Genomic DNA, 64,498 nt, shown 5'->3' on the forward strand with positions numbered 1-64,498 from the left:
TCTACGAATTCGGCTTACATATTGTCCATCAATGAAACGTAAGTTTAAGGCTCCTGTTACCTTTTGCGTCCAACTTATTATTATTATTATTGTTGTTGTTGTTATTGTTATTGTTGTTGTTGTTCTTTTGTTATTATTATATATCTTTTAAGGTCTTTATCAGTCATTTTACAAAAGGCAAATTTGTAAATAAAAATTTCATTAAAAAGTAGGTAGGAAAATAAGACACTGGGTGAGAAAAACGGTATGTATGATTGGGTTTAGCTGAAATTTGGAAAACTTTTGGATCCCTTTAATTTTTGTTTTGGGAGGTCCTCTAGTTCTATTTACAAGGCAAAAGTCAAAAGTCATTCTTTTTCAATTGACAAAAAAAAAAAATGTAAATCGTTATGGTAACAGCGCTTGGGCATCCGTTTACATTGAACTTTACCACATCGTCATTCAAGGCAACGTACTAAATTGAAGTAACAAACTACCAAAAGCAGTTTCCGCCATTGACTGAAGTGCCCAGACTAATTTTCATCCCTCTCTCTCTCATATATATAAACACACACATATCTCCTGTGTTGCTGTGGAAACCGACCGTATTGTCCGCCATTGACTGACCTGCAAGTCACCCGGCTCCAACACTCGGCCGGACCGGCGGCAAGCTAAGCCGCCAGCGGGGAAACACATTTTACCATTTCATTTCATATCACAAGAAGATTTTCTCAAGATATGATTATTTGTTGCCATTTAAACCACAATTAAATAAGTCAATTTACACAGATTGAGAAGATATGTAATGTCTCAGTTACTCTGCATTTTCCTGCTTTAATTCGTTTTCTATGTCGTTCATGTTTTCCATGTTTTCCATGACACAAAACATGGCTGGCCGTACTTCTTGTAAAAATATCTCGTTTGCGTGATTTCGAGCATTAATCACAGAGATGCTGCTCTGCATTTTCCTATCTCTCACGGAAAGATTTTCTCTTCAACGTGTGTATTTATATTCGGCACTGCATGTTAGCTGGGAAGGACTTGCATTTGAGTGTTTTCGCACCGGGTGTTTCAGGCAGCAGAGGGGTTTGCTGAGAAATCGGACATTTTCAATTTTCCACAAAAATTTAATCTGCTAGAGGGAGACACCAGAGGGTTATATATAGAAGAGGAAAGGGATTCAATGAAACAGGGAAGTGGAAAGAGAGTTAGTTTGTGAATTGAAGGGACTCAAGGATGAAGTTTGGAAGGGGATTTTCGGTTCCCCAAGATGACGATCTACGGTTCATGGATCCATGGGTACCCATGACTCCAGAGAAGCTGACTCTGGCAAAGGGTCATCCAATACCAGTCGACCACCGCGGGAACCTCCTGCAAGGAGCAAACTGGCAGCAACAACTGACTGGAATTTCAAGGGAACATGTACCGGTCATTGCCAACTACAATGGCATGAACCAAGATGTTAGCCCAAATGGACAGCTAATTAGAAATGGAGGGCAATATAGTTATGATGGAAGTCTGGCTGAGGAAAATCTGATGATCAATCACTTTGCAGGCTCCTACAATGCAGGCTCATTCACGCAGTTGGTGCACGGTGACTTCTTGTGTTGGAACAAGAATCCAATGACACAACTGCTGCATGATAAGGCAGCTTATGTTGCTTCCGCAAACATGAATCTGGGCAGAAGCATGGACACAGCAGCAAACACGCCGCTAATTCCCAAGTTGCATCCTCAATTGGGAAATCAAGGACACAACTTGGGAAGTTACTTGCTGACCAAGCAAAATTGCAGCACTTCATATCCTTCAAGTAACATGATGAGCAGGTCCTTGGTTAAGGATTTTCCATCCCCAGTTGACAACAGTCGGCGAGATTCCAACTCATTCCATTGGTTATTTGGAAACCAAAATTACTGCTCAAGTTTGAGCTCAAACCTGTTGAGTAATGGTGACAGTTCATCCCAGATAAGTCAACGTGAGTATTTCAACTCGGTTCTGATATTTATTTATTCTGCTCTAATTTGATTTCCTTGATAGAAAGAAATGAAAAACTTTGAACAAGAAAAACTGAGAAGAAACTAATACAGAAAAATAATAAACTTGACAGAGAAACTGCTTTTCTGCACAGATGGTTTCCTACCAAACTATGATCTAAACTCCTTACCAAGTACAGAAGGCGACACTGCCTCAGGTGTTGCCGGCCAACTCCAATTCACAACAAATGAGGCCAAGAATTTGGAGAACGACCAGCTTTCTGCAATGCTGAAATCATTGACGGACGAAAGTGCTAGGAAGGAAAAAGGCAAGCAGGTCTTGTCTATAGAAGATGAAGCAACTCAAAAAAATGGTGATGGCCGCTTGCAGAACATTGTGGAGTCATCATCTGCAGCCATTTCTACACTGTACAACAAAAACAAAGAGTCTGGCAGGGGAGGCGACAGAGGGATTGATCTGAATAAGACGCCCCAACAGAAACCACCCAAGCGAAGAAAACACAGGCCCAAGGTAATTGTTGAGGGTAAGCCCAAAAGGACACCAAAACCTACAACTGCAAAGAATACAGAGTCTAAGGAGACCCGACTGGAAAAGAGGAAGTATGCAAGAAAGAATGTCCAAAAGGAATCCCCAAGTCAATTGGCAGAGGTAACACAGGAGACAACAGGCCCTACTGCTGGAAAAAGTGCAAAATCATGCAGAAGAGTTTTGCATTTTGATTTGGAAAAGACCGTGGATGAAAACCTATCCAGAGAAATTGGTCAGCAAGAGAACAAGAGGACTTTTGATTTGAATTTTGACTCTCAAGGGACACATGCGGGCACTGAAATGAACCAGGTTTTGACTGAAAAGGCAGCTGAGCGAAGTGTCCTACTGAACGAATTGATGGTAGATAAGCATACACCAAGCACTAAGAGGAACCCTTTCCCTTCCATGAGTCTTATGCCAAATAACCATACATTCCGGCCAGAAAGCCAAGCATCTGCATCCCTGCTTGCTACAGCAAAAGACATACATCTGAAAAACTCGCATGTCATGAGGAGACGTACAGAGACTGCAAATTCTGATCTATGCCAGAGAAAATGCAGAGATGAAAACATTCCTGTGCAGCAACATACCCATGCTGAAGGAATAGGCCAAGATGTCATTCGAGCAGAGCTTAGATATGAAAACCTTCAGAAGACTAAAGAAAATGTCAACCAAGGTGATTCTTTACTAAAAATTCTCTCCCTTCCAAGTGAAGGAAGAGGATCCAAGAGGGAATTTTTTCAAACTGCTGAGCACCCTTGTCGTTCTACCAACAATCCACCAAGTTCACTGTCATTCCAAGAGATATTTCAATTGGATAGAATTCAGAAAAACAGTGGCACTCCCAGCAAAGATTGTTCAGGAAGTCGTAAGAAGAAGAAAGTTGAGAATGGACACTTGAGCATCAGTAATATGCCTAGTAAAGTTACGGCAGTTGAAAAGTGTCTGGGAAAAGTTGATAGAACAGGGGAAAATAATGTCAATTCAAATGGATTTGCATCGAAGAACCATACAATACTGAGTTCTTACTTTGAAAATAACAAAATGATTGACAGGGAGAACAAAGGGATCAGCAAGTTTACGACTGACAGGTACGCCCACCCCATCACTTCTGGGAATGGTTTTCTACATCGGCCAATCTCATCCAAATCAAATTCATGCCAAGGTTCCACTCAAGTTCTTAGCTTTTCCACCCATTCACCAAGTCAAACATTTAACCAACTAGCCTCATCACCTCCTAAAAAATCCTTTCAGCTAGAAACCAAGCTGGTATCTCATGATAATATGTCAGTAAAGAAGCAGGCTGGGGGAACTACTGTATCGAAAATTTCATCAGGTACAGATAAAGTCCAGCAAGAGAAGGATGCCTCGTATGATTACCAGCAACCTTCTGCAATAGCAATTGGTACTTTCCATCATAAGGAACCCCTGAATTCATCTCTGTAACTACCTTCAACTCACTTAAACAATGACACTCTTGATTTTGATGCAGGGTTTCCAATAAGAACAAAAAGTACAATACCGATAGATGATATCATACATCAATTTAATGGTCTCAACCTCAATGGAAGCTGCAGCGAAATTCTAGAGCAGGAGAATGCACTTGTTCCTTACAAAGGAGATGGTGCAATTGTTCCCTTTAAAGGTATTATTAAGAAACGTAAGTCGCGGCCGAGAGTAGAGCTTGACCCAGAAACAAATAGGATATGGAATCTATTGATGGGCAAGGAGGGAAGTGAAGGTGTTGAAAGAACAGATAACGAGAAGGAGAAGCATTGGGAAGACGAAAGAAAGATTTTCCAAGGACGAGTTGACTCATTCATTGCACGCATGCACCTTGTTCAAGGTAAAATACCTTCTATTTCATTCCTATTTTGGATTGTCACAAATTGTTGCCTATGCTATACACACGATTTATACACAAGCTTTCTCATCACATAAACAATTATTGTTAAGGAAGAAAAAAAATTAATGAAAACACAATAATTACATGTATGTTATGCTGGCAAACACAGAATGTTTCTAATTCAAGTCTAAAATCAGGGAACCATGTAATGAGGTTCTACTAGCATCAAATCAAATCAAACACTTCAACAATGATGATAAATGCAAAAAATAATAATATGACTAACAAAATTATGAACATGTTAACTGCAGAAAACTTGCTAGCCTGACCTTTTTTTCGTTCTCCTTCAGCACCAATTTCTGGCTAATTTTATAGAAATCTGCAGCACGACATGCATTTCCAGTTCAGCACGAAAATCTAAAGTATTCAACTTGAAAGTCTACGCAAGATGTAAACTCAACCAAGAAAACTCGAACTTGACTACATATAAAACATGTAAAAAACCAGGACAGTACCATTTTTGTTAAGTTTTTTATTGCGAAAGATTGCATAATTAGATAACAGGGGTACGAATTACTTTTTGCTTCTCATGTATACCAGAAAAATACAAATTCATTATAATTTTCTTCAATTATGGATACGTCGTTATAAGATATCATGCACATCAACGCTTGATAAAAATTTATAATGAACAGGAGACAGACGTTTTTCAAAATGGAAGGGATCAGTTGTTGACTCGGTGATTGGAGTTTTCCTTACCCAGAATGTTTCAGACCATCTATCAAGGTACATTCATAATTTTGACTTGAAGATCAACCAGGTAGCCCATATATGAATGTCTTATGGTGAACAATTTTTCTTTTGTTCCTTTGTGTCTTTTGTAGCTCTGCCTTCATGTCATTGGCAGCACGGTTTCCGCTTCAGTCAAGCAATCACCAAGCTCCACACAAGGTTGGAACAAACATCTTGGTTAAAGAACCAGAAGTTCGAATGACAAGTCCAGATGATGCCACCAAATGGCATAAAGATGCATCAAGTCAACCAATCTACTGCCAGATTTCTAGGACACTCCATGAATCTGCAGAAAATCAGAGAGACAGTGAGAACTCATTGACAGAAAGGAATTTAGATGAGGCACATAGCCAATGTTTTGAGGAAGAATTTGTATCGTCTCAAGATTCTATTGAATCCTCAGTCACTCAAGGAGCTGTAGGAATCAGGTTGTACCAAGTGTCCAACTCAGAAACAGAAGATCCTATCACTGGATGCCAGCCCAACAAGATTCCCATTTCCATTTCAATGTATCAACAAATGGAGAAAGCGACCATGTTTCAGGACTTTTACCGTCAAGTAAATGGAAGCTCACTATTAGATGATGGATTCAAGAATGCACAAATGGAATATTCACAGATAAAGACACGATTAGACAAAATCATTCATCTCACTGGCAGTTCTTTCACAAATCCAATCAATCTTGACGACGAAAATATCCAAGTACCAGTTGTTCCTTCCAGCAACAATCAATTGCACATGTACCCAAATTCTGGAGAGCCAGAGCCATGGAGATTTGGAAATTTCAGTGAGGACAGCATATCCTCTTGGCCTTCAACTGCTTCCAGGTTCAATATTGAACATGACAAGTACAAGAACTTAAGAAATGAAGAACTGTTAGGAAGTGTTGTTAATTCCTCTATGCAACAGAATGGTCTGAGGAGATCTCAAGAAATGCCACCAGTGGACCCGTGTGCATTGTTCAGACAGCACTCAATAGACCTGAAAAACAGTTCTGAAACAAGGCCAAGCACTGGGCATAATCCTTCCGACTACAGTCATCAACGAAAGGGGAACCTAACCTTCCAATTAGAAAACACGTCGGTCAGAGAGCCTGAAAACCATGTTGAATCACTTCAGATAAATAAGAGCGTTAGCATGCAGCATGTTGAAAATGTCGGTGATCTCAGTAAAAAATCTTTCAATGTCGTTGACAGTAGGCAAATACACATGAAAAATCAATCAATTGATTCAAATGTACAGGAGCAACCATATTCATATGGTCAGTCACAAAATGAGACAAGTAAAAAATCTTCAAAAAGAAGAAAAGGAAAGGCTGACAGTGAGAAAAAGAACGATGTTAACTGGGACATCCTGAGAAAGCAGGTGCAGGCCAATGGTAGGAAAAAGGAAAGAAATAAAGACGCAACGGACTCACTGGACTATGAAGCACTAAAAAATGCTAAAGTAAAAGAAATTTCTGAGGCAATCAAGGAGCGAGGGATGAACATCATGCTAGCGGAACGGATCCAGGTGCTCTACTATTAGTGTTCAGTCTCGGACTTCATGTTTGTTAATTGCACTTCAATTTTTACCAGAATAGCAACAGTGGATAGGTTAAGACTATCATTCATGATAAGACTGGTTGCAAAAATTTTGTAGGAATTCCTAAACCGACTGGTTAGAGAACATGGAAGCATCGATCTGGAATGGTTAAGAGATGTTCCTCCTGATAAAGCAAAGTAAGTCATTCCACACAATTATAAAACAAGAAATTATAAGAATAATGCACTGCAATGTCAGCAAGTTTATACCTATTTACACAAATGAATTTTCCGCAGGGATTATCTATTAAGCATACGAGGATTGGGATTGAAAAGTGTGGAATGCGTCCGGCTTTTAACACTTCACCACCTTGCTTTCCCGGTAACGATTATGTGACTGCTACTTAGTAATTTGGTTAAAGTAGTCTCGGAACATGTTACAATCAATGAAATTATATCTCTTATTCACTCCATATAGGTTGACACTAATGTTGGAAGGATAGCAGTAAGACTGGGATGGGTCCCCCTCCAACCCTTACCTGAATCGCTTCAGTTACACCTCCTAGAAATGTAAGAAACGATATTGTGCTAACTGAATGATTACATTTCCAATACTTGCAAATGCTAACCATATACTTCTCTAGGTACCCAATGCTGGAGTCAATTCAAAAGTATCTATGGCCAAGATTATGCAAACTTGACCAACGAACGCTGTAAACTCATAGATCCATAAACATTTCATATTAATTTCAGAGCACTACTTTCATGTCCAAAATTTCATGGAATTTTTTTTTTTTTTTTTGGACTTACGCTTTTACTGATAACCCAATGACTATTGAATCACAGTTACGAGCTGCACTACCAGATGATTACATTTGGAAAGGTATGCATCCTGTTTCATTAGTTAGAAATATTAAATTAGATGTGATTAATCAAAAATAAAATAAAGCCTCATATTTTGATCTGTATGCAGGTTTTCTGCACAAAGAGTAAACCAAATTGCAATGCATGTCCAATGAGAGGAGAATGCAGACACTTCGCAAGTGCTTTTGCAAGGTTTGAGCAATAAACTCTGATAATTACATGCATTGCTGCCACTGTGCAGGAAAAAATACATTGAAGGAAGTCATGAGGATCTCCAGATATCTTGAGACACGGGATTCAGGATCAATTAAATAATAATCAGTAGTCTAAGGAACTAAGAATAGTAGATAGTTACATGAAGACTTGTAGTTGTATAAATTACTCTATGTTTCACTAATCACATGGAACAATTAAGATAAGTAAAAGAAAATTACAACTATATTATTATGAAACTCATGAAATAAGAATGTATAAATCAAATTGATACCGACCATGTTTGGTGCAGTGCAAGGTTTGCCCTGCCAGGTCCAGAAGAGAAGAGCATTGTGAGTTCAAGTGTTCCAATTGCAGCTGAGATAAACCCTACATTAGCTGTCACCCCCATGTCACTGCCTCCACCAGAAATCAACTCATTCCAGATAGCAGGTGCTGAGATTAACAACTGTGAACCGATCATCGAAGAACCAGGATCGCCAGAACAAGAGTTCACTGAGCTATCACAAAGTGACATTGAGGACTTGTTCTATGAGGATCCTGACGAGATTCCAACCATCAAACTCAACATGGAACAGTTCACATCGACATTACAGAACTATATGCAAGAGAAGATGGAGCTCCAAGAAGGTGACATGTCCAAGGCTTTAGTTGCCTTGACTTCAGAAGCTGCTTTTATTCCTACACCCAAACTAAAGAATGTCAGTCGACTACGAACAGAGCACCAAGTGTAAGTACATTTCATCCTATAGTCACAAACCCACATATTCTTAGCAAAACACTGAACACAAACTGAAATATAGTAGGGCCAAAGTCTAATTTGAACGTTTGCACTAAAATTTCCTAATATCTCTGATTGATCATTTTTAACGAAACCACAGCATATTCAATCTAGGAAAACAAACTTAGGTGTCTAAATTTTGAATTCACCGCCATCAGAATTCTTGCACTGAATTTTAAACAACTCTCTGCCTAGAAGCCAGTATGTTCCGAGTTTTGGCACACATACCCGTATCAAACATGTGTATACATACATAAGTGTAACTTCTCTAACACACTTGTACATTCTGTGCTGGTATAATGCAGGTATGAACTACCAGATTCACATCCACTCTTAAAAGGGGTAGGTTAAAATTATATATTATATCAACAATACATGAAGCATTATTATTCTCAATTAATCACTATTCAACTTTACAGATGGACGGACGGGAACCAGATGATCCAAGCCCTTACCTTCTTTCTATATGGACACCAGGTAAGCTCCAGACATAAAAGAATTGGATACACTGTTGAGAATCTTGAGACTATTCAAGTTTAACGCATTTGATTCACTAAACAAAGTTACAACTTAGAATACAGATGCATGGATGGCCTAGCGCATGTTGGAAGTTGAAAATATTGTACATCTTACTAAGGGATACATTTATTTTATTTATACCAGGTGAGACTGCAAATTCAATTCAACCACCAGAAAGCAGGTGTGGCTCCAAAGACCAACACAAATTGTGCAATGAGAAGACATGTTTTTCATGTAATAGTATAAGAGAAGAAAAGTCACAAACAGTCAGAGGGACGATTCTGGTGAGAAAAATTGATTGTGGTAATATGTCAAAGACAAAACGAAACTACATGCAGTTTTATACTGAAATATCATTCAACTTGTCACAGATACCTTGTAGAACAGCAATGAGAGGGAGCTTTCCACTCAACGGCACATATTTCCAAGTTAATGAGGCAAGTGATATTCCTCCTTCAATTTTATCTAATGTGCAGAATCTGGACAAAATTAATAGCAGTCCAGCAAGTATAGCCTGTGCACATTAACTTAACCATGATCCTGTACTCCTCCACTTTTGGTAAGCCAGATTGTTAGAGCCATTAATTTCTAGATTTACAAACAAAATTCTATCACAATGCAGATGTTCGCAGATCATGAGTCTAGTCACAACCCAATTGATGTTCCAAGGGGGTGGATATGGAATTTGCCAAGACGGACCGTATACTTTGGAACTTCTGTATCAACAATATTCAGAGGTAAGAGAAATTAAGATACCAGGGTCACTGCATTCACATCCCAGTTAGAGATGCATACTTAAATTGAAATATTTATGTCTACCAGGTCTATCAACAGAGGGAATTCAATACTGCTTTTGGAGAGGTATGTAATACTCACTTTAGTTCTTCATATTAGTTTGCAGATAACTATATAGGAACATAGTACGGAAATAAGAATATAACACAAGATTATGAATTTCACTTCTCGGAACTAGTTATATAACAAAGGTATACATACCAATGGTTTAAGAAAAAGAAAAATGTACATGATAAACTTTGAACTGATTTGTAATTTTTTATGAAAAGGACAAATCATTGATAGTGCAAATTGACAAACAAGCTTACATATTGACTGATTGACTTATATGCAGGATACGTGTGTGTGAGAGGATTTGAAAGAAAAACAAGAGCACCGCGACCCTTAATGCCCAGACTGCATTTTCCTGCAAGTAAGTTGACCAGGACACAAAATGAAGGGAACAAACAGCACTGACCACAGTGCAAAGAAGATTTTCATCAGATGTACAGAAGCCTACTGACTCTGTGAGAAGAACAATGACTAACAAATTCTATTGCTTTCAATTATTCATCCTCTAGAATGAGAATTCATTATATGACAGGCAGCAGCTGATAGCAAGTATCATGTGCAATATGTGAGATTCGTGATCAGATCGTAGTCTGTATGTACATTACTATTTTTTTCAATAAATGCCCAAAAAGGAGCAATCCTTCCAAAACAGTGCAACATTATCACTGCCCAAATGAAAAAAAAAAAAAAAAAAAAAATACTCTTTGGTGGTAATCGCCAAAAAGAAAATTTACATGTATGGATGCGTGAATGGAAAAACATAGATTAGATGAAGCGATAAAGAATGTATAATACAGAAACATATCCTAATGCCTGTCATTTACATATCGCAGAAGAAAAATTCTAGACAACATTTCTCAATCGAAATACTCAAAAAGCTACCAATCTTTCACTTGTATTCTAAATCTTAGAGATCTGAGGTCGTCAAGTGTATGAACAAAGTTACAGGTAACATTCAATTCATACAGAACCTCAATCGGTACAAAGGTCTGAAAGCATTTAGAAGGATCTCAGGAAAGCTTCAATTAATTTATCAAACAAAAATTTTAATGAAGTTAGCTGCAACTATGTCAGTGTTACGAAGACGGGCAATTACAAATTGTCAACGCATTTACCTGCAATATAGAGTTCTGATGATCAAAAAATCCTTTCAAGCTTCTATTGCTACAATAGAACATCTGGAGATGAAACCACCCACAGTACTTCTGTCGAAGCTAATACACCTTAAATAAAAACCTGCCTCCAAGAAGTATCCTCAAGTCATTGCAATTTCTAGAAACCAAATGTCAATTCCTTATGTAAGTAACTTGAAAGAAATTAACTTAATCAAAATGTAATCCACAACATCTACTATATACGATACTACCATGGACTGAAACCAAGTAAATACACCCACAAAAAAAGAATACCGCACTTACACAAAGAGCAACAGTATGCAAACCACATGAACAACGACGCCGGATAGAGAGCAGATTTACATTAGAGTTTCAATACTAAAGTAAGGTTTTATTACTTGTTCATATCACTGCAACAAACATATAGTTGCGATAATATTAAATACTCTGGTTCTTTACATCATGTGACAATCTTCAAATCAATATGCCCAGCTTATAATAGGAGCTTTTGCATTTGACTCATCATATGAGATGACTGCAATTTTATCAAAATGTACTTCCAATTAGTTGAGACACATACCAAACTCATAGGCAAGAATTTTTAATTCTAAACCACTGCATGAAAGTTACAGGAAGTAGAAACTACTCCAACAATGGAATGAGCAATAAGAAACCAAGAAAAAACAGAAGTTAAAACGTCTGCACAAACAATATACATGGAGATCATATTCAAACAACCTAATGGGAAATAAAGAAATGTACGCCGGAATAATTTGAAACTCTTAAGTCAAGATTATCATCATTTTCTCCCGACACTAATGCTAACTTTTAAATCGTTGACAATTATATCTTGTCCAGATATAAGTTAGAGGCATTCACATTAAGCTAACTCCACAGGAATCTCCATAGGAACCTAAATAAATATATGAAATTCTACAAGAGAGACAAATATAGCAAGGAAATCTATAAGAACCCATATGTTTCCAGTAGTAAATATTCTCTAAAAATGATAATACTCCATAAACTACAAACATATCTGATCTGAGTTGTACTGTACATCTTCTCTAAGTTCACTTTCCTTGTACTATGAAAACTTCTGTCAATCATAAATTTCAAGAACAATTTCTGACACTACGGGAAAAAAGTTTACAAACCATTCTCACTGCATCCAGAATTATCCTTCAAATAACTGGTGCGTTATTTATGCGCGCACAAATTAAACCCTCTTTTTGACAATTGTAGTATAAGTATAAGTAGGGATCGTTTTGGACCGGGGATTAGGAGGGATTGTTAATCACTTGGATTTTTGACTCAAAAACGTAAAAACAATATAAAACACTAAACTAGACTCAAAGAATGTGAAACTAAACGTTAAAACATTAAGACAAACAAAAAGACTCAAAATTCTTTAAAAACACAAACTAATTGATTTTTAACTAATTTGACAATAAAGTAAAGGGGGGATTGTGTTTGGACGATATTAAATTAAATGGACAAATTGTAATTAAAGGCAAAACGTAAATATGAATGAGATGAAAATATGGATGATGGAATAGCCAAGGGGTTCATCTCCACACATGTTATACTTGCATACAAAATTGATTCTCAGTTGGTCTTTCGATAAATTATGAATTCTCAACGCCCCAGGTTAACCGTGATTGCACTAATTAACCCTCAGATTTTCCTAACGTTATTGAATTGGATGATTGCATACGACAACCCAAAACATTTCCCACAAGTCCCCTACATGATTGCATAATAGAGATACAAGTAAGAATCATTACGTTCTTTGAAAACCATAAGCATTGACAAGGCATTCGTTACTATGATTGCATGAAACTCGTGCCAAGAATTTATTTAACGCGATTGTTTATAAGCAACCTCCACTACTTGTGAATATAAGTTCATAACTATTAGGTGAAATTCACTTATATTCTAGCGTCATATTCATGCATGAAAATTAAGTGTGCACTCTTAATCAACATACATAAATAAGTTATCGATCAAGCAGTTAAACAAATTGAATCCAACATTCATGAAATCCCAACCAAAAGTAATCAATTCATATTGCAAGTATAACCTTGGTTTCGAATCACCCCCTAGCTAACTAGGGGGATTTAGCCTCTCATGTTCGCAACAAGAAAAATAAAATTGAATTTAAACATAAAGCACAAAGGATTGATTACACCTAGAACGCCCAACGAATCCACGTGAATTGGTGCGCGTCGAAGCTCCTCTTTCCTCTTCTCCTTCTGCGGCAGATTGGTTAAATGGATGATTTGGATGTTATTTTGGGTTGGGGATGGATTTAGGGAGGATTGGTGGTATGGTATGGTGGCTGGAATAATGGAGAGAATATGGTGTGTGGAGATGTGTGGTGGTGTAGAATGGAAGAAAAAAATGGAATGGGAAGCTCCGGATTTTAAGAATGAAAATGGGGAAAGTGTGTAAGAAGTGATTGAATAATTTATGAATTATGGGATTATGGTGGCTAAATGATTATAGGTTAATGGAATGCACGGATGATGGATAATTAGTGGGAGATAATGGGAAGTGGTGTGGAAATGGATAATGGGAAGTTAGTGGACGGTTTGAATGGGAAGTGGATGGTTTATTAGGTTAGAAAAATGGCATGGTGGAGGTAATGCACGGATTGGAATAGGATAATGGGAAGTGGTGGTTAGGTGATAATGGGTGGAAGGTTTAAAGTGGATGTAGTTTAAATGGGAAATGGTTTGCACGGGTTTTGGGATTTAAATTAGGTTATGGTGGTGGAATTAATGGGGTTAGTGGAATGTACATTTTGAATGGAAAATGGGATATTAGCTTATGGTGGCTACGGCACTTTGTGAATTAGGTTATGGTGGTGGTAAATGTATGAATGAATCAGAGGAATATATGTATGTAGGGCTACGGTTTGTGAATAAATAATTGGAGAGAAAGATCCACCAGTTTTAAGAATGAATGGGGAATAAAGAAAATGGTAGATGGTGACTGAAAAATAATGGAATGAATGGTGGGATGCACGGCTTAGGAGGAAGATTGTGTGATGCATTGTTTTGGACGTCCATTCCTCGTGCTCTATTTGCATACACCACATTCCAGCTCAGTTTTGCTCCAAAAGCTCCAAATTGCATCATTTTATGTAATATGTCCTTTAAACCTGAAAACACATGAAAGTAGCTTAAAATACTACTTTAACGAAGAAAACATAACAAAAATGCATAAGAACTAGCTAACTAAGGCGCATAAATATGCTCCTATCAATAACCATAATACACAGACAAGCATACCAGGGATGATCATAAATTCCATCACAAATATTAAGACAATTTTTCTTTATTCTCCCATTTGGGCCATTATATCCAATTATTTACTTAGAAAAATACTCCTGTTTTAGGATCACTTGGGTAGACATTAGACAGTTTCAAATGTTTACTGTCTAGATTTGTTTTACCAACCTCAGTTCATCGAGCAAGAAGCAAATCTTGTTTAAGATGACAACCATTTATTGCCGTTTCATAATTTCAATTATATCAAGATTCAATTTCCCACCATCCTTTAGCATGAACCTCATAACCTTTGCGATTGCAGCAATTACTTATAAGTTTCAACAACGATAACATTTAAGCACAAATACATAAAGGAAAAGCAAATACGACGGTGTAGCACCACAAAATAAGATTAAAAAAAAATAAAAAAAATAAAAACCTTAATAGAAAATAATACAAACAAAATTCAGAGAAGAAAAAAATACATCCAAGACAATGTAATAATATCAGAAAGCAGTACTTGAATGAAAATTATAAACGGCTTTCTAGAAAATGCCCTCTTATACACATCGAAGCTAGCGGAGCAATTCGGAGGATCTACAAAGGAAGAAAACTATATGATTTAAGATACTTGTAAGATGAATCTCAATTGTAAATCCTTCCTGTTATTTAACAAATAATTAATCCATCAATGTTGGATTCAATACATTAAAACACAGAACCACCGACAATACGATTAACGCTGCCATCATAATTCTTCTCCTTTAAATTGTCCTTCTGTTTTCTCGGCAACCAAACAGAAAATAAGAAGAAATGCAGAGATCAGGGTACTGATAAAGAGAGAGAGAGAGAGAGAGAGAGAGATATACCTGCTGTGTTTATTGGAGACGAAGCTCAGAGAGATAGAGTTGTGTTGAAACTTGGAAATTGCGGTATCCGTAGATTTAGCGGAAGTTGCCTTCGAAATTTTTGCCGCCTTTTGCCCTTACCTCCATTATTGGAAACTTTACTCGGTGACAGGTCGTCTAATCTAATAATATAATTAGTTAAACATTTGAATAATTTTTTTATACAATTGTATTATATATTTATCTGTATTTCTACCACATTAAGAAATATCTCCCGTCATACTATTATCAGCAGTCGACAGTAATATTTTGACTTTTATATTTTAATTATGTTTATTAGCTCATTCTCACTCACTTTAAAGTAGGATTAAGGGCATAGCAATACTCTCGCTAAGGGTGCGTTAATGCATGGACAATCTCAAATTAGATTAGTTTTAGGGATTAAAATGAACTGATTTAGAATAAACTAAGTTGAACTGTGCTGTATTGTACTAGAAGTAGAATAATTAACTAACCTTAATATTATATTATTTAATCTATATAGTAATATTTTATTATTAAATCCTTCCTTTCTTTTTTCTAAAAAACTCTTCACCCTCTGGAAACACTTATTTTTATCTTTCTCCTTTTCTCTGTCCTATTCTCTACCTCTCATTTCTCTTTTTTTCTCATTTTTTGCCAGATTTTTTCTGCAAAACACATTATCCAAAATCCTTAATCCCGTTGATTCCAATAAAATTTAGAATATTTAAGAAGAAAAAAATAATAATTTTGGATATTTCACCTCTTTGGATCAACGATTCTCCTTGAGATTATATGTTGTTTCCATCTGATTTTCTCGTCTTGATTTTCTTATTCATAGCATTATTTCTGATCTGATCGTAGTTCTTTTGACAGTACGATTTTCCTCCCGACATCGTATCACTGCATCAGCGCTCTTCCGACAGTTCCATGGACGAAGGAATGATTTCGATGGGAAATTGCTGGCATTCTTGGCCTCATGTATTCCTTCAAGCACACTAGGTGGCTCGTAAGCCTCTTTACGCTCCTCCTCATCGCGTTCTGCACCCACCATTGGGTTCACGAAGATCTCGTCTTTTGGGAATTTGGGTCTCAACGAAGATGCTGGTCCATCGTTTATTTGTTGGACAGCCACGAAGACGGTGCCAAGCAGACAAGACGAGTTCGAGGCGAAGCAAAGTAGACGAGTTTAGCAGTCTGATACTTTTTGGGAGGTCTTGAGGCGAGCCCTCCTTTGTCCCTTCAAACTTAGTCTTGCCTGTCATAAACACGTGCCTAAACTAATATGTAATCTAGTCTAATCCATTGAAAGTTAGATATGACAAACAAACACACTCTAAGATAATTAGCAATACCACTCTCATATTATATTTATATTATTATAACAAGAAAAATGTTAGATACCCTTTACACTTGCCTTTTCCAACTTTTTTTATTTCGCTCAATGAATACATGTGGACAATCATTACACCTAAATCCATGTATTAATTATACTAAAATTTCTTTCTTTTCTTTCCACCATTACTCCTAATTAAATCATCTATATCAACCAAATCATTGATATTATTCACCACAAATCTAATTATTAATATTATTTTTTATGCAAGTTTAATTTTCTAAGGATTCTCCTTTTTATTTTTGTTTAATTTTGTATCTTTCTAGTTTTAAGTTCTTGTAGTTTGAAGTTTTTGTTTACTTTGCCTCTCCCAAACCGTTTAGGTATAATTGCGAATATTTGACATATGTATTTCGATGGATATCATTAATAATTTGATTGATATATGAGATTTAGTTCATGATACTAGTAGAATGAGAAGAAAGAAATTTTAAACACAATGTCCATATGTCATCCATTGTGTGGGAAAGACGAGTTAGAGAATACAAGAGGGGAAAGTACCTATCATTCTTCTTATCGCTTATTAACAAGTATTTCTCATCAAAATTACTCTCTTCTAAAACCCGGTGGATAGGTTCTGTTTATTAACAGTCCCCATCCGGCTTTACCCCTCATTCTCTTCACGTTTTTTCGGCTGGGTTGTACGGTGAATTGGCCATTTGGCCCCTCTCTCATTTTTGCTCTTGTGCTTGCGTGTTATGTTCTGTTATCTCTGCTGCCGTGTGTTGCCCAACCTTCAAACCTACTGTTTCGTTTTGTGGGCTGAGCGTTTGTCACATTTCGATGATCTAAGGGAGTTTGCCTTTTCGGCTTTCCTCCCTTATTTTTTTCTTTCCCTCAACTTTCATTTCAGTTTGGACTCCCGTGTTTTCTCCGACCTCTGCGTTTTCTTACAGTCAAATTTGGTTTTTTAAGTTTTGTTCTCTTTCCTTGCGTTTTTCTGTTGTTGTTAGTTTCTCTCTAGACCTTCGGTTTTTCTTCTTCCTTTATGTCGTTGTTAAACTGTTGTTTGTGCAATGGGTTTTCAGCTTTGGGTTTTTTTGCTGTTTTGTATGCAGTCTTTCATGTAGGCACGGATGTTTGATTTTGTTATTTTTTGTTAGTCTTTTAGCAGGCCGTAATGTTCCTTTTTTTTTTTTTTTATTTATTTTTTTTTTTATGGTTGTTTTACAGCGTTTGAAAGTTCTTCTGGTCAAGGTTTGCACTCTCAGTGGTCAGCTTCTCTCTCAGGTATTAGATCGAGTAGCCACGGTTTATCAATTGATTTGGTGTTGTGTTTGGGTTTGTTCAGTTAGGTTTTGATTATTTTTGCTTGTTTGTTTCGTAGTTTGGTTGCATTTTGATTATTTTAGACTATTCGTTTCACTTTCGTTTTGGCAGTATGGTGGCGATATGTTTTGCTCTTTCGATTTGTTATTATGTTATTTATGCACAGGTTGATGGGTGTGGATGTGATTGTTTTTCTTTTGTCCTTTTTTTTCCATTTTAAGTTTTTGCTCTTTTCTATTTTAGGTTGAATAAAAAAAATTGTGTAAGATCTAGGCATCGAATCTATTCATGGATTTTTACATTTAGTTTGTGATTAATCATTTGTGTAAAATTTGTGTAACATCTTGTTTGTGATTAATCATTTGTATGTAATTATTGGCAGTGTATGAATGGCAATGTAGTTCACGCCTTAATCATTTCTATGTAATTATTGGCAGTGTACGAATGGCAATGTAGTTCATGCCTTGCTTGTCACGTTTCGGTTCGGACCCCATCACATCCCGAGCTCAACTCCACCGTAGCACAATATTGTCTACTTTGAGCCCCGACCACGTCCTCACGATTTTGTTCTAGGAACTCACACAAGAACTTCCCAATGGGTCACCCATCCTGGGAATGCTCTCGCCCAAACTCGCTTAACTTTGGAATTCCGATGGAACCCGAAGCCAGTGAGCTCCCAAAAGGTCTCGTGCTAGGTAGAGATGAGAATTCCCTGGGCGATGTGGGATGTTACAATAATCCTCTAAGCTTTATATGTATATTCTCATCTCTATCTAGCACGAGGCCTTTTGGGAGCTCACTAGCTTCGGGTTCCATCGGAACTCCAAAGTTAAACGAGTTTGGACGAGAGCATTCCCAGGATGGGTGATCCATTGGGAAGTTCTCGTGTGAGTTCCCAGAAACAAAACCGTGAGGGCGTGGTCGGGGGCCAAAGCGGACAATATCATGCTACGGTGGAGTCAAGGTCGGGATGTGGTAGGGGCCCAGGCGGGGATGTGACAATTTGGTATCAGAGCCAATCACTAGCCGAAAGTGTGCCGACGTGGGCGTCAGGCCCCTAAGGGGGGTGGATATTTCCGCACTGCACACATGGCTACGTCACCCTCACATAACGTCTAGCATGCCTTGATTTTGGTCGGGATGTGTCATTGCTCACTGTGTTCAATTAATCTATCTTCTAGCATATGATGATAATCAATGTGATTTAGTGCGGTCTTGACTTAATTTAAGTTTATTACATTCTGACTGGTCTTGGCTGCCATTCTTAGTTTTCTCAACTGCTCTATATAATGAATGTAGTCATTTGTATGTAATTATTGGCACTCCATGTGAATGGCAATGTAGTTGATGCCTTCCTCGCAGTGTTCAATTGATTTTTCTTTTAGTATACGTTGGTTATCAATGTGATTTGATGTGGTGTGCTCGTAATTGAAGTCTATTACATTTTGACTGGTATTAACTGCCATTCTTGCCTTTTACAAGTCTCTATGTAATTAATGCACAACTTTGATACCACAATTGCTCATGGCTTCAGGTGTTTGTCAAAAGGAAACCTTGAGCTTCTTTTCAATAAATTCTATGCAGTGTTTTGAATATTATTAAATCAATAAAGGACTTCTATGTTACTTAAAAAAAAAAAAAAAAAAAAAAAAAAAAGATCTATTGCATTCTCACCAGTGTTGACTGACATTCTTGATATTTTCGAGTGCTATGTATAATGAATGTAAACCTTGGATAACACGGTTGTTTTCATGGCTTGAGGTGTTTGTTGAAAAGGAAAGATTTATCTTCTTTTCAACAAGTAGTTAGAAGTGTTTTCCATATTTTCAAGTGCTATGTATAATGAATGTAAACCTTGGATAACACGGTGGTATAAGTCTTGAAATCTCTAAAGCTTTAGCCAAAATATTCCTCTCAAAAGTTGCATACGTTCTACCCCACTAGGTTTAGGTTTCCAAAAGGCTTATTTATACAACTCTCATTAAAATCCTTCTAGTCAAAGGTCTTAGAATAAAACTAGTAAACCTAAAAACAATAAATAAACTAGGTCCTAAATTGACTTGGTAAATTCGCCTAGAAATCTGCACAACCACATTTTGGACCCAAATCAGCTCCAAAACTGGCCCAAAATAGCTGGATTTAAAGTTTGAACTATTTTGAACACTTCTCCAGAAGGCCACGAACTCATATTCTTGGGCTCCAAAAACGCAATTCAAACCCAGAAACGTCACTTTCGAGCAACGCGCACTGTTTCTTTATTTAATTGCCAGAAAATAACCGCTGGGTAGAAAAATTCCAAATGAGTTGGCTGTATTTTGAGTTTTTTTTATTTTTATGTTTTTTAACAATTTATTCAGTCATTCTGTTTCTTTTTTAACTTATGTTGTTATTTGATGAAATAATGTTAACAGTCTTTTACATGGCAATATTTTATTGTTAAACACCCTTTATATTTATGTTTTTCATTTCATGATGATTACTTTTTAACCGGTATCAATGTAAACTGATTTGTAATTTTCGTTTTTTCTATACATTTATGACAGTTGTAAAAATTAATATTATGATGTGGTTATTGTTTTAAGGTTTCTAATAGATTATTTCTAAATTTACAGAAATTTTGTTTAGGTTTGATTAGCTCAAATGGAAGACGAATGTCTAACTCTTCTTGATCGATTTATACCGTATAACAAGGCTGTGAAAATTAAAGTGCGTGTGTGTAGAATATGAAGACCAAGATATCCGGGCTTGGGCAATAAATATGCAATCTGCATTGTATACTGGTCAATGAAAAGGTGAACGTTCTTTGATGATATTAATTCCTTCACATTTGATATTGTCTATGAACAATTTTTTATTTGGTTTTTAATACGAATGATATAATATTTTCTGCTTTCTGAGTTAAAAAGTCTATGCAATGTATTTTCATTATTTTCGTTCTCTGATTTCTATTGTCAAGTAATGTATAAATTCTCATATTAGCTCTAAACAACATATATATTTTTTTTCTTCTGCGGTATCCAATTCCATTAAACTGTTAATTACAACGATAATTTCACTATTGTTGTTTACTTTACATATTTTTGTTTAGTGTATGTGATCTACGATTGTTTCCATGTTATTTCAAGTGCAAAATTGAGCATGATGTACTTATTCATTCTATATTTAACAATTCGTTTTCTTGCCCTTTCCCATGTTGAATTATCAAGCAACAAGCAATTGAAGCATCATCTGATGAAATGGTGACACACCCCGACCAAGATCAAGGCGTGCTGGACTTATTGGGAAGTTCTCGTGTGAGTTCCCAGAAACAAAATCATGAGGGTGTAATGGGGGTCCAAAGCGGACAATATCGTGCTACGGTGGAGTCGGGCCCCGGAAGTGGTCTCGCCCGAGCCGGGATGTGACAGATGGATTATGAGATAATACTGTCGAAAATTGAGGCAGGATGTTGCTATGAAATTATGAATTTCCGCACTAACAAAATGAGGGGCCAGTAGAGAGTGGTGCCACATGACACACACATCGTGTTTATTTCTAAAACAATTTTTAACAAGTTGGCAAGTGTCTTTCCGCCTATTCCGCACCATAGATTCTTCTTGCAGGACCATAATAGGATGTGTCCCCCACTTAACAAGCTTGATATCCTTACAGGTAATAATGTATGTATGCGTATGTATATGTACATGTATAGTAAAATGTATTGCTATCTGTTTTATAAAAGATTTTCTCATGACTTAATTATCTTTTTTTTTTCTTTCAAATTTGAAGATGTTATTGGTCACATAGTTGCAGTCCAGCATTTAGAACTCATAAAAATTAATCAGAGAATTGATCACAAGTGTGATTTAGTCATACAAAGTATCAGATTATTTCTTCTGTATAATAAAATTAGAAATTGTTTTAATTATTAATTAGTTTTTTAATTTTTTTGGTTAATCATGTTATTTCACAGAAAAGAAGATGCTAAGCTTACGCTATGGTCAAACATTACACACAACTTTTCTTCTGTCTCATTGGAAGCATTGCCCCACCCAATAGTTGCCGTTTTTACAGGCTCGAGGCTCAAGCTATTTGCAAGTATTTAGTTTAATAAAAAATTTGTTCGTTTTGTATTGGATAATTTGCTTTGATTAGCTTTAATTTGGTTTTTTTTTTCCTTGCGACACATTATTGGATAATTTTATTTGGCGTTAAATTGTTTCTCAAAATAGCTTAAAATACACTCTACCTAAATAGCTAAAAAATTTTGGTGCATAAAAAAAAAAGGAAGTTTTAACGAAAATCCCACGATACTGTTTATTTTAATGAAAAATCACATTTTTATACTAAAAAGTCAATTATGATACTATTCACTTTACACTTTATTTTGTCCTTATCATTAAAAATCAAAGTTTTCAAGCTTTTTTCATTAATTTTCTTTAAAAAAAATTCTTATGCTATGATAGTACGTTAGTGCACATTATTGTTTATGTATGATATCATCACTTTTGTTTTAACTTTGTTTTTCAAAAATCAGTCCATCTCTAACTTAGTAGTTTTTCTGGCTATTGATGTGTCTATTCTAATTAATTATGTTTGTCATGATTGTTTTTACAGCTTAATTTTAATATTTTGCTGCTGTTGAATCAATTTTTCTGCAAAAAATTGTGCTCTGTTCCAATTATAAGATGAAATCCAAATGTCCTTTTTTCTCTCAACTTTTATCCACTTTTTCTCGCAAATGTCATGATGCTTAAGAGTTTTTATCAATGGTTAAAAAATTACTTTCTAAGATATAATCTCTACCAAATAAAAAATTTCCAGGTATTGTCTAACAGTCTGTTAACAGTGCATTCTCACAATAGACATCTTGGAAAAGCTGCATTAATTTTAAAAAAATTAATTTTTGTGCTTGTCACACCCCAGACCCGGGATAGATGGAGAATTCAATCCCGAGTCCGCAACGCAAACTAAAAACTAAATAAATAAAATAAAACTGAAACGGGTTGGAAAATAAAATTCTTCTTATAACAAGAAATCGATAATTCTTTTCCAAACACATTTGATTTGAGGAAGTCAATAAAACTCAAATTTACATATGCACTAGTACTTAACATTCCTCATTTCTCTTTTCTTCAATCAAACCAACTTATTTGTTACAACCACATCACTCCCTTTTAAAAGGACAAAACTAAAAGAGTGATTAAGTAATACCTTTGTCTCTTATTTTGCTCTTTCACCACCATATCACAACTTTAGAACCTACTTCACTTGAAAAAGTGAAATAGATATGCATTTATGACATAACTTTTTATCCTTTTTCTTAGACCACATCAACTTAACTTTTTTTTTTTTTCTCAAAGTATCCACATATAAATGCAATAGCCAAGATTGCATGGAAACCCTAACTTTATATATAACCTATTTCATACACTATGCGTATCACTAGAAGCCAATCAAAATCTTCTTCTAAAAACTCAAGTCACAAGCTATTTTAAGCTCAAACTTATCTAGCATATGATAATCTTCTCCTCCTCTTTCTGCCCAAGGCTATCTAATCCTTATGCTTTGATACCATTCTGTCACACCCCGGGTTCGGGACGTGACAGAGCTACTATTTTTTAGTTAACCATGATTTGTTACCCCATAAAATCTCTAGACCATACCCAAAACCCTTGTCTACAAAATCCTTAACCCCTGTAAAATTGAATTTACAGTTTGTTTTCAAATATATATATATATATATATATATATATATATATATAACTATTTGCAGTGTATACTAATGCATTCAATTTCTGTTTTACTATTTTTATTTTATTCCACAGACAATATTATCTTGAACAACATTGAATCAACACTTTTCTTCATTGATCCAGACACTCCAGAATTAAATTCGTACAAATCAATGTAAGTCCATTCATTACAATAAAATCGAAATCATTACATGGTTAGCACAATTAAACAAAAACAGTTATTTTTATACACCTATTTAGCTAATATTCAATCTACACTATTGCAGATTTTCCAACTGGCCTCACCCTATCAGAACACTCCCTCCTTCCAATCAGGCGAATGAGACTGATATTTTACAAACTGGAAAGAGAGTGACAATCGACGAACTAGGTTATTTGGATCCAGATTTAGATAAGGTATATACAAGTTGTAATATTGAATCAAAGCCATCTCATTCGATTTTTGCGTCTTTAACAAAAACTATTTCTTTAATAATTATTACACATATAAATAGTTATCTGAATATTTATAGAATGACACGTTTTTGTGCAAAGCATCAATAAAGCGGTTTAACACAAGGTATGAATAGTGGTACACCGCTTACCCTAAATGTGCCAAGCAAATGTACAAGGATCTAACAAGTGGTCAACTAATTTGCCAAAAACAATTTGAACTCCTTGGTAATAACTTAAACGCTATATTTCAATTCCACTAATTAATTGTTCTCTCATTTCATTCTTGCATTAACATTTACTGCTTATTTAATTTTTACACCTTTAAGTAAGTATTAACCCTTTTAACTGATGATCACTGGTTGGTTACAAAAATACTATCAAAATTAAGCCAACGAAACATCAAATTTGTACAGTGCAATATGTAGTCATGCAACTACAAAACTGACCACAGATTCATTCAATTTTGAAAAGCAATTTTATGCAGCTATTCTTTTGTTTATCGTGTGGTTTGTGTTACATTAAACTGCACCATAAAAAACTTTATATAGATCCAGTTTTAAACTCATTAAACAATTTATGTTTTCAAATTTGTACATTTTGTTTTTAAATGAAGGTACAAAGTGTTTTTAGTCCTTGAAGATGAAACAAATTAGATCAGCGCTCTTATTATTGGCAAATCAGGGGAAAAGGTGCTTAGGACAAGCTGTAACAATTTAGTCTTCAATCAAAGATCGGTAGATCAAAAGTAGTTGCTAAATGAGTTTCTTAGACTCATAGGCCAGAGAAAGATTTTTCGCCTCCGATATGGAACCAGAAGAAATTCATTGAATTCAAATGATTTCTTGATCTATAACATTTACGAAGACATGATGATCAGCTAGCAACTCCGCAGTTAATTAGCCGGGAAATCACAATCTTCTCTGCAACAGTTTCATCTTCCACTACTCCTCCTGAAATAACTGGAGAATAGCACAAAAGAAAAAGAGAATCCATCAGGAAAGCTCTTTTCACAACATATGAAAAAGGTTGTATTCTACATAACAATATTTTTGTTCACCTATCAAATTACACTCAATCCAATCTAAATTTCATTCTTTGTTGTTTTTAATATGTTTAAAGTAATGAGGGAGAAGAAATTTTTGAAGCGGATATCAAGATTTTGACCAGGTTCCAATCAAGCTGTTGAAGAAAAAAATCCTCCCCAACTAGCTCAAAAACAGACCCTCCAGAAGAAAAACTAGGTAACTTAACTGTATTGTTATTTTTTCAGCAATGTAAACCCATTCATATACAAAACTTAGCAAGACATCTGATAATGTTCATTGTATAAATTGTAAAAATTTAGACATTGCCCTCGCTCTGCAGTCTCCATTTTGATTTCTATGTGTTTGAATATGTGTGTGTTTATGTGTTTACAGAATAATCTAAAGTTGAATTTTCGACCCCGCAACAACGTACGGGTAAAATTTTCTAGTTTAGTACTAATTTTAGTTGTTTATGTAATTCTCTTGCTTTCCAATCATTTAATTTACAAAAATGCTCAAAATTGATCAATTAGTGTGTAAATTGTTGAATATTCGTTTGGGTCCACTCTACAGTGCAACCTCATAATATAAATTATTTGTTTTCTAACAAATAGTTATTTAACATTGAAATTTGTTGTCATTTAGTACAATGTTTAAAAAGGCCCGCCTCAAGGCACGTCTAGGCGTTCTCTGAGGTAGGGCGTGAGGGTTGACGCCTCTGTTTTGAAAGAGTGGACGAAAGGCTTTGCTGGAGACGCCGAGGCAGCGGAGGCGCGCCTTAAGGCGTCCAGGCACCTTGTTTGCCCTTTTTTTTTTTTTTTTTTTTCAAATTTTTTTATTTTAAACCACCCAAACCCAAAACAACGCCGTTTGGGTAAGGATTTTTAATTCTAATTCCACAAATCCATCCATACGAGGACCATACCTTCGATCATCCTCTGCCTTCTTCACCTTCTTCTCCCACGCGCCAAAACACATAGCAGCTGCCGCCCGCTTGAAGCAGCAACGGTTGTCATGTCGTCGTCACCCCATCGCCGTCAGCAAGCCTACAAATCCCCAATTTTAAGGGTTAGGGTTTCTGAAATTTTGAAAAGTTATGGATTTTATTTTTTGATTTTTTTTAACACTGGTGTGAACTGTGAGTCTGTGATGTATTATATATTTTATATTATATATATAATAAAATAAATAAATAAAATTTCATTTTTTTTTTAACTTACATTATAGTTATTATTATAGTTATAGAATAATAATACAATACAATAATACATATTTAATATACAATATATACAATCCATATTTAATAAATAATACATATTTACATCTAATACCTTTGGCTTGATATGGGAGTTGAGGAGCAATCTGGGGTAGGGGTACGAAAGAGGGAGCATTTTAGGATAGGGCTGGGTGCGATGTAGTAGTTTTGGGTCTGAGATATGGAGCAGTCAAGGATAGAGGCAGGTCTTTTATTTCTTTTATTTCTTTTTAAACTCTAAATAATATTACTGAAATAAACCTGCTTTCACCATTTGTACCAGGGAAGCTCTTGAAAAGTGTTTTTGACGTCAGCTGTCTAAGATGGTCATAAGATCCAGAGCGACATATAAATTAATAAATTGTTGGTTCATTAACCGTATGCATAAATTGAGTATGTTCATCATAGTAATTGTTCCAGAATACCTGGAAATTGTTGGTGCATAAATTAATAAATTGTTGGTTCATTAACTGTATGCATCTAATGTTTATTGTTTAGGCATTGAAGAATATGGCTTCTTCTAAGAAAGATTTTGTTTGGCAATGGACAAAAGATTTTGATCCTATCACCAAGCACTTCTATTGTGTTTTTTGTAACCACAAATGCACGGGTTCAATTTCTAGATTCAAACATCACTTGGGTGGTGTAAGTTCAAGAGGAATGATTAGTTGTAAAAAAATCCCACCCAATGTGAAGGAAGAATGCTTTGCTAATGTTATGGGAACTAAAGAAAAGAAGAAAGCTAGCCATAAGTTGTGTTGTGGTGGTGGAGAAGAAAGTGAAAGTGTCGATGTGGGCACAACAAGGACACAATATGTAAGTAGTGGGAGTGGGAGTGTGAATGTCACACCTTCACAACAAACCGGTTCTTTTCTACCACCTAGGTCAAGGGGACCACTTGATAGGTATGTTTCGTAAGCTCGTCAAACCACATCGAATACATCTTTTAAAAAAGAGGAAAGAAGACAAGCATCCCAAGCACTTGCGCGATGGTTCTACACTAGTGCCATTCGATTTAATGTGGCAAACAACGAATATTATGTTAAAGCAATGAAAGCGGTATCTGATTTTGGTCCTAGCTTTGATTCTCCTACAAGCCATGAATATAGAACTTGGATGCTTAAAGAAGAAGTTGAGGATGTACAAAGCATGATCAAAGAACATGAAAAGGCTTGGAAGAGATATGGATGCACTATTATGTCGGATGGATGGTCGGATGGCAAAAGTAGGTGTTTAATCAACTTTCTTGTCAATAGCTCGCTAGGTACTTGGTTCTTAAAATTGGTTGATGCATCGGCATCTATTAAGAATGAAGATTTGTTGTATGGATATTTGGTTGATGTTGTTCAAGAAATCGGGGAGGAGAATGTGGTTCAAGTTATATCTGACAATGCTTTGAACTATAAGAATGTTGGGGCAAAACTTATGAAGAGGAGAGAAGGTGTGGTGGACTCCATGTGCGGCTCATTGCATTGATTTGATGCTAGAAGATATTTATAAGATGGCATGGTTTGATGACACACTCAAACGTGCTAGGTGTATTTCAAAGTATCTATACGGGCATCAATGGGTACTAGCATTGATGAGAAAGTACACCAACAATTTAGAAATTCTTCATCCGGCAGTCACTAGGTTTGCCACTTCTTTCCTTACACTACAAATCTTACAAAAGCAAAAGAAAAATCTTATTGCTTGGTTTACCTCTCAAGAATGGTTGGAAAGTACCTATGCAAAATCTTGTGAAGCAAAGTTGGCTAAGCATCATGTGCTACATGATCGTGAGTTTTGGGGTCGAGTTTCCTTTTGCATTAAGGGTGTTCTTCCTCTTGTTTGTGTCTTGAGATATGTTGATTCAGAGGAGAGAAACCACCCCCCCATGAGTTTTATATATGAGTTGATGGATGCTGCAAAAGAGAAAATTGCAAGCAATCTTAACAAAGTGGAGATAAAATATATGCCTATTTCGAGAAAGATAGATCGTAGATGAGACAATCAACTTCATCAACTACTACATGCGGTGGGCTATTACTTAAACCCATAATTTCGGTATGAGGACAATTTCTCAAATAGTGATGAAGTACGAAATGGGTTGTAAGCTTGCATGGATAGGATGCTAGGGAAAGGGAAAGAACATGAATAGGCCAATATTCAATTGGATTTATATAATGGTAGGCTTGGTGCATTTGCAGATTCTATGCCTATGCAAACTAGGAAAAGGCGAACACCAAGTAAGATTTAATTAGTCAATTGTTAATATATTTTTATCATTAACCCTTAAATTACTTTCTTTACTAATATTGTTTTTTTTAGCGGCTTGGTGGAAGCACTTTGGGACTAAAACACCTGAGTTAATGAAGTTAGCTATCCGAGTTCTTAGCCTTACTTGTAGTGCGTCGGGATGTGAGAGGAATTGTAGCACATTTTCAATGGTAAGTAAATATATTATTAGTATCTTAAGTGTCATTTTTGCTTAAGATGATTAGACTTGAATAATATAATTGATTTATTTGTAGACTCACACAAAAAGAAGGAATAGGCTTGAACACAAAAGGCTTAATGCTTTAGCCTATGTTAAGTACTATTTGGCTTTACAAGAGAGAAGTGAGAAAAGGAGGAAGAAGTACAATCCCATTGTTGCGGAGGAAATTGCCTCCGATGATGAATGGATAATGGAGATAGAAGATCCCGTTCTTCTCCTCCTCATCCTCGTCATGAGCCTACTCCTCCTCAAGAGCCTACTCACCTCGGGGTTCTATTGCATACAAAAGAAAACGGGGTACTGAAGGATCCTCAAGTCAAAGAAATTTGGAATATGGTTCGGAAGATTCTTTTGATGAATTGATGACATACCATACAAGTTCATCTAGAATTGGCAATGAAGAGGATGATGTTGCCTTTGATTTAGATGAAGATGATTTGGATGAATGGTTGATTCCTTTGTTTGTATTTTGATTTAGATAAAGAGGATTTGGACGAATGATTGATTTCTCTGTTTGTATTACCTTTTGAATGATGAATTTGGATGATATTACATTTGAATGATGAATTTAAATGATATTATCTTTTAAATGACTATGGATTTGAATGATAAATTGAGAATGGAAGTTTATTTTACATAGTATTATTTTTTAAGGTTGTGATATCCACACATCCCATTTTACTTCTCACACAGAAGATCAACAGACAAAAATTATCAAGAGGTATGTGAGAAGTAAAATGAGATGTGTGGATACTACACCCTATTATTTATACAATTATATGTATAATATATAAAACATATATATTAAAAAAAAAATTTAATCCCGTGAGGCTTTACCTCACGCCTAAACCGGCTTCCCTCGGACGCCTCTCCCACGCTTCACTCTTTTAATACACTGATCATAATTTCGAGCTTTGTTGAATTCATAATTCCCCATTTTTCCGAATTGTTCACATTCGAAATGGCTTTGGAGAAGAACACATTCGAAACCATAACCCCATCTCGTTTCATCACCTTCACTTTCCCAAACCCCTCCAACTCTTCCTCACTCCTCCGCGTCGCCGTCCTCGACTCACCTCTTCAACTCACTGACTCACCCCGAGTCGCCGCCATGCTAGTCCCCAACCACCGCGAGACCGACTGGATATTCTCCACCGAGTCGGGCCACCTCCAGCTCCTTCTCAGCTCTTCCGGGATCTCCCGCCTAATCCTCATCGGCAGCAACCAATCCGCAGACGCTCACCATTCACCGCCAATCTACCACCGTCAGGATAAAAACGACACGTCGTGTGATGAGGAAGTCGGGGTGAGTTTGAAATTGAAACCTCTATTGCTTGCTTTATCTCCAAAGTGTTGCTTCAAATTTGGCATTCCTGAGATACCCATTTTGTGTTATGAAGATAATGTGGTTTCTAGTGTGGTTTTGGAGAGGTGTGTTGGGTCTCTGGTTGGGGAAATGGTGGTGGAAGATGTGGAGATTGAGAGTGGCGCCGAGGTTTCGAAGAGGGAGTTCAGGAGGCGTTTGAGGTTTAAGAGATTGCCCAATTTGGTTCAAACGGAGGTACGCATTGTTCCGAAGACGGGTTTTGGTTTTGATTGTGTGGAATTTGGAGAAATAGAGTTTAGGCTCGATAATAGTGTTTTAGTGCACCCTTATTTGGTTCCTATGGTAGCAAGTCTGAGTCTTGTTGCTTCTTGTGTCGAGGAACAGATTCGAAGTGGGTTTAGACCCAAAGCTTTGTGTTTAGGAGTTGGTGGTGGAGCTTTGCTTGGATTTTTAAGTGCCCATTTGGGTTTTCAGGTTGTGGGTGTGGAGGCGGATGGGGAGGTTCTAAGGGTTGCTAAGAAGTATTTTGGACTGGAAGATGGTGAGCATATCAATGTTCACGTTGGGGATGCAATAAAGTTTATAAAGAAACTTGCTTTCCGTGTTAATGGACAGACTGCCGGTTCTATTTTTGCAGATGAGGTAGGGGATAATAGTGAGTCTTGTGACATGGGCGATGGCAATGACGTTCATACTAAATTTGATGTAGTGCTTGTTGATTTAGATTCAAGTGATGCTGGGGATGGTATAATTGCTCCGCCGTTCGAGTTTGTTAGGAAGCATGTGCTTTTGGCTGCCAAATCAGTTCTTTGTGATAATGGCATCTTTGCTATAAATGTTATTCCTCCAAATCGGTCATTTTACACAACAATGATATGTGAGTTTAGAGAAGTTTTTCATGAGTTGTATGAAATAGACGTTGGAAATGGAGAAAATTTTATTCTTATTGCTGTTGTGTCACCCGTTACATCTGCTACTAGTGATTGTGAAAACTCTTTCCTTAACAAACTAAGAATGGTTGTATCAGGAGCATACTTGAATTCCATAAAGAAGATCTAAGATCTAACTCTACTGTTTGGTAGAAGGGGGAGAGGGTGCCCCGGGGGGGGGGGGGGGGGGGCGGGGTTTTGTGGTGGTGGTTGGGGTCTGGGGAAGGTGAGACTGTAAAGAGGACACTTTCTTCATAATTTGACCAGTATTCGTTATCTTGGTGTTAAGATCTCCAGATTTAGAGCAACTTAATTGTTGGTTCTCCATCCTCTTATTTTGAGTGAAAACATGCATCAACGGTGGGCTTGGAATACTAGCTCTGACTGTTCTCTTGAGAAGAAATTGAGACTTTGATAGTAGTTTGGAAACTTATGCTCCTTTATTGGGTATGAGGTAAAAGGAAAAAACTCAACTTATTCGGTTCAAGTAACACCTATAATGTTGCCGTCGAGGGAAAAAGAAGGTAATACTTACAATTTATTTTTCTCTTGAAGGCAGGCTTTCTCTCTGCTGCATCGAGGCATATTATGTTTATTATGTGCTGCAGGAGTGATTATTGGGGAAGGATGCTGGTGAGGTGTTTTGGTAAAGCGGGTGAAGATTAAAGCAGTGATGAGGCAGCAAGGATTGGATGTCGAGGTGGTCATGGCAACGAGTGGGGTGGGATTGAGGACAACATTGTCAATGAGTGGACTTGTTTTTTGCCTTATCTGGTAGCCCCAAGGTAACAAAACAGTTTTTCTCTTTTATTTTTGGTCATGGTTTAATTGTTAGGTTATCAAATGGATGTTGATAATCTTGTTTCTAATAATTTAAGAGCACTCAGAAAAAGGAAAAAAAGAAAAAACGAGAATAAAAGAACCATTCAACTTGTATTTATTGATTGATAGGGTTTTTATTTGATTAGGCAACGTTTTTGCTTCAAAAATTCAGGGTGGCCTCTTGCTAACTGAGCCTTTGGAGAATTTTTTATTTATACTATTAGAAGATAACATTGTAAGGTTTTGTTTATACTATTAGAATCCATATATAGGTCAAGATTTGAATAAAAATATGACATTGTGGTACTTTCCTGAGAGGTGAAATTTTGTCCATCCACATCTACATCTTGTATTAAGCGACACAATTCTAGCACCGTGTTGACCTAAACTCACATGCATATCATTCTTATTCAACGGTTATGCATACACATCCGTAGTACAAGAAATGTTCTCTTGACAATCCTACGTTCCTATATTATGTCGGATGATTGCCCTTTTGGATCATTACTGACGTGGACTCTTGTTTTAATGTCTGATTACTCATTACTCTCTAACTCAACAATTTTTTCTAACTGTAGATTCAAATTTCTTGATGGCACAGTTGCGCTTATTCCTGCAGAAGCAAAAGGATTAGGAGACATGGTTAAGTTTTCTCCTCCAAACATCTGAATCAACACCTTCCTAGGAGGATGATCAACCGGGTGCCATTGGGTCTTCTCCATCTTCTAGAAGATTATAGACCGTCCCTAGGTAGTAAGACCCGTCAGTGTTCTCCATGGTTGCACCAATATCCTTTTTACCTCGTGCCATATCAAGCAAATGCATCCCAAAACTAAAGACATCTTACTGATAAGACACATTTCCAAAGTTCCTCGGGAACACTTCGGTGCAATGTAGCCCGTGGTCCCCCTAGCTTAAGTCATTGACACTATGCTTTGATCCTTGGAGCACAACCTGGCCAAACCAAAATCTGAAAGTTTTGGAGTGAAGTTATAGTCTAGCAAAACGTTATGTGGTTTGATATCAAAATGGAGGATTCGCTGATCGCATCCATGGTGCAAATATTCAATTCCCTTGGCTATTCCTAGAGCAATGTCTTGCAATTTGCCCCAAAAGAGGTTGCATTCCTTAGTGTCTGCGGATGAAATGAAACTCCGTGAGGTAAGAACTCATATACAAGAGCACGTCTAAATTCGTCATCACAGAAGCCAACCAAGCGAACAACGTTAACGTGGTGGATATGGCTCATCGTTCCCGCTTCATTTATGAACTCTTCCCCATTTCCCTTAGAATTGTTGAGGACTTTGACAACATCAAAGAAGTCAGAAGAAAGTTTTCCTTTAAAAACAGTTCCATGGGCTCCCTCTCCCAACTTGTCTTTGGATTGATTTCTAACCCTCTTAATGTAGTGGTGCGTGCACCGATTTACCGTAAGCATGTGATTAGTTCGTATGTTGATGAAGAGGATTTGAGCATGGAACTAGGTCTTTCCCTTTGTCTGTCGATGAAAATGGCTGTGATTAGTGTGGAAGGACCCCTGCTGGGAGATGTAAAGAAGGGTTGTATATATACATCATTTTTCATATCTCAATCATGTGAGCACAAATAATAATTGCTACAATAAATTTACATTTTTTTTTCCATACCTTTTGCTTTTATTTGAACTACCAATTAACAAAATTTTCTTTATCAATCAAATGAGGGTGAAAAATATTATTTAGTATTCTATTACAACAAAATATGATGGACAGTAATATAATTTCACACTACCAAGTTTTTCTGTTTTTTATTTAAAACTCACTTACATGTGATTTTTTTCATTTATATAATATTAAAAATTAAAAAATGAAAGGCAAAAATCTCTTTCCCCACTTCATGTTCTCTCTCTCCCTCTCTTATTCCAATTTTAAAAACAAAAATAAAACATGTTCACAAACAAAGTGTGTAGGTATATGCTAGTTTATCATAAATATAATTGGTTTACTTTTACATCTTTTAAAATTTTGCACTTCACCTGGTATGTCAAATTGTAAACATAATTGGAATGAGAAGAAATGAACTAAAAGGTGTAAAAATATTTAAATATTGTTTTGGTAAAAAATTAATAAAAAGCATTTAATAATAAATTACAAATTACTTGAAGCTTCTGTCAAATTTAACATCAACCATCTTTGGCGTCATTCCACGTCATGTCACATAGAATTTGACATTTCGGTAGTGTTGTCTTTTGTTAGGTTATTTTTGAATTTTTTTTGTTTTTCAACTTGAAAGAAAACCCATGAAACCACAAACAAGAAAAAATAAAAATTTGAAAAAATTCAAGATACCCACCCACTTAGGCATTCAATGTGGTAAATTTGTACGCACTCGTCTTTTGTTAGGTTAAATAGTGTTTGCTTTGATTCAATATTCATTGTATGCACTTGGAACTTTAACGAAAAGCTCCCAGTACTGTTTACTTTAATGAAAAACCATATTTTTACACTAAAAAGTCAATCCTTATGCTATTCACTTTACCCTTTATTTTGTCATTATCGTTAAAACTCAAAGTTTTCAAGCCATTTTCATTAGTTTTCCTTTGTTGCAAATATGTTGGAAACATTGGATCATTATGCTAATTATAATTCAATTAACTCATCAAAGTTTTCTTAGAGCCAAGTTTGCTTAGGTGACTCATCAAATTTAAATGCTTAGGCATTTGCCTAGTTGTTTAAAATGCTCTTAGGTAAGTGGCTCTATTATTTGCCTTGTCACTAAACCAGTAGCTAATTTGTAATTTAACTCATGATATCAATGTGAATTATTGCTTCTTTTTTTTCGGAAGTAAAAAAAACTTTTTTTGTTTTGTTTTGTTTTTGTTTTTTTGTTTTTTTTTTGTTTCTTTCTAGAAATTCATTAAAAATTCATCATTCCAACTCAACCAACTTGCAAGGTTACTCTCAACAAAAAAAAAGAAAAAAAAAAGAAAAAAAAAAAGAGGTATATTCACTAAAATCAACAAGGTTAAATCCTTTGTTTTTTTTTGTTTGTTTGTTCCTAGAGTGCCATTTGAAAACATCTCTTTGACAGTAATCTCAAAATTTTATACTTATAAATTCGATTACTTCATTTATTATTGGATTTTTATGACAAATGGTTCCTGAAATTGACTCTCACCATCAAGATGGTCTCTGAAATTGAAAATTAATAAATGTAGTCCCAGAAAATAGGTGTCGCAAATCAATGTGATCATTTCATCACAATTCTGTTAAAAATTCTATTAAGTGCTGATGTGACACAAAAATGGGTCCACAAGATTTACGGGCTTTTATCACAAATGGTCCCTGAAATTGACTCACACTATCAAGATGGTTCATAAAATTGAAAATCGGTGAATGTCCTTGAAAATAGTTGTCGCAAATCAATATGATTCTTCTGTCACAATTATGTAAAAAAAATTTGTTATGTGCTGATGTGGGTTTAATAGTTTAAAAAAGTTATCAATTAACTTTTTGCACAATGGAATTTTTTTTTCTTATAATAGGACCTACTCGAAAGAGAAATCTCTTCCATAAATTCTCAAAGGCACAAGGCTTAACCAATGCCTAAGAAGGGGTTTCGAATAGTTTTCAAAAAATAATAGACGCATCTTGGTTATAACCTCATTATCTCACGGCAAACCTCGCCATTCTTTGAGTCACTAGACCACCAAGGAAACGCCAAACAAGCTCTCTAAGATTAAGGTTGTGAGGATATTGATTGCCTAAATGTTAACGGTGATATCTCAGAAATCGTTGCCAGGTAGCCAAGCCGTCACCAAAGGTGATCTCGATCCAGGTTCAATTCGGTGAAGGGTGTTGAAGTGTGTAAATGTGGGTGTATTGAGATTTTTTTATTTTATTTTATTTTATTTATATATAGAGAATAGATAGCGATGGAGGTAGAAGAATATGGACTAAGATCAGAGGTGATTGCAAGATTGAGTTTTTGGGTTGATAACTTTTTATTAAGTATTAAATTATTAAACCTTTTGGTCATTATTTTTAAATTTAATTAGACTTGTGTGATCCATTGATGTGTCATATCATCACATAATAGAATTTTTGACAGAATTGTGACAGAATGACTACACTGATTTGAGATACTTACTTGCAGGACTACATTGATCGATTTTCAATTTTAGGGACTATTTTGATGTCTGGGTTAATTTCAGGAACCATTTTGATGTCATGAGTCAATTTTAAGGACCATTTGTGAGAAAAAAAATGACTTATGAGACCCATTTATGTGCCACATCAGCACTTAATAGATTTTTTAACATAATTGTGACAGAAAGACCAAATTGATTTGTGACACCTATTTTCAGGGACTACATTTATTAATTTTCAATTTTAAGGACCATCTTGATGATAAAGGTCAATTTCATGGACTATTTGTGATAAAAACCCTTTATTATTTAGTCAAGTATTGTAACGAAGCTAGTTATGAACTATCTTGTAAACACTTGAGTAAATATTTTTGCACAATTGCCCAACAACAGCTTAGCAATTTTTAGAACATTAAAATTGACAATTCACCTTTTATAGATTTATCGTCCAAACTAAAAGAATTACATTAACTACGCATACATAAAACATTTCTACAATATAAGCCATCTACATTCAGTTTCCATTCACGTTAATATCAAGCTTGATATAACGTAACATCCATAAACCAACTACAGTAGAACTTTGACAAATTAATAATCTCGGTCAAATATTATTTTTAGATAGTGATATAAATCTCGCGTAATATATAAATTAATAATTTCATGTTACTACAGTCTTTGTTTATCGAAATAGAGCTTTTGATTGTTAAATGTTTATAAAATAGAATAATGTACTTGATTGAACAATGTACAATCTAGTTTTAGCAAAAAAATAAGTAAGGTGTGCTATCCACAAACTCTTTTTTACTTCATACACACCTTCTTAGTTTGCAGTCGTTGGAACGATTGAGCTCAACCAACGAACAAATTAGAAAGCATCCCAAAATTTCATCATCCCAACTCAACCAACTTGCAAGGTCACTCTCAACAAAAATGAGGTTTATTCACTAAAATCAACAAGGTTAAATCCTTCGTTTTTTTGTTTTGTTTGTTTGTTCCCAGAGTGCCACTTGAAAACATCTCTTTGACAGTAATCTCAAAATTTTATATTTATAAATTCAATTACTTCATTTATTATTTATTCAAGGATCGTAACGAAGCTAGTTATGAACTATTTTGTAAACACTTCGAGTAAATATTTTTGCATAATTGATGCATATAGCCAGCCATTGGTTTCAAACTTTCGAGTGAGGTAGTCTAACATACTTCAAATGCACATACGTAATCATACAACAAAAACCTCGAGCTGTCGAGCACATGATGGTAGACAGGGAAAACAAAACCACAACCACCATTTTTAAAGAGGTGTGCTATCTACACATCTCATTTTACTTCTTACACATCTCTTGATAATTTTTGTTCGTTGATTTTCTTCAATTCATCCGATTCAACGACCGAAAATTAAAAATTGTGAAAAGTAAAATAGAATATATGAATACCACACCCCTTTTAAAAATGTGAAAACAAGACCGAACAATGGTATTGACTTATAAAATGTTATAAACCAATATAAAATGCTCTAACATTTACACATGTACTTAATTAATATTAAAAAAACCACATAGGCCTCGCCAAGGCGTCTTGGCGCTAGGCGTTAGGTCTCTTCTCACTGTCCAACAACCGCTTAACGATTTTTAAAACATTAAAATTGACAGCCACTGTGACATCCCACATCGCCCAGGGGTGATCCTTAAATGTATATTCCTATCCCTACCTAGCATGAGGCCTTTTGGGAGCTCACTGGCTTCGGGTTCCGTAGGAACTCCGAAGTTAAGCGAGAAGAGGGTTAGACACTCCCAGGGTGGGTGACCCACTGGGAAGTTGCTCGTGAGTTCCAAAAAACAAAACCGTGAGGGCGTGGTCGGGGCCCAAAACAGACAATATCGTGCTACGGTGGTGGAGTGGGCCCGGGAAGTGATCCGCCCCGGGCCGGGATGTGACAGCCACTCAGTACAACGATCTGGTAGTATTCCTCTTCATTTGGAAATAAGAGGTCTTCGGTTCGAATCTCGTGGATGACGAATTCAATACAAAATTAAGCTGCATATTATGTGACTTAGTTGAACTACCCCTCATTCTAGTATAAAAATATCAATTTACTTCAAATCAAATTGACACTTCACCCTTTATGCATTTATCCTCCAAACTAAAAGAATTGCATTAACTACCCATACATAAAACATTTCGACAATACATGCCACCTACATTCAGTTTCCATTCACGTTAATGTTAAGTTTGATAACCTAACATCCATAAACCAACTACAGTAGAACTTCGACAAATTAATAATGTCAGTAAAATAATAATTTTAGGCAGTCATAAAAGTCTTACGTAATATATAAATTAATAAATTTCATGTTACTATAGTCTTTGTTTATTTAAATAGAGCTTTTGATTGGTTAAATGTTTATAAAATAGAATAATTAATGTACCATGTTGAACAATGTACAATCTAGTTTTAGCAAAAAATAAGTGGAATGTGTTATCTACACATTCCTTTTTATTTCATACATACCCTCTTAATTTATCAATTGAATTAGAGAAGATAAAAAGACAGAAATTATCAAAAGATATGCGAGAATTAAAAAAAAAAAAGTTTGAATAACACATTTCAAAATAAGTACATAAAATTTTCACACTTAAACAAATGTTTGCAAAACGAAAAATTGAATACAATGTACAATATCTAAGACAATAAAGAACACATTAATAAATTAATAAGCTATCAATTACTGACAGGAAGAAAAAAACTATTAATTAATCGATCATTTAATATGCACTAAATTAATAGATTTTTTTTGTTCTAAACACTATTTAATTTATGGAGGGTTTGATTGTATTTGAGGTCAATTGTTTAATTCATTGCGGCTCTAACATTTTCTTAAGCAGTCAAGCTTTGTTTTTATTATACTTGCAAATGAGAAATTTTATATTCGATAGTTCAGAAAAAATTCTTCAATTCATTCCAATTGCAGATTTTGGTGGCTGATCCTTTTGTTTTAATAATTTGTTTAACGTTGATAGTGGATCCATCTCACTTAACCGATAAGATCAAGCTTCACATATTTGTATTTTTTTATATTTTTAAACCATATAGCTGCACCCTATATTAGTATAAATTGCTCTGTTACTAATTTACTGTTAGCAGTAGAAACAAACAAACGAACAAACAAGAAAGCAAAAGCGATGGCGGCAATGAGATCGGGGAGCCACTCGCTACTTGAGCGGAGGCAAAGGCAAAATCCTCAGTGAGGAGGAGCGCGCCGCCGAGAATGTCTACATCCAGGTACACAACCCCAAGCTGCTGTATGTCGTAGTGAATTGTGCATTTTAGTAAGCAAGAACACACGCATATAAAAATGACATTTGGAAAGTGTTGAATTGCAGAAAGTGAGGCGTAGCTTCGCGATGTTTGATCACTCAAGTTAGCGTTATAATATAATGTACTCAGAAATTACTGGATGAAAGGACACGGTATTGAGTAAATGCATAATAAGAGAGAATTCCGTCTGAGTGATCAAAATGATGAGGCTGGGATTGGAGTGTTAGTGTAAATGAATTCAATGGGTTTTGAACTAGAGAGAGCTGGACAGAAAACAAAGATGAACGAAAACTCAAACTGAATGGTTTTTCTTCTTCTCTCTTGCAAAAGTTGCAGAGGAATATTTTCACTATTTCGAAAGAAAGCACTAACTCTGCTTTTACATTAACGGTTGGCCTTAACTTGGGACCACACATACACTACAATTCATCTTAGTCACTCATCTATCTAATTACATGGATCAACCAATACATGGCACTCATGGCCTTTTACAAAACAGAACCTTGCACTTGGCATTATTTTGCACAAGTGAATACACCAATTTAAGAAATCTTATTCTAAACTTTTCAGCTCAACACTTATAATTCAACACTCCCCTTTAAGTTTTGAGTTGATTTCGCACCAAGCATATCCCTGAGATAGTTGAAACGATCCTTAGCCAAAGGTTTTGTGAAAATATTTGCTACCTGCTTTTCAGTGGGACAATACACCAAATCATGATTCCTTCCTGCAGTGCATCCTTAATAAAGTGATACCTTCTATCAATGTGCTTAGTCTTTTGATGGAACACAGAATTCTTTGTGATAGCAATGGCAGATGTGTTATCACAGTGAAGAGGAGTAGCTACAGTTTGTAATTCTCCAAAATCTTCCAAAACAAACCTCAGCCATATTGCTTGAGCTGTGGCTTCTGATGAACTTATATATTCAGCCTCTGCAGTTGAGAGTGCAACACAATTTTGCTTGACCGAAGCCTAGGAAAACACACCACTGCCAAATGAGAATGCATATCCTGATGTGCTTTTGCTGTCTTCCAATGAACCACCCCAATCACTATCACAGAAGCCAATTAAACAAGTTTTTCTTCCTTTCACATACTCCAAGCCATAATCCAGAGTTCCCTTGATGTATCTGAGTACTCTCTTTGCATTTCCATAGTGTCTATTGGTAGGACAATGCATGTATCTTGCCAATAAACTAACTGCATACATTATATTCGGCCTTGTAGCAGTGAGATATAGAAGGCTTCCCACAATGCTCCTATACATTTCATCACTCGCAGATCCACTTCCATCATCTTTAGATAACTTCTCAGTAGCTACAAGAGGAGTTATGACAGTCTTTGCTTCATTTAAACCAAATTTACTCAGTAAAGAGCTTGCATACTTTTTCTGATTAATGAAGATGCTGGAATCTGTTTGAATCACTCCCATCCTAAGGAAGTGATGAAGAAGTCCTAAATCTGTCATTTCATACTTCATTTTCATATCTTCTTTGAACTCTTCTAGCATTGGTTTGCAACTACCAGTGTAGACTATATCATCTACATAGATAGAGACAATCAGGATATCTTCTCCCCTTGCTTTTATATACAGGGTTGGTTCACTCAAGCTTTTCTTGAAACCACACTGTGATAAATAGCTGTCAATCTCTCCATACCAAGCTCTAGGAGCTTGTTTTAGACCATAGAGGGCCTTATGAAGTTTGTACATCTTTTCTTCCTTGCCTTTTACTACAAAATCTTCAGGCTGCTCAACATAGACCTCTTCTTGTAAAACTCCATTCAAGAAGGTCGATTTCACATCTAATTGATACAGTTTCCAACTCTTTTGTGTAGCCAAAGCTATTAAAGTTCTAATGGTATCCAACCTAGCAACTGATGCATAAGTCTCATTGTAGTCCAAACCAGGCTTTTGTGCATAGCCTTTTGCAACCAGCCTTGCTTTATTCTTCAACACTGAGCCATCAAGATTTAACTTGGTTTTGTAAACCCATTTAACCCTTATAACAGGTTTTTCAGTTGGTCTGTCAACAAGCTTCCAGGTGCCATTCTTTTCAATCATAAACAACTCATCCTCTATAGCTTTTAACCAAGACTCATCTTGTTTGGCATCCTCATACTTCTCTGGATCCATAATACACATATTGCATTGAGCCAACACTTCATTCAGATTCCTCCACTTCAATGGTGTATGATCAAATGCTTGATTGTGTCCTTCTCTTAAGTTTGACACGCTTGTAGATTCACCTAAGATAGGTGACTTGGATTGAATTTTAGAGTCTTCAATATTAAGAGCTCTCCTAGATGGAGATAATATAGATGATATATGAGACAACACCATTCTGTCACTACTTTTTGTACTTATGTCACTATGAATAAAACTTCCAGTATTAAGAGATGTTGACCCTGAGTTCTCTTCCCAATTCCAGGCAGCTTCTTCATCAAATACAATGTCTCTTGACAAGAATAACTTCTTGGATAGTGGATCAAATACCCTATACCCATTTTCACAAGTTGCATATCCCACAAATACTCCTTTGAAGCTTTTAGGTTCAAGTTTATGTCTTTGTTCACTTGGAACATGAACATAACATAGAGATCTAAATACTCTCAGATGGGCTATTCCTGGTTTTCTACCGGAATAAGCTTCAAAATGTGTGATGTTGTTCAAAGCCTTTGTGGGACATCGATTTAGGATATATACAGATGTATGCACTGCTTCTGCCCAGAGAAAATATGGCATCCTCTTCTCATGTAACATAGATTTCGCCATTTCAATCATGGTTCTGTTCTTCCTCTCCACTACTCCATTTTGTTGTAGAGTATATACAAGAGTAAGTTGTCTTTGTATTCCTTCCTTTTCACAGAACTGATCAAATTATGATGACTTGAACTCCCCTCCTCTATCACTTCTCAGAGTCTTAATCTTGAAACCACTTTGTAATTCTACCATAGCTTTGAATTTCTTAAAACAGTTGAATGCATCAGACTTATATCTCAAGAAATAGACCCAAATCATTCTGGTAAAATCATTTATCAGCAGCATGAAATACTTATTTCCAGCAATTGACTCAATCTTCATAGGTCCACACAAATCAACATGAATCAGTTCAAGTGGAGCAGTTGCTCTGTACACTTGATTTCTTGGGAATTCTTCTCTGTTTTGTATACCAAATTGGCAACCTTCACAGACTCCATTATAGTCTGCAAGTTGTGGCAAACCATGTACTATTTCCTTGTCTCTTAATTGTTTGAGACCACCAAAGTGTAAATGTCCAAGTCTCATGTGCCAAGTCTTAGTAGAGTGAGTGACACTAGCTTTCAACACCATTTGATTCTCAGAGAACAAAGTCAGTGGATAACACCTATTCACTTTCTTTTTCACTCTCATAACCAAGCATTCCAGTGATGGACCATCATACACACTGCACATTCCACCTCCAAACACCAAGAAATATCCATGCTCATCCATTTGACCAACACTGAGTAAGTTCTCCTTTAAACCGGGAAGATACATTACTTCTCTAACATACTTTCTCCCTTTATTTGTATCAATAACCAAAGATCCCATCCCTGCAACATTCATAAGATCTCCAGTTGGCATTTGAACTTTGCCAGCTACATTGGTTTTGACCTCAACAAGCAAATCTACATTTCCTGTCATGTGATTGCTACAACCACTATCTATATACCACTCTCCATTCACCTTTGGTTCTATGACTGTGTTGTTTGCATAAAATAGATTCCCTGTCATCTCCAATTGATTTGCATTATTTGCGTTTTGCACTGATTTGCCTACAGTACACTCTCTAGCCCAATGCCCAAATTTATCACAGTTGAAGCATTTTGGTTTCCCTTTGTATCTACACTCACCAAAATGATATTTAGAACACACCTTGTACTAAGGCTTTGCAACCTCTTGACCCATTGACTGAGATGCATTTACATTCTGATAATTGTGTAGAAGAGATTTCTGCTGAAATTTAGGTTTTGATTCCCATTTCTTGCCTTTAGAATTCCAATTTCTCTGAAATCTAGACGAACCAGAATGAACACCACTCTTGTTCTGTTCCTTTGGATTCACAGAGAGTGAAGAGAATGCTCTCTCAGTTGCATCAACCGTATGCAAATCAAACCGTTGTTCTTGACTCTTTAAAATTGCAACTACCTCCTGCAATTTTACAGTCTCCAAACATTTTGTATTCTCAATGACAAGACATATGGGATCATATGATTTACTAAGGCTAATCAGAACTTTCTGCACAAGTCTTTCATCAGACAAAATTTCCCCAAATGTTTTCATCTGATTTATCAAATCATTTAGCCTAGTAAGATACCCAGACAGAGTTTCATCATCACGCATTCTAGCATACTCAAATTCACGTCTCAGATTTTGTAATTTCACAGATCGTACCTGATCACCACCGTGATACTCTCCATACAACAAATCCCATGCCATCTTCTCTGACTCGTCATTGGCGATTCGAGGGAAGATTTGATCCGAGACTACATTCTGAATGATTCCCAAAGCCTTTGCGTCTTGCATCAACACAGCTGGCATTTCTTCATCTACATCATCCTCCGATGATCATTCAGGCTTCTTCTTCTTCGAATCGGACGTTTTAACTCCCTTCTCCACCAGATTCCACAACCCATGTGATTTGAAGATTGTCACCATCTTGATTCTCCAGAACTCGTAGTTCTCACTGGAGAAAATTGGAGTTCTAATTTCTGAGCTTCCAGATCCAAACATCTTTGGTCTAACTGGATTGATTTCTCTTCTCAGATGATAATGAGTCTCCGGCGACTTTCACCAAGCTTCAAATCAGCTCAATGATTTCACAGATTTACGCCCAGGCTCAGATGATCGAACCTGGCTCTGAGGCCATGTTAGTGTAAATGAATTCAATGGGTTTTGAACTAGAGAGAGCTGGACAGAAAACAAAGATGAACGAAAACTCAAACCGAATGGTTTTTCTTCTTCTCTCTTGCAAAAGTTGCAGAGGAATATTTTCACTATTTCGAAAGAAAGCACTAACTCTGCGTTTACATTAACTGTTGGCCTTAACTTGGGACCACACATACACTACATTTCATCTTAGTCACTCATCTATCTAATTATATGGATCAACCAACACATGGCACTCATGGCCTTTTACAAAACAGAACTTTGCACTTGGCATTATGTTGCACAAGTGAATACACCAATTTAAGAAATCTTATTCTAAACTTTTTAGCTCAACACTTATAATTCAACAATGGCCGTCTTGAGCAAAACAAACTCAGCCCTACTTAGCCCTACCTAATACGGAGCAGCACCGCTTGTCCTATCCTATGGTCTCGAGGCAAGGATTTGGTGTCAAGCCATTAAACTTCCTTCCGGGGAGCTTTGAGCTAGGGTGCTGCTACGTGTGGAAGTGAACCGATCCAGTTTTTGTCTTTGAGCGGAATGTAGTTTATAGTTTTGCTTTAGCGAATGGGGCAATGCAACAAGAAGATAGCCCGGCTAGCGATACCAAGGATTGTTGGCAAGGCTAAAAAACACATCACATCGCGACTGATGCCGTTGTCGCGCTTGACCTGCTAAGCCTTTTGGGCTTAAATAAGGAATCCAGGATAGGATGGATTGGCCGAACTTCGCCGCTCGGCCCTCTAAGAGATCGACCTCTAGTAGGTTTGGCTTGGAGCCGTGATGCCACCGCTGCCTGTGGGGATTGGGACATCTTATTAAAGTCTATGGCGCCCGGCTGGGCATTAGTGAAGCTTTCTTCTACGAATTGGTTTAGCGCGAATAGGTAAGATGCTTGCTTCAAGCGGACCACTCCTCGCTCTTAGCCCTTCTCGGCTGATAGAATGTGAATTATCTAGTTTTGGTCCGAGCAGGCGCGAAGTCAAGGGCTTGCTTGAGGGCGTTAAGCTCCCACCCCCTTCCATGAGATAGTAAAATTTTAGCATCTATGAAGGATCATATTGAGAAAAGAAGGAACGAAGCTACGAAAGGAGTTGAGCAAGAGCTATAAGAAGAACGTTTACCTCGTCCTTCTGTAAAGGGAAGCACAAGGCTCACAGGCAATCTCATACGTGAAGGGTTCTCGTTTTCTATAAGCAGACTTTGAGACTATACGAACAAGAACTAGATCACACCTAGTGCTTTTGGTCGTTTTAAAAAACGAAGGAGTAGGCCGAGGAACTCTACCTTACGAATTTTCCTGCCTCCGCTCAACCTTTCTACCCCACCTATACTAATATAGGAAGGAGGATTTTTTCCTATTCAGTAGATTTAAACGAGCTAATGCTAGAAGAGAGTGCGGGAAGAGTTAGTATGGGAATGCGGATAAAGAGAAAGAGACTGAAGCAGCAGGGCCTGATAGAGAGACTGCCCCTGAGGCTTAGCTTAAACCTTCTGTGTCTGTATCGTCTCACTGAGCAGAAACACAATCATTTTAATACCAGTAAACGACCCAAAAGTAAACCTTCCTTCCTAAAGCTATGAAATGAAGGAAGAAAACAACGGTGGTCTACGATCAGCTAGCGCGCTCATCCCTAGCTTGGTTCTTCCACTACCCCCCACGAATCACGAGCAAGAACGAGACTGCAAAAAACTTACTTTAAAAGAGAATTTCGCCTCAAAAGGAATTAAATTCAGCTCCGAGCGATAAAAAGGGGTTGTGACGATACAAGAAAATAATTTCCTTTCCTCTTGATGACGGGGGTTTCATGAAAGTGGGACCATTGAGATGTCACTTAGGAAGGGAAAATTCATTTAGACGAAAAACGCGGGGTTTGATACAAGTTAAGTTGCACGATTGAAATTGGAATTTTGAAGGGAAAAGTAATTGATGACAAAAATACCGGGAAATTAAATTTGACTAGGAATACCCAATTCGTGAAAGCGGGTAGACAACATCTTTGTTGATAAAAGACGTCTAGATACCCTTAGCGTGAAGGAGATCGAAATAGGCTCGCTTTCATTTAGCGTATCATTTTTCTGTCTAATGTCGAGGAGGCCATCGCAAGCTCTAACATCCGAAGCTAGAGTGGTTTCTGAGCTAGAACATCCATATTCACGTCCGAGCCCTATAAAGTAAAGTAAGGGGCCCGATACCAGATCCGCTTTCATTCGACGAGCCGTCAACGAACAATCTCCGCCCCGAACTCTGAGCAAACAGGTCTTGGAGGCCTAAAACAACGAGGCCGAGTACAAAGAAAGCGGTCATCTTCGGATTATTAGATTTATTCCGTGTAGTCAGGCTTTGGATCTATCTAGATCCGACATCCTAGTATACAGAAATTCTCAGCTGCTTGTCAACCAGCTATCAGGAACCCTCCGGGCGAAGCATGAACGAATGGCTACCTGAACTGGACTCGGCAGTGGAAGAACTCGCTCCAATGCAGCATTCGAGGGAAGGGGGCACCCTTTAAGAAAGAGCTTCCGAGAATTCATTACTCGTTGCAGCTACAGCCGCAGCCTATTCGTTAACTGGATCTCCTACCTCCACTTTTAGGGAAGGTTGTATTGAGGGCACCGCACTTAAGAAAAGAGCATATGACTTCCTTAGCGCAAGCACTAAGTAAGCAAGCTACCTTTGAGGAGAAGCCTATTTTGTTTTTAGACTACCCACTAAGCCTTAACGCACCAATGGCTAAGAAGGGTACGTACCATAAGGTCTACTTCTTTTGGGAAAGAAGGACTAAAAGCCAACCCTTATGCTACACATAAGCCTTATCCGCGCCAACCCTGCTTTAGGAAAAGATGGAAGAGAAGAGGCTATGGGAACTGGTGAAGAAAGCTCCAAGCCGGTATATAGCTTAGCTCGTCCCATATGTTAAGTAGACAAAACGGGCATTTCCAGAGGTCTTTGAAAAAATGTTCTTATTTCTTCGTATGCGCAGATTAAGGCCCACGTGGAGTAGTTGTATGATCGCACGGCGTCCCTCAAATGGTAGAGGCTTTGTTACTCACCTTTTATGTAAGGGGAATAGAGGGGAGGAAAGAGAATATAAGTTCGTTTACTGCACCCCGGTCAGCATATTCAGGATTTTCTTAACCAAGAGCTAGCTTATGGATCTGATATCGATATCGGAAGATCAGGCCCATCACTTCTTCTTGACTTCGATGATTTGCCTGCAGGAGGATCATCGAAGGTTGGAGAAAGAGATAGAAAGCTGACTAGAGTAGGGGGTAGAGGGGCTGTGTATATCTATTCCAATCGGGGTGATAGCTCGACTCGGGAAATGGGAGAGAGATCAAATCGCGCGGGAGAGGGGGGCTTAACAGCCCACCATCATCTAGATTCAAAGTCAAGGTGTTGTTCGGATATTGATCGTAGCAAGCGTCACTTCCTTCATTGGATGGGTTCAGGCTTGCTTGTCTCGCTCTCATATTGGAAGGCTAGGTTTGGAACCCTCTAGGAACTGAATCGCTAGAAAGATCTCTTCTTTCGTTTAAACCTAGTGGGCCCTAAACCTAAGCTTTGATCGCTGCGCTCCCCCCTTATTGTTAGTCCTCTTACCATACACCACTTCGAATGGTTACTTCCCCCTTACTTAACATAGGCCGATTCACATCGTTTTTATAGGCAAACTCTGCAGTTGGAAGAACTTATTCCCACTTGCTCGGTCTCCCTTGCACTAAGCTCTTCAGCAAGTCTTCCAGTAAACCGACGACTGGAGTCTGGCCGTTTTAATAAGGCGAGATGGAGACCCTGATTTGGACCCTCGTGATCGAGCTTATGATTGTAAAGAACGCGGAGCCATAGTCAAACGATCCAAACCCGGTTGAGAGCGTCGAAGCTTTTCCACCTGTGAAGCACTCACTTCTACTCCTGTCCTGCTGTGGAAGCAGTGGCCGGAAGCTTCACTGTGGAGGCAGGCGGTCTGATGGAGCTGATTAGATCCACAACCGAGATGGGGCCATCCCTGGAACCCAGAAGCGAAGCTATCCCTCCCGAGGCTGGCCCACAAGAATCCATCTCAGGATTAGAACCTGCAATACAAAGACTAACCATGGAGGTCACTGAAGCTGCTGAATCGACCTCTGAGAAGGAAGAAGAACAAGAGCTATTGCGGTTGAGAAACAAGCTGTCGTGGCTGCACCTGTCAAGTTACACGATCTTTCTGTTTGCCCGCTTTGATTAGGCTTTATTCCCGAGCGCTCTTTTTAAATGCTCTGGTGGAGCTGGAGAAGCAAGGCTAGCCCTTATTAGTAAAGCGTCGGCCTTGCCTTTCTAATCGGCATTTTTTTTTTTATCGTTTCACTGTCATAATGGGAAAGATCCACTACACTGGCCCGAGAAGGTGTGTAAACGGTCACTCTATAACTATAAGGTATCAATCTCCACGAGTGGGTTAGTTGAGTGACTAGACTTATACTCTCTTTGATATCAATCACTTTTCTAAAAAAAGTAGAGTAGAAAAAATCATAAGAGAAGCAAGGTCCACAGAAGGTTGGGAAGTAGTACGCCCGGTTCACCAGGTTCTACCACTGCGAGGCCCAATCTTTTCACAAAACCTTTGGCTAAGGATCGTTTCAACTATCTCAGGGATATGCTTGGTGTGAAATCAGCTCAAAACTTAAAGAGGAGTGTTGAATTATAAGTGTTGAGCTGAAAAGTTTAGAATAAGATTTCTTAAATTGGTGTATTCACTTGTGCAAAATAATGCCAAGTGTAAAGTTCTGTTTTGTAAAAGGCCATGAGTGTCATGTGTTGGTTGATCCATGTAATTAGATAGATGAGTGACTAAGATGAAATGTAATGTATGTGTGGTCCCAAGTTAAGGCCAACAGTTAATGTAAAAGCAGAGTTAGTGCTTTCTTTCGAAATAGTGAAAATATTCCTCTGCAACTTTTGCAAGAGAGAAGAAGAAAAACCATTCGGTTTGAGTTTTCGTTCATCTTTGTTTTCTGTCCAGCTCTCTCTAGTTCAAAACCCATTGAATTCATTTACACTAACATGGAGGACTGGTATTAATTTATGCCGGCTTGAGGTTTAATTGAATAGTATCACCTGGTTTGTCTAGAATAGACTGACTAGCTTCTCAAGCTTTTCAATATTTTTGGTCTCCTTGGCCCATTGGCACGGATGACCATGATCTACATTTCACCTGCTTAATTAGCCTTCACATCACAGTTTTGTCAGTCTGTTTTTCTTAACCAACTTTGAGACTTAGGTTTTCTTAACCAACTTTGAGACTTAGGCTTACTAGTGAGAAGGTCTATACTTATCGTCGAGGTTTCCTGCAAGCTGATCTTAAAATGTCACTATTGAGGTACATGGCGTCCATTAGGGAAAGCTACATTTTTCTCTGCATCTAGTTGCTTATTTATGAATGGATTCAATCACCAAAAAAAGAATAGTAAAAAGAAAGATAGATTGCAGCTCTTTCAACAAGCGCTTTCTATAACTTCAAATTGGTTGCTTCTTCAAGATGAATGAGAGAGAATTGCAGGCTCTTGGGTTCCATGTTAATCTTACAGATGACCTCAAGGGTAAAAACGGAACATAGGTTTATGGTGAAAAGTTTGCATTTTTTTTCAAAACTAGATCATTTGTTTTCTTAGAAAGTGTAGAGTATCCTTGGGAATCAGCCCTTTGCATAAACCTATGTGGCCTGTATGATGGCCACCACATGTCCTTTTCACTTGATGCGGTAGACTATGATGTTGTTGCATCTATCACGAAATTTTAACCGCAAACGCTAGAGTAGAATGCATTTGTTTTGTTTTTTAAAATATAGATGTATGCATGTAATATCATTTACCGTTACTTTTATGTATGAGCCATGCTATAATGAGGTTTCTCTAGTATATGTCTGTATATAAGATAAAATTGTTATGTATGAGCTCATATAATCCTTCGAATGTTAGTTAGATGAAACAATATGAATCTAAACACAATAGTTTGGGATGTAGTTGGACGTGCATGGGTGCTTGGTGAATCAAGAAACTTCATAGATCTAGGATATCCAATGGTCAACACGCATACAATATAAGTTGATTTTTCGGCATCCAGAGGATTATTTTTCCATAGAAATTTCCAAAGATGAGAAAGTTGAACTAATCAAATTTCAACAAGTTTGAAAAATCAACTATTTATATATGTGGGGATCCTGATTGATGTGTTACGTTGATTTGAAGAACGTCTTGAAGTTATGGAGTGAGACATTCATTTAAAATTAGCAAAAAAATCTAACAATTAGAAAAAGTTTTCTCTAAATGGTGGGGTACTCATTGACACATGACCTTAAATAGAGGAAAAATCATACAGTTTACTTTTTTAGTCTTAAGGAACAAGAGTGGCAGGTTCTAAGTTGGAATAATGCAATTTTCACACAATTAGGACAAAGGGAGAAATCTTACTTTGTAAGCGACATGAAATTCTTGCGTATGACTTACGACACCGCACACTTTTTTTCTACTAGAGTGTGGGCCTTGGTGATACAAATTACAAGGGGGATTTGTGTAAGTGGCCGATCTAGAGGGCATACACTAGATTAAGATTTCCTCCGTTACGTAATTCCATGCGTCCCATAAATTCATATTGATTTGAAACAATTCAATGACACTTCAACGTCTAACTAATGTTGTAATAGGTTTGGGGGGACAACCAAATATCACCATAGTATGAGATAACTTAAACACAGATGAAAGAAAATTTTCATATTTAAACAAATACAATCATTTCACACAAAAGGAATTTGTGTCGTTTGAAAGGACTTTTTGGCTACATATGATATTTTATTTTTATAAAAACTGATATTTTTTAAAACTATGGGTTGATTTTTGTAAGCAAGTATTTATCAAATATAGCAAAAAATCTACCCGTAAGTTTAAAAATATCAGTTTTTAGAAGGAAAAAAAAGTCATATGTAGCCAAAAAGTCATTTCAATCGACCCAAATACCTTTTAGTGTAAAAGCAATGTTTTGGTTATATATGAGTCTTCGGTTGTTTCATTAATATTTGAGTATTTTTACAGAAATAGAATAGTTTGATTTCTCGTTGTTTTGGTATACATTTCATCACACTAATAAAAAAGTAAAATAAAATACAAGACAAGCAAACAAAAAACAGCAAGGGAAAAGCAGATTACTTGTAACCCTATATGTTGTAAACAACTGATTAATTTAGGGAGTCATATTTCTACATGCAGTATGAATTCTACAACCACAATATATTTTTAAGAACGTAACCCGCAACCAAAATCGGGTTACTAGTGAGAAGGTCTATACTTGGTCTATACTTATCATCGAGGTTTTCTGCAATCTGATCTTAAAATGTCACTACTGAGGTACATGGCGTCCATTAGGGAAAGCTACATTTTTCTCTGCATCTAGTTGCTTATTTATGAATGGGTTCAATCACCAAAAAAAGAATAGTAAAAAGAAAGATAGATTGCAGCTCTTTCAACAAGCGCTTTTGATCACTTCGAATTGGTTGCTTCTTCTAGATGAATGAGAGAGAATTGCTGGCTCTTGGGTTCTATGTTAATCTTACAGATGACCTCAAGGGTAAAAACGGAACATAGGCTTATAGTGAAAAGTCTGCATTTTTTTGAAAACTAGATCATTTGTTTTCTTATAACGTGTAGAGTATCCTTGGGAATCAGCCCTTTGCATAAACCTATGTGGCCTGTATGATGGCCTAGCGATTGTGCTTGAATACTAACAAATTGCAGCACATGTCCTTTTCACTTGATGTGGTAGAATATCTTATTGTTGCATCTATCACGAAATTTTAACCGCAAACGCTAGAGTAGAATGCATTTGTTTTTTAAAGTATAGATGTATGCATGTAATATCATTTACCGTTACTTTTATGTATGAGCCATGCTATAACGAGGTTTCTCTAGTATATGTCTGTACGTAAGATAAAACTATTATGTGTGAGCTCATATAATCCTTCGAATGTTAGTCAGATGAAACAATATGAATCTAAACACAATAGTTTGGGATGTAGTTGGACGTGCATGGGTGCTTGGTGAATCAAGAAACTTCATGGATCTAGGATATCCAATGGTCAACACACATAGAATATAAGTTGATTTTTTGGCATCCGGAGGATTATTCTTCCATAGAAATTTCCAAAGATGAGAAAGTTGAACTAATCAAATTTCAACAAGTTTGAAAAATCAACTATTTATATATGTGGGGATCCTGATTGATGTGTTACGTTGATTTGAAGAACGTCTTGAAGTTATGGAGTGAGACATTCATTTAAAATTAGCAAAAAAATCTAACAATTAGAAAAAGGGTTGTCTAAATGGTGGGGTACTCATTGACACATGACCTTAAATAGAGGAAAAATCATACAGTTTACTTTTTAAGTCTTTAAGGAACAAGAGTGGCAGGTTCTAAGTTGGAATAATGCAATTTTCACACAATTAGGACAAAGGGAGAAGTCTTACTTTGTAAGCGACAAGAAATTCTTGCGTATGACTTACAATACCGTACACTTTTTTTCTACTAGAGTGTGGGCCTTGGTGATACAACTTACAAGGGGGATTTGTGTAAGTGGCCGATCTAGAGGTCATGCACCAGATTAAGATTTCCTCCGTTACGTAATTCCATGCGTCCCATAAATTCATATTGATTTGAACCAATTCAATGACACTTCAACGTCTAACTAATGTTGTAAGAGGTTTGGGGGGACAACCAAATATCACCATAGTATGAGATAACTTAAACACAGATGAAAGAAAATTTTCATATTTAAAAGAATACAACCATTTCACATAAAAGGAATTTGTGTCGTTTGAAACGACTTTTTGGCTACATATGATATTTTATTTTTATAAAAACTGATATTTTTTAAAATTATGGGTTGATTTTTGTAAGCAAGTATTTATCAAATATAGCAAAAAATCTACCTGTGAGTTTAAAAATATCAGTTTTTAGAAGGAAAAAAAAGTCATATGTAGCCAAAAAGTCATTTCAATCGACCCAAATACCTTTTAGTGTAAAAGCAATGTTTTGGTTATATATGAGTCTTCGGCTGTTTCATTAATATTTGAGTATTTTTACAGAAATAGAATAGTTTGATTTCTCCTTGTTTTGGCATACATTTCGTCACACTAAAAAAAAAGTAAAATAAAATACGAGACAAGCAAACAAAAAACAGCAAGGGAAAAGCAGATTACTTGTAACCCTATATGTTGTAAACAACTGATTAATTTAGGGAGTCATATTTCTACATGCGGTATGAATTCTACAACCAAACCATATTTTTAAGAACGTAACCCGCAACCACAATCGGGTTACTAGTGAGAAGGTCTATACTTATCATCGAGGTTTTCTGCAATCTGATCTTAAAATGTCACTATTGAGGTACATGGCGTCCATTAGGGAAAGATACATTTTTCTCTGCATCTAGTTGCTTATTTATGAATGGGTTCAATCACCAAAAAAAGAATAGTAAAAAGAAAGATAGATTGCAGCTCTTTCAACAAGCGCTTTTGATAACTTCAAATTGGTTGCTTCTTCTAGATGAATGAGAGAGAATTGCTGGCTCTTGGGTTCTATGTTAATCTTACAGATGACCTCAAAGGTAAAAACGGAACATAGGTGTATAGTGAAAAGTCTGCATTTTTTTGAAAACTAGATTAGTTTTTTTCTTACAAAGTGTAGAGTATCCTTGGGAATCAGCCCTTTGCATAAACCTATGTGGCCTGTATGATGGCCTAGCGATTCTGCTTGAATACTAACAAATTGCACCACCTGTCCTTTTTACTTGATGTGGTAGAATATTTTGTTGTTGCATCTATCACGAAATTTTAACTGCAAACGCTAGAGTAGAATGCATTTGTTTTTTAAAATATAGATGTATGCATGTAATATCGTTTACCGTTACTTTTATGTATGAGCCATGCTATAACGAGGTTTCTCTAGTAAATGTCTGTATATAAGATAAAATTGTTATGTATGAGCTCATATAATCCTTCGAATGTTAGTCAGATGAAACAATATGAATCTAAACACAATAGTTTGGGATGTAGTTGGACATGTATGGGTGCTTGGTGAATCAAGAAACTTCATGGATCTAGGATATCCAATGGTCAACACGCATACAATATAAGTTGATTTTTTGGCATCCGAATGATTATTCTTCCATAGAAATTTCCAAAGATGAGAAAGTTGAACTAATCAAATTTCAACTAGTTTGAAAAATCAACTATTTATATATGTGGGGATCCTGATTGATGTGTTACGTTGATTTGAAGAACGTCTTGAAGTTATGGAGTGAGACATTCATTTAAAATTAGCAAAAAAAATCTAACAATTAGAAAAAGGTATGTCTAAATGGTGGGGTACTCGTTGACACATGACCTTAAATAGAGGAAAAATCATACCGTTTACTTTTTAAGTCTTTAAGGAACAATAGTGGCAGGTTCTAAGTTGGAATAATGCAATTTTCACACAATTAGGACAAAGAGAGAAGTCTTACTTTGTAATCATGTCTAGTCTAGTGAAGGCTAATGAGTGCAAACAAACGCACCCTTAAAGAACCCAAACAATCGAGCCCATAACTCATTCTAAAGTGAATTATTGCATTAAAAAAAAAAAAACGAATTCCCGCTGATATTTCATCATTCCAAATCCACCACGTCGCGGAATTAACGCTCTCTCAACATTTAAAAATATTGAATAAAGAAAAATTTGGCAAAACGGATAGTTTGAATTGGATCTGAGAACCTAGAAACTTTCAAGGATCATAACTAAGCAAGCATGACAACAATGTCTATGGAAGCTAGTTAAGAACTGTGGTGTAAAAACTTGAGTAATGATTTTTGCATCGAAGTTTTGTAGAAAAGTGATGCATTTTGGCCAGCCATTGGTTTCAAGTGAAAAACTAAGCAATCCAACACACCTTGAATGTACTTACATGGTCACACACACACCTTGAATGTACTTTAATTAGGTGTACAATGGTTACACTTCTCAATAGTTCTTAGTTACATACGTAAGTGTGTGCACACATAACTATCTATATATCGAAGTAGATATGTTACTCTAATTCAGCAATAGTTTCTAATTGAATGTTTAGATTTCTCGCAGGCGCGGTTGCATTTGTTCGTGCAGGACCTGTAGAAGCAAAAGGATTGGGAGGCATGGTTAAGTTTTCTCCTCCTTCCAACATCTGAACAACCTTGTTCATGGAAGGACGACCCACTGGGTGCCACTGGATGCACCAGAGCCCTACAATTGCAAGTTTCTTTGGAGCTTTACCATCTCCTTCCTCCCCGAGATGGATTCGTAGGTCGTCTCCTTCTTCTAGAAGATTATAGATCCATTCTGGATAGTAAATTTCATTTGTGTTTTCGGAGGTTGAATCAATGTTCTTCCTTCCCCCTACCATCTCAAGGAGCAGCATCCCAAAACTATAGACGTCCGACTTATAGGACACATTTCCAAAGTTCCTGGAGAACACTTCAGGTGCAATGTATCCCATTGTCCCTCTAGTTGTAGTCATGGACACTATGCTTTGATCCTTAGAACACAACTTGGCCATACCAAAATCAGAAATTTTTGGAGTGAAATTATCGTCTAACAATACATTATGAGGTTTGATGTCGAAATGGAGGATTCGTTGATCACATCCCTGATGAAGATATTGAACTCCCTTGGCTACAGCTAGAGCAATATCTTGCAACTTGTCCCAACCGAGAAAACGATTGTTATTGTCTGCCGATGAAATGAAATCATGCAGTGAACCATTGGCGAAGAACTCATAAACAAGAGCTCTGTTAAATCCATCAGCACAGAAACCAACCAAGCGAACCACATTGACATGGTGGATACGTCCCATCGTTCCAACTTCAGTTACGAAATCTTCCCCATTTCCATTGGAACTATTGAGAACTTTTACAGCAACAATGCATTCAGAAGAAAGCTTTCCTTTAAAAACAGTTCCACAGGCTCCTTGGCCTAACTTGTCCTGGAATTGGTTTGTGATCCTCTTAATATCTGCGTAGGAATACCTGCTTGGTTTGTGAGCTTTGTAATCTTGTAAAAATCTTCTAATCTTAATTTGATTTTCTTTTTCCTTTGTATCATAGTAATGGACCTGATAAACTGCAACGACTAGTAGGAAGAAGGTGAATGAACCCAAGGTTGCACCTACAAGAAATCCCAAAAGTTAAGCATCTATCCTCAGCATGTGTTAGACATGAAATGTTACAAATCAGAAGATCAGTCAGGTGACTCACTGGTCGCCACTACTTTGTTTGCTTCACCTGCAAAGGATAATTTGAAAAAGCATGTTGTTAGTCATGAAATTGTGAAAATATTGGTACATAATTAATACTAGTGGTTCAGTTCAACCTGGTCCCCACCAGAGAGTATTAATCATTATTTAAAAAAAATGCTTTTGCTTTTGAACAGAATATATGTCAAGCAGAATATGTAGTGTTAATCTTACTTTTTGTCAGGTTAACACATTCAATTTCGCTTTTGTTCCCGTTGTTCTTCATTATACACCTCTTTCCCCCCGCTTCACATTCTGTGCAGTGTGGTTTAGACCATTTCAGAACACCCGAAGATGGAACTGATAAAACATTACGTATCTTTGTACAAGACTGCAGGTTATCAATTTCGTAGTTGGGATCAACGGCATAAACGTGATGGCCGGGGCTGGTAAGGCAGGGGCCATTTAAAACGTGAACGTGCTGTCGTCTTTCAAGACCTAAAGAACATTTGAATAAGGCAAGGTTGTCCTGAAACCCTTCTGAGAAGTGGAAAGGAGAGATCGAAATGTTGAGGATTTCTGAAACTTTTACCAGCAAGCAATTATCTGAGTCGTATAGATGGACTTCCTGATGCTTATAATCAATGATTTTGACAGAGAATTTGGCCGGAATTGGAAGCTCGAGAACCGTCTCTTGTTTCTCATTGCATGACACAACAAACCCAGGATAGCCACAGTTATCTGGATGTCTATCTTTGAGGATGAAAGGGAAACGGACGGGCGGGCCTTGATCCCCGCACTTCAATTCTTTGCAGCCATTCTGAGTTTCCCCAAGCACTTTGGAGAAAGCTATTAACAATACGCAAAATGAAGAGATGAGTATTTCCTTCATTTCTGCGCAGAGAAAAGAAATGGTATTCACGTATGATACTATAACTCTAGTCTTGATTAAGTTATGGTACTATATATATGACATTTACTAAAATAAATCAACATTGAAGTAACTAATTTGATTTCAAATAAAGGAAAACTGATGAAAAATGCTTGAAAATTTTGAGTTTTAATGATAAAGATAAAATAAATGGTAAAGTGAATAGTATCATGATTGACTTTTTAGTATAAAAATATGATTTTTTGTTAAAGTGAACAGTACCGGGAGCTTTTCGTTAAAGCTTCCTTAAAGTAAATATCTATCCCCTTTGTCCAAATCAAACAATTTAACGGTTGAAATACGTCTAAATTTAATGGTATTCTTCTTGTAAACGAGTTCAAAACTAATTTATTCTCCCACTTTTTAATATAAATACATTGTTGTATAAATGTATAATAAAAAAACAATATTTTAGAAACTTAACTTCAGAGAAAAATACTAGCTACTTTTTTAGTGCCGGTCTTCGTTTTCTCTCCAACAGAATCCTCTTTGGATCCTCTTTGTGAAGATTCTGAAGATCTGTGAATCGTGTTCGTTCATCATACATCGTACGATCAGTTTTCGTCAAGTACTATTTATATTTAATTTTAAATAAAAAATTTAAAATGATTTCTGATCACAAAATATATGATAAACGGACACGATTTACGAATTTTCAGAATCCTCACAAAAAAATCCGGATTCGTTTGCTCTAACCCAAATTACTGAGCAATCTTGAAGTGACGCCCTCCCATTCAACAGCAGTTGCTTCTTATACGCAATCCCAATTGTGCTGCTAAATTCTTCAACAGCGAAATTAAACCCCTTGACTTTTTGTTCTTCTTCCATACCATTAATGGGTAAGCAGGAAAAGTCGAAGGGCCCTTTGTAATTAAAGTCTTTCAACAGTGGGCCGGAAATTTTGATACTAATCTTGTAGAATGGAATCGCGGTGAGCCAGAAAACTTTTGCCTAATAAGAGCGAGAAAATTGCTGATTGTAATGTATGTCGGAATCCAGAGGGAAGGAGAAAGAGCCATTTAAATAGAATTATTTTACTTTAATTAAAATCAAGATCTTTTATGATAAAATTCTATACATGACGGATAGAGTAAGTGATTAAGTAGAGATAGTATTGATGTTGTTGTAGTGGACCCTCGGCTTGTCGACTTGAAAAATTCTACATGATATCAGAACCAGAGAACAGACTCGTACTAACACGTGATTGGATGGATCCCCTTTGACGCCACGCGATGGGTGAGTCTCGACATGACTCCATGTAGGCCAAAGATGCCACGTGATTGGATGGGTCCTCGTTTGGCCCCACACGATGAGTGAGCCTTGACTTGGCTCCACATGGTTGCCGATGTGTGAATCTCTACGTGCGGGGGAGTGTTGGAACCCATTTGTTTCACATCGGACATAGGGAAGGAGAAAGAGCCATTTAAATAGAATTACCCCACTCTAATTAAAACTGAGATCTTTTGTGATAAAACTTCACACCTGACGGATTAAGCAGGTGGTAAAATGAGGACAATATCGATATTGTTGGAGTGGCCATCGGCCTGTCGACCTGAAAAATTCTACAATATATGAGTCCCATGAGCTAATAAAAACCAACGTGGAAGGCCTTCAGCTCACAGAGAGAGAGAGAGAGAGAGAGAGAGAGAGAGAGAGAGAGCCCATAGTTTGCTTTCTCTTCATGGAAAGTGGGAAGGCCTTGTCTGCGCGGTTTGTAGTTGTGACGTTTTTTGCAATTGCCTTATTGGGTGAAACTTCTAACGCTAAGGCATCATCTTGTCCGCCTTCTTCCTGTGGCAATATTCAGAACATAAGCTACCCTTTTCGACTCCAAGATGACCCGAAGAATTGCAGTGAATCAATTTATAATCTGTTTTGCGAGGAGAACGTGACAGTGTTACGCTTTAACTCGGGAAGATACTACGTAAAGTCAATCAACTACAATAACAACACAATCCGAGTTGTAGATCCTGGTTTTGATCACAATAATTGCTCCTCCGTTCCTCTCTATTCTTTATCATCCGATTCAATAAGTTTTGGATCTCCGTATAGTGTGTACAGTTATGATATTCATTATCGTATAGTATGGATTTCAAGAGCTATAACTTTCTTGAATTGTGCTAGTCTAGTGAACTCCTCACTGTACGTGGAGACTGTTGGTATTCACAAGAGTTTGCTAACTCAATACTAAAATATGTGGGTGATAAGTTTACAAACTCTATCACACCTCTCACTTCCACTCTCAATAAAATTGGACTAACAAATGGAGAAGGGATAGGAAATAACAAGCTTCCACGAAACACACTTTCTTGTTATATGAAATAACAGGCAGTTTACAAACTGATGAAAAAAAGACAGAAGCTTACAAGCTTATGAACCTGAGAGAATACAATCAGAAAAAAAGGGATTCGGATGGGATCATCTAAAGCCTAGCAAGGAGGCTTATTTATACAAAACAAAAATTAATAAACAATGCAACAACACATGCAATGAATGGGGTGTTTAACATCTTTACACCCTTTAAAACACATGCAGGAACTTTGGACAGTCTAGCACTCATATGCAGCTATCTTTCCAGCTTGCAATCAGCTTTCGGCTAACACATCACATGGCAGCACACTGCTGTCTTGTAATCAGCTTTCGGCCAGCACATGGAGGAAACTTTAGACTTTGTAGTTGCAGCATGTGTGGATACAACCTGTAAAGAAACTAACAACTAGCAGCAACCTTTTACAACCTGTTTTTATTTGAATTTCCAACACGCCCCCTCAAATCAAAACGCCTTTATGCCTAGCATTTCACGCAATAACCGGAATGATTCAACTGGTAGTGGCTTAGTGAAGATGTCAGCCACTTGTTCCTTTGTGTGACAATAGACAAGCTCAATTGTCTTTTGCTTCACATGGTCCCTTAGAAAATGGAACCTGGTATCAATGTGCTTGCTCCTTCCATGTTGAACAGGATTCTTTGCAAGTTTGATTGCAAACACGTTATCCACATGAATCACAGTCGATTCCACTTGTGGATGACACACTGACTTCAACAGATTTCTTAACCAAATTGCCTCACACACGGTTGAGGCTACAGCAACATACTCGGCTTCACATGATGACAAAGCAACAATTGATTGCTTCTTTGAAGTCCATGAGAAAGCTGTTGATCCTAGAAAAAACACATAGCCAGTTGTGCTTTTCCTTTCATCTTGGTCACCTCCCCAATCACTATCTGAATAACCAAATAATTTTGCATCTTCACCAAAATTATAAAATAGACCATAGTTTAGAGTACCTCTTATGTACCTCAAAATTCTCTTGGCGGCCAACCAATGAGACTCCCTTGGTGTTTCCATGTATCGACTCACGAGTCCAACACCATAAACTATATCAGGTCTTGTGATTGTAAGGTACCTTAGGCTTCCAACCAACCTTTTGTACTCGGTTGAGTTTACAAACTCACCTTCTCCTTCCTTAGACAGCTTCAATCCAGTTGCAACTGGAGTGTTGACAATATTGCACTTGTCCATATTGAATTTCTCCAATATATCTCTCATGTACTTTTGTTGAGAAATGTAGATACCATCACTTCCTTGCTTCACTTCTATGCCAAGAAAGTATGACATTAATCCATTATCAGTCATCTCGAATTCACTGAACATGGATTACTTGAACTCACAGAACATTGCTTTATTGTTTCCTGTAAACAACAAGTCATCTACATAGAGACAAATAATTAAGAACTTCCCTTTTGCACCATTCTTCATGTAAACTGAATGCTCGTATGGACATTTCTGAAATCCATTTTGGTGAAGGTAGTTGTCAATCCTTGAGTTCCAAGCTCGTGGTGCTTGCTTGAGGCCATACAAAGCCTTCTTCAAACGATACACCTTTTCTTCTTCTCCTTGTACTTGGAAGCCTTCCGGTTGTTCCACGTACACTTCTTCCTCAAGAACTCCATTAAGGAAGGCTGACTTGACATCTAATTGATAAATTTTCCATTTATGCTGAGCGGCAAGAGAGATTAGTAATCTTACCGTGTCAAGTCTTGCAACTGGAGCATAGACTTCATCATAGTCCACTCCATACTTCTGTTTGTAGCCCTTTGCTACAAGCCTTGATTTGTACCGATCTACACTCTCATCTGCAGTGCGTTTGATCTTGTACACCCACTTAACACCAATAGCCTTCTGATTTGGTGGGAGCTTTGTTAACTCCCAAGTGTCATTCTTCTCGATGGCATGGATCTCTTCTTCCATGGCTTTTTTCCAACAATTTTCTTCCACAGCTTCATTGAATGAGAGAGGCTCGTGGTCTGCATAGAAGTAGAAAAAATTGGTTTCTTCTTCTTCTTGTCCATAAATCTCTGTGAGACTCCTTAACCTCACTGGAGTTGAGGAGCTGCTTTCCTCACTAGATGTAGGACCACTCCTTGCAATTCTGTGCACTGGAGTTGTTGTGATTGTTTGAGCAGGTTGTTGCTCAACAGGTGGTACAACTTCTGGTTCTTCAAAATCAGTGGAGACGATCTTCTATTTACTGACTTCTTTGTTGTTCCACATCCATGCCTCTTCCTCACTGAAGATGACATCTCTACTAACCACTAGTTTGCCAGTTAGTGGGTTGTAGAGCTTGTACGCCTTGGACTCTTCACTATAGCCCACAAACACACACTTCTCACCTCTATCATCAAGTTTCCTCCTCTTGGCTTCTGGAACTTAAGCATATGCAACACACCCAAAAATTCTTAGGTGTGTAACATTCGGCTTGTATCCACTCCAAGCCTCTTGTGGTGTCATCCTCTTGACACTCTTTGTTGGACATCGATTCAACAAATAAATCGAACAAGCTACAGCTTCTGCCCATAACTCTTTTGGCAAATTCTTCTCCTTAAGCATGGACCTTGTCATGTCAAGGATGGTTCGATTCTTTCTTTCGGCTATCCCATTTTGCTGTGGGGTATAGGCAGCAGTAAGTTGATGCCTAATTCCTTGCTCCTTGCAGTATGCTTGGAAAGCATTGGAGGTGTACTCTCCACCTCTATCTGATCTCACAGCCACAAGCTTGTGGTTACTTTCAGCCTCTGTGAGTGCCTTGAACTCCTTGAAGATTCTTAGGGCAGCTGACTTCTCCTTGAGAAAGTAAACCCAAGTCTTCCTACTAAAATCATCAATGAAAGTAATAAAATACCTATTACCTCCATAAGACATGGGATCCAATGGACCACATATATCTGTGTGCACCAACTGCAGTGGTGCCCTTGCTCTCCATGTATCACCAACAGGGAATGATAGTCGTGTTTGCTTGCCAAGCACACAACCTTCACATACTTGGCGTGTGGCTTCAATTTGGGGTAGACCACGAACCATTCCTCCACTTGACAGCAACTTTAGGCCATTGAAATGAAGATGGCCAAATCAAAGATGCCATTTCCATGACTCATCTTCCATTACACCGATGTTGCAACTCCCAATCTTTGTGTTCAAATTCAACGGAAACATCCGGTTCTTTGACATTCGAACACGTGCAATGAGCTTTCTCCTTGCATTCCTGAGAGTGAGAAGCATGTTCTCCATATGTATAATGTACCCTTTCTGGAGCAGTTGACCAATGCTCAGAATGTTGCTCTTCATACCTGGTATGTAGTAGGTATCGAAGATGTATTCTTCTTTACCATCCTTCTGGATGATCTTGATCTTCCCTTTGCCTTCAACTGGCAACTTTGAGGAGTCACCAAGACTTACAGATCCATAGGCCCCATCTTTGAGTTCGGCAAAAAACTCCTTCTTTCCACACATGTGATTGCTTGCACCGGAGTCCAAATACCAAACATCTTGTTGGCTACTGGAATCATGGTGTGCTAGCAAGACTGTAAGTTCTTCATCAATATTTCCACTTGATTCTGCCATGTTGACATGCTCACCATTTTTATATGAACATTCATTTGCATAATGTCCATACTGCTTGCAACTGTGACACTAGATATGCGCCTTTCCTCGAGTAGATCTCCACTCCTGAGATTGACCTCGATTATGTGCATAGCCTCGACCTCTTCCTCGAGCTCGTCCTCAGCTACGGTTAGATGAACTCCCACGACGTGAGTTCCACTGCCCACGACCTCCATTTGGTTTGTCAATATTCAACTTTGACTCCAAAGCTTGCTCTAGCGTTGTGGGGTTTGCATTCTTCTGAATGCGTTGCTCGTGAACTAGGAGGGATCCTAGTAGCTCCTCTGCGCTCATCACCTCCAAATCCTTGGATTCCTCAATGGCAGTCACCACATGCTCAAACTTAGATGTGAGTGACCGGAGTATCTTCTCCACAACTCGTACTTCATCGAGTCTCTCGCCATTTCTCCTCATCTGATTTACTATCACAATGAGCCTTGAGTGATAGTCGGAGATGCTTTCCCCTTCATTCATGTGAGCAGTTTCAAAATCTGCTCGAAGTGACTGTAACCTCACTTTCTTGACTCGATCTACTCCTTTGTAGATTGTACTGAGTGTATCCCATACTTGCTTGCTCGTTGTTGCTTCTGCAACCTTCTCGAACGTTGAATCTTCAAATCCTTGATAAAGAAGATACAGCGCCTTTTGGTCCTTCTTTCGTAAGTCCTTGAGAGTGTTCCTTTGATCCGTAGTATATACGGCTTCTTGCTCGGCAGTGGGTACAACATACCCACTACTGACAACTTCCCATAGCTCCTGTGATCCAAACAATGCTTTGAATTGGATGCACCATCTTTCATAATTTTCTTTCTTCAATGTGGGAACTTGGAGTTGCACTAAATTGGACGCCATAGCTACTGCACTTGCCAGAATGGTATTCTGGCTCTGATACCAATTGTTGGTATTCACAAGAGTTTGCTAACTCAATACCAAAATATGTGGGTGATAAGTTTACAAACTCTATCACACCTCTCACTTCCACTCTCAATAAAATTGGACTAACAAATGGAGAAGGGATAGGAAATAACAAGCTTCCACGAAACACACTCTCTTGATATATGAAATAAAAGGCAGTTTACAAACTGATGAAAAAAAGACAGAAGCTTACAAGCTTATGAACCTGAGAGAATACAATCAGAAAAAAAGGGATTCGGATGGGATCATCTAAAGCCTAGCAAGGAGG

General features: G+C 37.1%; 6 protein-coding genes, 1 long non-coding RNA gene and 1 pseudogene across 11 annotated transcripts; 4 read left to right on the forward strand and 4 right to left on the reverse strand.

Annotated features, from left to right (window-relative positions):
* The first annotated feature begins 539 nt into the window (after positions 1 to 539).
* Positions 540 to 2,066, forward strand: LOC125478274. Its single transcript, XM_048586343.1, has one exon. It carries the CDS (start codon positions 1,216 to 1,218, stop codon positions 2,002 to 2,004), a length of 789 nt encoding a protein of 262 aa, XP_048442300.1. The 5' UTR covers positions 540 to 1,215; the 3' UTR covers positions 2,005 to 2,066.
* LOC103927877 (transcriptional activator DEMETER-like) lies at positions 2,062 to 10,601 on the forward strand (the record flags this gene model as incomplete). The annotated part of the gene is made up of 18 exons (XM_048586482.1): positions 2,062 to 3,930; positions 3,964 to 4,348; positions 5,044 to 5,134; positions 5,233 to 6,652; positions 6,782 to 6,861; positions 6,961 to 7,045; positions 7,142 to 7,233; positions 7,308 to 7,376; positions 7,510 to 7,546; positions 7,637 to 7,719; positions 8,033 to 8,470; positions 8,827 to 8,863; positions 8,941 to 8,998; positions 9,185 to 9,324; positions 9,412 to 9,477; positions 9,663 to 9,777; positions 9,863 to 9,901; positions 10,170 to 10,601. Coding segments are annotated over 18 exons (5,226 nt in total), but the record flags the coding sequence as incomplete, so codon positions are not given.
* A 4,137-nt stretch (positions 10,602 to 14,738) lies between these two features.
* On the reverse strand, positions 14,739 to 16,648 carry LOC125478275. Its single transcript, XR_007259119.1, has 3 exons — positions 15,906 to 16,648; positions 15,143 to 15,298; positions 14,739 to 15,047 (listed from the first exon to the last, which is right to left on the reverse strand). It is a non-coding gene; the product is annotated as an uncharacterized LOC125478275 (long non-coding RNA).
* A 10,067-nt stretch (positions 16,649 to 26,715) lies between these two features.
* LOC125478352 lies at positions 26,716 to 29,274 on the forward strand. The gene is made up of 3 exons (XM_048586497.1): positions 26,716 to 28,485; positions 28,568 to 28,686; positions 28,771 to 29,274. Exons 1-3 carry the CDS (start codon positions 28,452 to 28,454, stop codon positions 29,038 to 29,040), a joined length of 423 nt encoding a protein of 140 aa, XP_048442454.1. The 5' UTR covers positions 26,716 to 28,451; the 3' UTR covers positions 29,041 to 29,274.
* A 299-nt stretch (positions 29,275 to 29,573) lies between these two features.
* Positions 29,574 to 33,459, forward strand: LOC103927868 (eEF1A lysine and N-terminal methyltransferase). Of its 5 annotated transcripts, none has more exons than XM_048586103.1 (3): positions 29,574 to 31,516; positions 31,601 to 31,777; positions 32,393 to 33,459. In XM_048586103.1, exon 1 carries the CDS (start codon positions 29,698 to 29,700, stop codon positions 31,120 to 31,122), a length of 1,425 nt encoding a protein of 474 aa, XP_048442060.1. In that variant the 5' UTR covers positions 29,574 to 29,697; the 3' UTR covers positions 31,123 to 31,516; positions 31,601 to 31,777; positions 32,393 to 33,459. The 5 variants fall into 5 exon arrangements, with proteins under 5 accessions (XP_048442060.1, XP_048442061.1, XP_048442064.1 ...); XM_048586104.1 differs by having other exon boundaries at positions 32,416 to 33,459; XM_048586107.1 differs by having other exon boundaries at positions 32,434 to 33,459.
* On the reverse strand, positions 32,508 to 33,252 carry LOC125478218 (annotated as a pseudogene).
* Positions 33,460 to 55,094: 21,635 nt separating the features above from the next.
* On the reverse strand, positions 55,095 to 56,517 carry LOC125478338 (rust resistance kinase Lr10-like; the record flags this gene model as incomplete). Its single annotated transcript, XM_048586483.1, has 2 exons — positions 55,095 to 56,376; positions 56,466 to 56,517. Coding segments are annotated over 2 exons (1,164 nt in total), but the record flags the coding sequence as incomplete, so codon positions are not given.
* Positions 56,518 to 56,648: 131 nt separating this feature from the next.
* LOC125478339 (putative RING-H2 finger protein ATL21A) lies at positions 56,649 to 57,351 on the reverse strand. Its single transcript, XM_048586484.1, has one exon. The coding sequence runs from the start codon at positions 57,333 to 57,335 to the stop codon at positions 56,649 to 56,651; it is 687 nt and encodes a 228-aa protein (XP_048442441.1). The 5' UTR covers positions 57,336 to 57,351.
* Between the last annotated feature and the right edge of the window lie 7,147 nt (positions 57,352 to 64,498).

Source organism: the organism of the source record quoted next, unplaced genomic scaffold, assembly GCF_019419815.1.
Source record: "Pyrus x bretschneideri cultivar Hongxiangsu unplaced genomic scaffold, Pyrus_bretschneideri_v1 Contig24, whole genome shotgun sequence".
NCBI lineage: Eukaryota > Viridiplantae > Streptophyta > Magnoliopsida > Rosales > Rosaceae > Pyrus > Pyrus x bretschneideri.

What these genes read in the sequence shown, in the direction of transcription:
- LOC125478274 (XM_048586343.1), top strand. Translation starts at nt 1,216, where the DNA reads ATGAAGTTTGGAAGGGGATTTTCGGTTCCCCAAGATGACGATCTACGG.
- LOC125478352 (XM_048586497.1), top strand. Translation starts at nt 28,452, where the DNA reads ATGCCTATGCAAACTAGGAAAAGGCGAACACCAA. An exon ending in TAGGAAAAGGCGAACACCAA is followed by an intron (nt 28,486 to 28,567) that starts GTAAGATTTAAT and finishes TGTTTTTTTTAG; the next exon opens with CGGCTTGGTGGAAGCACTTT. An exon ending in ATTGTAGCACATTTTCAATG is followed by an intron (nt 28,687 to 28,770) that starts GTAAGTAAATAT and finishes ATTTATTTGTAG; the next exon opens with ACTCACACAAAAAGAAGGAA.
- LOC103927868 (XM_048586103.1), top strand. Translation starts at nt 29,698, where the DNA reads ATGGCTTTGGAGAAGAACACATTCGAAACCATAACCCCATCTCGTTTC.
- LOC125478339 (XM_048586484.1), bottom strand. Translation starts at nt 57,335, where the DNA reads ATGAAGGAAATACTCATCTCTTCATTTTGCGTATTGTTAATAGCTTTC.